The sequence below is a fragment of the Rhineura floridana genome, chromosome 6 (genome assembly GCF_030035675.1).
Source record: "Rhineura floridana isolate rRhiFlo1 chromosome 6, rRhiFlo1.hap2, whole genome shotgun sequence".
NCBI lineage: Eukaryota > Metazoa > Chordata > Lepidosauria > Squamata > Rhineuridae > Rhineura > Rhineura floridana.
The window spans coordinates 7084158-7156246 of NC_084485.1; the positions used below are offsets into that span (position 1 = coordinate 7084158).

The window sequence follows — 72089 nt, forward strand, 5'->3', positions numbered from 1 at the left end:
AAGCCTTTTCCTGTCAAGATTGTGTGTTGATCGTCGTGCGCTGATCTCCCCACATAAAACAAATTCACGCACAGGAGTCTTCCAACCAAATTATCTTGGAAGACAATCTTACTCGTTCATGAGTGATCGCCAACCACCGTAAAAACCCTGTTCATGGGGTCGCCATAAGTCGGGAACGACTTGAAGGCAGTCCATTTCCATTTTTCTTAACCTTTAATTTGGAAATCTTGGCTGGGGGGGGGCAGGAGGCAGTGCCTGGCTCCTGCCACTGAGGAGTGGCCAAGCGGGACCGAGGGCCCTACACCCTTACTGACTGAGAGCTGTCGCTGGAGGCAGCAACAGCCGCCGAGTCGCAATCATCACCCTGCATCAACAGCATCTGGACAATATGCCTCGCCACCTCCACCCAGTCTCCAGTGCTGCTTCTCCATAAAGTATCTGGACCCCCTTTCCCTTTCATTGCCAGTTAGTGGCAGAGAAGAGAAAAAGAAGAGGGGAACCCCAAAACACTAGGAAAATATTGTGTTTTATTTATAATCCAAGCTCATTTTTAAAATATAAAAAAACCAATATTTTTCTAGCATTTTGGGGGTCCCCTCTTCTTTTTCTCTTCTCTGGTTTTAGATGCCAGCCACTTTTAGCTGTTAGTTAGTGGCAGTAACCATATACTATCCCCGACCACCTCTCACAGGTAAGGATGGACAAATTTGTCTACTTCGGTTTCTCACAGTTTCTCCATTTTAAATTCAGTTCTCCACGTTTCTGCATCAGTTTGCAATTTTTTAAAAGTTCTTGCAAAAATCCATTAACATTTAGTACACATTTTCCCTAATGTACACATTCTTGCGAGCAATTTCCCCTAATATAATGCAGTTCTGTATGTTATTTTCACTAAGATGTACATTTTTATGCACCCTTCCCCCTAATATACATGTTTGTGTACATATTGCTTGGCTGCAGACCTGCATCTCAGAATTCAGAGAACTGCAAATTTTCAAGGAGAGTTGTGTTTCAGTTTGTATATTGTTTCAGAAACTGTGACTTAGGTAGTTTCGCAATAAAATGTGAACTAAATCTAATTTCTCTTCCTTCCCTACGCACAAGTTGCATTTCCTAAATTAAAGGCAACATTTTTCTCTGGGTTGCCACTATGGCAACCCTCCCTGTTGCCCACTTTGGCCCACTTGGTTATCCTCCATTGCCCTACCTTGCTCTCCCAGGGTCCCACAAGTCTATGGTGACACCTCTTCTCTTAATTATTTCAAATCCCTCCTTAAAACCCACTTTTTCCTTGAACAAGGCACCTGGACAACCCCATTGTCCATAGCCCCATAGTTGGCATAACCCTGTAGCTCCTGCTACGACTCAGATTGCAGCCGGTGTCAGCGGGGCAGTGGAATCTGCTCCGGCTTTTAGTCCACACTTTCAAGGAGTTGTCCAAGATGTTGAAGTTCCGTCTAAAACCAGGAGTGTATTCCACTATCCCACTGACTTGGAGCCACCACCCACCAGTGCCTGTAACTTTCCATTCCTCCAAGCTCTTACTATTTTTCAGGAGGGATTCAAGCACATACTGTAAATTTAGGTTTGTGCAATTAAAGAGAATTAAAGCACTCTATTGCCCTAGTGCAACAAATCTGTTTTAAGAAAGAAATAGGTTTTCTGCAGTTAGGAAAAGGATGGGGAGATGCATTGTAGAGTGGGGAGAGACATTGAAGGTCATCTAGTTCAGTCCCTGTTCAAGCACTCCTGACAGCTTTCTTTATTTTAAACATTTAAACATTTTTATACCTCCTAGGCATCTGGTTCTCCTTGTGCCACTTACACCCAAAGCTAATGAAAATGCAATAAAAATGCAAATTCAGAAACTAGATATTAAAACAGCGGGAGCGCAAGGGGTGAGCCATGTGGGCTGTGACTGATTGGAGTTGTAGTCCAAAGCATCCGGAGGGCACCAGGTTGAGGAAGGCTGGTCCAGATGGCCTTTTGGTCCAGTCCTTGCAGCAGGGCTCTTCTGATGAAGTGAAGTCCTAACCCTTTCCCAGATCACTCCACCTTACAAAATATGATCTGTGCCTCTTATCGTTTTCTCCGTAAGAGAAAAAGAAGAGCCTGGCTGCTGGATCCGGCCAAAGGCCTATCTAGAGCAGCATCCTGATCCCACAGTGGCCGGGGAGGGGCCATAGCTCAGGGGCAGAGCATCTGCTTGGCATGCAGAAGGTCCCCTGCCAGCAACTCCAGGTAGGGTTGGGAGAGACCCCTGCCTGAAATCCTGGAGAGCTGCTGCCAGTCAGTGCAGACAATAGTGAGAAGGGCCACTGGTCTGATTTGGTAGAAGGCAGCTCCCTATGTATGCCTGTGAGCCAGATGCTTGCAAGGAGGATGTGAGCGCAAGAGCCCTCTCCAAGCAACGGATATTCAGAGGCTTTCTCCCCTTTGGGGAATGACACTAAAAAATTAGGAAAGTTGGGTTGTTTCATAAGAACATAAGAACATAAGAAGAGCCTGCTGGATCAGGCCAGTGGCCCATCTAGTCCAGCATCCTGTTCTCACAGTGGCCAACCAGGTGCCTGGGGGAAGCCCACAAGCAGGACCCGAGTGCAAGAACACTCTCCCCTCCTGAGGCTTCCGGCAACTGGTTTTCAGAAGCATGCTGCCTCTGACTAGGGTGGCAGAGCACAGCCATCATGGCTAGTAGCCATTGATAGCCCTGTCCTCCATGAATTTGTCTAATCTTCTTTTAAAGCCGTCCAAGCTGGTGGCCATTACTGCATCTTGTCGGAGCAAATTCCATAGTTTAACTATGCGCTGAGTAAAGAAGTACTTCCTTTTGTCTGTCCTGAATCTTCCAACAAAATTTGTTTCCTAAATCATTGTCCTACAGACGATGACAGCACTGTTCAGCTGTGCACTTGAAAATGATTTTGGTGTCCTGATTTATGTAACCTTTATATGTTACACAAAACAAGCAAATTTGTTTGATTTGCCTCACATATTTTACACTGTCATTCATCCTTGTACAAGGAGCTTGTATAGAGGTGTCTTTGTCCCTTTGTTCATTGACCACACACACACACACAAAATTCCACCCAAAGGTTCTGCTTTGGGAATCTTCAGATCACCAGTACTTTCTGTGGATGATGGTTTCTGCAATTATAGAGTCACCTAATACACAAAGTCCTCATCAGGACAATCTTCCCATTCCTAGGGACTAGAAACTTGATTGAATAAAAGCAAACAGCTGAAAGGATAAGGTTGCTGGATTCTGTATGCTGTGACCATGAAACTGCAGAACACACAACAAATCTAATACGTGATGTCTCTCATTTCATAAGTTAGAACCGTGAAACCCCCCCCCTTTTTAATAACAACCTGGCAAACCGCCACCCGCTTCAGGGTAACATGGCATGAAAAGTTGTAGGGCCCTGCTGGAAAAGGTCTTGCCCCCACTGCGGTGTTAATATCTGACACTGGCCATCAAAGGCTTGGGGGGGAGTGACCCAAAGGGCAAAGCGAACCTTGTAAAGGAGGCCACCGTCCCAGGGAGGCTTCTCCCTGCTCCCGGGAAGGGCGATGCTCCTTGAATAAAGGTTCAAGGAGGTCAGGCTGGCAGCATCCTGGTGGCCATATGTGGCCGAGGTTTAACACGGCCGGGTCTGGAATCCATTTGCCTCGGCTGCCAGAGAGGTAATCGTGCCCCAGGGAGATAGAAACCACTGCTCAGCCCGGCCCTCCCATCTGCTCTGTGTTTATTTACTTACACTTAAGGATCACCTCCTGGATAAAAGGTCCCCGTGTGGGGGGCGCAAAGTGCACGATGGGGGTCAGCCTCTAGTGTTGACACTGCAGGGCCCGCTCCCTAGTTTTTCAAGCTACTGTTTGTATATCTGAGCCCACATGCCGCCCAACATTTGGCAGGGGAAAAAGCTGGGTGTGACAAATCGGGAGGGCATGTAAGAGGATTGTCTAAACAGCGAGCTGCACCCAGAGGGTCCAGAACGGCAGAAGAGCCCTGCTGCTGGATCACTGCAAAGGGGGCCCATCCAGCCCCATGTCCTGTTCTCACAGCAGCCAATCAGATGCCTTTCCTGGGAAGCCCGAAAGCCAGGCCTGATCTCACAGCAATCTCTCCCCACTTGGGATTCCCAGCAACCGGCGTTCAGAGCCGTGCTGACAGTGGAGGTGGAGCATGGCCAGCATGGCCAGTAGCCATTGAGACCCTTCTCCTCCATGGCTTTGTCTAATCCTCTTGCAAGAACATTGGAAGACCCACCAACGTGTATCTGAAACATCTGGGTCGAAAATAAATGTTTCTCAACAAGCTAGTTGGCATACCCCCTTGGCACGTTAAGTGCAAATGCTCCGATGGAGCCTAGTTACAAGTTACCCCCGATAATCCACTGTTTCAATTTTGTCCGTGTTTTGTCTTTAGGGAGGACCTGGGGTGTGTCTTTTTAAAAACTGTGCAGGAAGGTAAAGAAAGCTGGGAAAGGACTGTCGCTCCGCGGCAGAGCATTCCCTTTGTGTGCAGAAGGCCCTAGATTTAATTCCCAGAATTTGCCTTAAAAGCATAAAGTAGCTGTTGAAGGGAAACAGCACATCATAAGAGACTGGCTGCTGGATCAGGCCAATGGGGGCCCATCGAGTCCATCCAGCATCCTGTCCTCACAGTGGCCAACCAGATGCAAGCAGGGCCTGAATGCCACCACAACTCTCCCCACTTGTCATCCCCTCCCCAGCTAGGGTTGCCAGGCTCAGGGCCTGAGACCGATCCTGTATCTTTAGGAGAAGAGAAAGTCAGCCCAGTGCAGGTGTTCTTGCAACCCTGTAATGGGAAAAACCACAAGGTGGAATTCTCCCTTCCCCCTGCACAACTTTTAGAGATACAGAAGACCTCTTGGAGACTGAACCTGGCAACCCTATCCCCAGCAACTGGCACTCATACTGCCTCCAACAGTGGAGGTAGAACAGAGCGTCTCCAGGCAGGGCTGGTAATGTTCCTTATCTGAAACCTTGGAGCATTCTGCTGCCAGTCAGAGAAGACCTAGATGAACTCCGAGCAGCTTCCTATACTCCTGCCATGTTGTTGGTAGCCTTATCCTTCATGATCCCTTTCTACCTGCAACTCTGGGGAAGGTGAGCAGCTGTCATTCAGAGGGGGCAGTACTCGGCTAGATGGACCAATGGTCTGGTTCATAGGAACAGACGCGGTTGCCTTAGTCAGGCCAGTGATTCATCAAGCTGAGCATTGTCTGCACTGACTGGCAGCAGCTCTCCAAGGTTTCCAGCAGGGAAACTTTCCCAAATTGGCCTGGAGATGCCAGAGGTTACTTTTTTGCACAGAAAGTGAAGTATTAGTTCCCCTCTATTCAGCACTGGTTAGGCCTCATCTTGAATACTGCGTCCAGTTCTGGTCTCCGCATTTCAAGAAGGATGCAGACACACTGGATCGAGTTCAGAGGAGGGCAAGAAAGATGATCAGGGGCCTGGAAACAAAGCCCTATGGGGAGAGACTGAAAGAACTGGGCATGTAGAAGAGTAGACTGAGGGAGATATGATAGCACTCTTCAAGTACATGAAAGGTTATCACATAGAGTTGCAGGGAGCCAGATTTCGACTGGACATCAGGAAAAACTCCCTAACTATTAGAGCCATGCAACAATGGAATCAATTACGTAGAGAGGTAATGGGCTTTCCGACACTGGAGGCATTCAAGAGGCAGCTGGACAGCCATCTGTCAGGAATGCTTTGATTTGGATTCCTGCATTGAGGAGGGGGTTGGACTTGATGGCCTTATAGGCCCCTTCCAACTGTACTGTTCTATGATTCTATGAAGAAGATGCTCTAGCACTGAGCAACAGCCCTTGCCCCATAATTCAGCATGAGGGAGCTTGCTGTGTTACTGAAGGTGTTTGATGAGTGCTTGTTCCCTCATCGGGACAACCCTGCCATTGTGAGAGTATTAAACTGGTGGGCAAGTGAGGGGCGAAGATGAGACCAGGGTGTAGGATAGTAGTGAGGATGTGTTTCAGGCAGCCTTCCTCTGAAATGATGCCCTGACCAGGGCTGATAGGAGTTGCTGTCCTAAACCTCTCGAGGGCACCTGATTGGAGAAGATTGTGCTAGCTATCTGTTTGATTTCGCTACTAATTTTGATCTCATTTCTGTCTTAGCTGAATAAATTAGCAGTTGTTGAGTGGACAGTAGATCCTCACTGAGATGTTGGATTTTTGCTAGGGTGTAATTATGGAACTGTGAGCATTACCTTTTATTTGAAGGGATGGAATCTTTTGTAAAGAATTACAAATGGGATGCTGCATTTCACTATTATTTATTTATTGCATTTATATACTGCGCCATAGCCGAAGCCCTCTGGGCGGTTTACAACACTTCCGAACATTAAAAAGAAGTATACAAATTTAAACCATTAAAACACATAAAAACCAATAAGCAAGTTAAAAACACATGTTATTCAAATGCTGTTAAAATGCCCGGGAGAAGAGGAAAGTCTTGACCTGGTGCCGAAAAGATAACAGGGTTGGCGCCAGGTGCACCTCGTCAGGGAGATCATTCCATAATTTGGGGGCCACCACTAAGAAGGCCCTCTCCCTTGTTTATTACTGCTTCTATTATTTTGATGTTGATTGTGAATTGCTTTTGACACAGTACACCATGGAAACCATTGCATAAAAATAAAATAAAATAAGCTAAATTACTCCATGAGAGCAGTTTGGGGTGTGTGTGTGTGCATGTGTGCTTTTAAAGTTGGATTGTCTTCACATCCAGTCACTAGAGAAGGGGAAGAAATTCAATTGTTTGCATTTAAAGGTTTTGTTGTCGTTATGTGCCTTCAAGTCAATTTTGACTTATGGCGACCCTATGAATCAGCAACCTCCAAGAGCATTTGTCATGAACCACCCTGTTCAGATTTTGTAAGTTCAGGTCTGTGGCTTCCTTTATGGAATCAATCCTTCTCTTGTTTGGTCTTTCTCTTTTTCTACTCCCTTCTGTATTTCCTAGCATTATGGTCTTTTCTAGTGAATCATGTCAAATCTGTCTAATTCATACTTTCCAAAACAATATCCAGCTGAAACACACCCATCCTTTGAAATTTGCACTTCTCTGAATTTTGCAATTTTCCAGCCAGACCATGTATACAAAAATGCATGCACTGGGGCAAAGTGTAGATAAAGACGCATATATTAGTGAAAATAACATATGAAAATGCATTATAACATATAAATAACATATGAAATATGAACATATGAAAATGCATTGCTTTTGCAAAACATGTGCATCTTAGGCAAAATTACATACATAAATGTGACTATTAGGAAAAATTCATACTAAAATGCTGGTGAATTTTCATGAGGACTTAAAAAAAAAAACCACCCTCAAACTGATTGGGAAATATGGAGAACTGAACTTAAAATTGGGAAAATGAGAAACAGAGAGAAATTGAAATCAGCCAATTTGCCCATCCCTACACATTTGCAGAAGTTTTCTACAGGATTGGGACAGTTCCATGTCTGAAGACAGAACTGTGACTCATCACATCCACATTGGTCCTGAAATGAGGTATGTTTGGAGAGATTCTGCCCCTAACAGCCTACAAAGTGACACTCCCTTGCCCACGATCTCTGTAGGCCTCTTTCTCTTCAGATGGGACCCACATGGTTTGCAGAAGCTGCACCTGAATACACAGTACTGGCTTATCCGTCATGCTGGCTGTCATGAACCTCAGGCCCCTTCTGTGCTTAGCCAAGTCTCAGCCCAGTAGGATGTCAGTGTTTCAGAGACACCTTAGCAAACATACATGGAGAGAGTAGGGGCAAACAGCAGCCTGAAATGGAGAGAGTAGATTTGGATGGAGCAAGGCAGGGTTGGGAACATAACTGTCTTAAATCACATGGAGCATCAGAGTCCTACCCAAGCCCTGAGTTGCTAGAATGCCTAAGAAATTCAGCATTCAGATAGAACGAATTAAGTCACTAGCTCTCATGAGGCCAGTGATAAGGCCTGAAGTTTGTTCCCCAGTGTCTGATGCCAGCTTCATATCCAGTTAAAAAAACACGTGCAATACAAAAGCACGGGAACACACACACAACCATTGTTTCTACATATTGTGAATAACTCCTAAAATTAAGGCCCACACAAGGCATCAGCTCAAAGATGTGTGCCTGGGGGTATGTTCGGCGGCAAAAAAATTCAACAGTCGCAAAACTTTAATGAGAATTCTACACTGGAAAATTTAGTGTTCTTTGACATCTCAGTGCTTAAAAAGTTAAGCACTCTCAAACATTTTATAGAAATGCAAGATCTACATTCTGAATAAACAAACAGGAAAGTAACATTCCCTGTAAAGTCCAAGGAGAGAAAAAGTCAAGTTGCATTGTGTGCAACCTTGCCACGTGGAAAGGTGGACTGAGATGCCTCTGTGCACTCGTCTGCAGGTGGGAACGCGCCCCAGAGCCAAACAAAACATTTGCCACTGAATCACCACTGAGCAACTGCAAAGTGGCAAAGAGAGAGCAAACTATGGAGACAAGAACCAGCAGGGAGCAGAAGGGAGAATGTTTGAACCCAATGTTTCTCCTCAGCCAACGTACCCTGTTTTACATTTGCTGTGGCTAAGAGAAACATGACCAGGAAGAAGAGGCATGCAGGAAAAAGGATTGAGCTCTCCTGCCTCCTCTCCCTGCCCCACTTCCAAACTGCACCCTCCATCTGCATCTCAATTTGAGAGGTACCACATGGAAATCCAGGTTCCCAGAGCCGGAATGCCAAGCTTGGCCCCAGGCTGAGTATTCCAAAGGACAAGTTGGGCCACTTTCCCACAGGTAGACCAGTTCATTAATAAACACTCCCGACTGACCCTTCAAGCGTCACTCCAAGTTTCAATCTGAACTTTCAAGGAGCTGTTCAAGGTGCTGAACCACAGTTCTTGAAAATTCAGACGAAAACCCGGAGCGGATTCCACTGCCCCACGGACATGGAGCCATCATCTGCCACCGCCTGGCCAGCAGACTTTCTTTTGAGTTAGCATCACAAGGGTAAGTTCCATGTGGCATGTGGAAGTGTCATAATGCCCCACAAGACTTTTTTCAAAGAAAAATACCTGCAGGAGACTGTGATATTGAACACAGAAATGTGTAATGGGGGAAATGTGCAAGGATAGAGCTTGCCTCTTTCACACTGGCCACATCCTCCATGCCAAATTGTACCCCCCACACACACACACACCAGCTGCTTTCTGCAAGTTCCAGATGTGTGAATTGTCAGATGTGTTTTGGTGTAAATGTGTTTTGCTTGTGATGTATTTTTTTTTAACCTATCCTTTTTTTTTAACCTATCCTTATGCTCTTAAATATGTTGTAAGCCACTTGGAGACCTTTATGTGTAACAAGTAAGCTTGGGGAAGAAATTCAGTTTTGTTTCCATTTTAATGAGAAACTCCCTAATTCACTGTTCTCGAGCTGTTATGTGAACCAAACACAATGATCTTTTGAAATTTGCACTTCTCTGAATTTTGCAATGTGTTTCTCCAACCAACCGATGTGCACCAAAATGCATTAGGAGGAAGTGTGCATAAAAATGCAAACATGAGTGAAAGTAGCCTGTGCAAATGCATTATGTCAGTGAAAATGGCTTGCAAAAATGCATGCAAAATGTGTACTTTAAGAGAGATTTGCACTAAAATGCTGGTGAATTTCCATGAGGATTTAAAAATAAAAAATAAAAAATAAATCGCAAGTGGCTGTGGAAATGTCAAGACCTGAATTTAAGACTGGAAAAATGAGAGACTGAAGCTGATAGATTCATCCATCCCTGGTACTAACAAGTGACTTACAAGTGTAAGCACCTGCGCTGTGGAATTCCCTCCCTTTGAATATTAGGCAGGCGCCATCTCTGCGATCTTTTCGGCGCCTTTTGAAGACTTTCCTCTTTCCACAAGCCTTTTAAGTTGAGACCTATCCCAGTCTGCGTCTGTGTTGGAATTGCTTAATATGTTTTTTAATAATGTTTTTAACCCTTTTTTAAAGTTGTTTTTTTAAAAAATGTTTTTAATCCTGTTATGTTTTAATGTATTTTAAGATCTGTTTTTATTATGTTTTAAAGTGTTTTTAGCGCTTTGTTTGCTGCCCTGGGCTCCTGCTGGGAGGAAGGGCAGGATACAAATCAAAAAATAAACAAACAAGTGACCGGTGGTGGCTCCACATCCATGGGGCAGTGCAATCTGCTCTGGGTTTTTAGTCTAAACTTTCAAGGAGCTGTCCAAGGTGCTAAAATTTGGAGCGGATTCCATTGCCCCATTGACATGGAGCCACCAGCCGCCACTGCTAGTGACACATATTGGGCACTGCATACTGGTTCCAACAATGGATCCGTTAGTCATGTGATGGCTGAAAGACTGGCTTAGACTCAAGGCCCCCCGGTGTAAGTGGATGGTGAGTTGCCAGATCTGTTGAATTAACATAATATACAAATTGCTGGATCTTAAGTAAGTACATTTCCCACCCTCTGCAGTAGGGGTGATCCATGTGGCATCATGGATGCTAGTGAGCTTACCAGTACCACCTATGGTGCTCATGAAAGTCTCAGTAAATATCCCCTCAAACATCCAAAATGCACGAGAGACTGCTCTTCCTGCTCAGTTCCTGTTTGTGCTGGCTCAACCTCTCCCACATACCCCTATGGTGGCCATTTTGTATTGTGCCACACCCCCATGGCAGCCATGTTGTGACTGGCACCCATGGCACTTTCACAAAATTCCAAAAGTGCCTATTGGCCCCAAACGGTTGGCGACCCCTGCTGTACAGAAATCAGCTGATTGACTGATTAGAACTTCTTATATTCTCTCTCATTATCTGTCTTCAGGAAATATCAACCTGCCCCAGCCTTTCTGACCCCAACCTACCTATCTTGAACAGGGAAACTCTAATGGGGGCTTCTATCTGTGCTTGCTTGAACATGAGTAGAAGCCTCTGTGCAACCAGAAACCCTGCTATTTATTTATTTATTCATTTATTATGACATTTAAATCCCGCTTTTTCTCCAAGGAGTTATGCTCACCACAACCCAGTGAAGTAGGTTAGTCTGAGGGACTGTGATTGGCCCAAGGTCATCTAGAAAGCTCCATATAAATAAACAGCAAAAATAACATACCAAAAAAATTAATCTTGTTTGCTGCCTCCAATTTGTTTGCATGCCAGCCTGTCGCTTGGCAAACAAAACAAGAAGGAAGGAAGGGAGGAAGGGAGGAAGGGAGGAAGAAAGGAAGGAAGGAAGGAAGGGAGGGAGGGAGGGAGGAAGGGAGGGAGGGAGGGAGGAAGGAAGGCAGGAAGGAAGGGAGGGAGGGAAGGAGGGAGGAAGGGAGGAAAGGAGGGAGGAAGGGAGGGAGGAAGGGAGGAAGGAAGGGAGGGAGGGAGGAAGGAAGGAAGGGAGGAAGGAAGGGAGGGAGGGAGGGAGGGAAGAAGGAAGGGAGGGAGGAAGGAAGGAAGGGAGGGAGGGAGGGAGGGAGGGAGGAAGGAAGGAAGGAAGGAAGGAAGGGAGGGAGGGAGGGAGGGAGGGAGGGAGGGAGGAAGGAAGAGAGGGCTTCTGTATTGATAGGAATACAGCTGAAGACTGTGATCCCATATGTGCATGTTATTTTGCTCAGCTCAACAGAGCAACAGCTCTCTTGACTACACTGACAAATGTGGAGAGCTGAACCTTTTGCTCTTTATTTTCCCCGAGTTCACCTAACCACAACCTCCCCTCCTTACACACACACACACACACACGCCACAGCATGCCTTTATCTGACCAGGGGGTTGGTTTCTCCCTGTCCCACGCTGCCCTGCCGGGAGAGAAGGGGGCTCCTGTGATGTTCCTATATTAATGTATATATGGTAAGTGTTGGTTGTTTAGAAGATACATGGTAAGTGGAGTGAAAGAGGAGGGGGAGTGAATGGGCAGTAGAATGCTAGATGATTGGCTGAGTGTTTAAAATGGCTGAACATATAAAAGGAAGAGTGAGAGTGGAATCTGGGGGGTGGATGAGGTGAAACTGAGTGGGTTGCTTGGTGGGGTTTAGAGAGTTGTTTGCCAGGAGAGAGTGGAGAAGGAGGGGGGTGGAGTTCGGATTAGTATTGAGTAAAACCATATGCTTATGTGCCTTAAGAAGAAATCTTGTTAATCTTGTTAGCTTTGTTATCTTTAATAAATACTTAATTTGGTTTACCAAAGGTCTGATCCTTGGCTGGGGTTTCACAGACCAGAAGGGAGGGTAAGGTAATGACCAAGGCTGAAGGGGAACTGTAACAAATGGTGGCAGCGGTGAAGAGAATAACAATACCAGTATTCAGAGTCTCTGGGAATACTAGTATTGGGACGTTACTGGTGGTTGCCTAGCAGGGGGATCTGTTGAGATCTGTGCTAGAGCGGATAGGTAAACCATAAGAGAGTGCGGTCCGGACTGGTGGAGTCCCTGGTGGTGCCTAAAGACAGGCAGTAACCACGAGCAGGTAGGAACCTGACAGGGAGAGCCAGGGAAGGACGCATCACAGCTCCCCTTAACCCCAACCAGCCACCCTGGCTCCAGCTCAGTCCCTGCTTTGCTTTGCCAGACATGAATGCCAAGAGATGGGGCCTCTCCCTGCTGCTTGCCCCGAGGTGTCCACTTTGCAAACTGCAGGGCGGACAGCACTTCCCAATGAAGCCTGGCTAAACGTTTGTGCAAGGGTAATGGGCCTTGAACGCACCACGTGTGGGTGTATAAGCAGGGAAAGGGGCTGATCACTGAGCAGGATGGCGGAGCGGGCTTCAAAAGCAGGCCATGCTGCATTGCAGGCTCTGATGTTCAGTTGGCGCAGGCGCATGGCTTGAGCCCACCACTTTGCTGAAGCTTAGGAACCTTCCTTATACAGGGTCAGACTGTTTGTACATTGAGCCCAGGATTGGCTACACCAGCCTTCCCCAACCAGGTGCCCACCAGACCTTTTGGACTACAGTGGCTGATGGGAGTTGTAGTCCATGACATCTGGACACCAAGACATCTGGCGTGATTCAGCCCACGACCCGATGCCAGCATGGATTGCAGAGTGGGAGCTCCACTCTCCCAGCCTGAGGGGCTCTTCTGGGCCACAGGGGCCGAAGGCCAGGGCCTGACTTAGCCACCTGCTGGTGCCAGGCCTGTATATGATCTACCACTGACCCATGGTCCCTTCCCTACAGTCTTTGCTGCTGTAATTTAGCTTGTCCTGCAGTCTCTTCTGAAACAGGTGGTGCCATCGACCGGAAGATCCACATAACCCAACCACTTCATCCTTTCTGCTGCTCCTTCTCCCCTGCAAACCTGCACCAAGAGGTAGGGATTTGCAGGGAAGAAGCAGCAAGGGGGAGGAGATGCTTAACCCTGCAGCTGCCTTCTCCTGCTGTCTCACCAGCAGAGGCACAGCCAAAGCAGGGTGGGGAGGAGCTTGGCCAGAACTGGAAGCATTGTGAGCAGATTCAGGCTTCTGTAGCGGAACCTAGCGGGCTGAACAATAGTTTGGGAAAGGGCTGTAGCTCAGTGGCATACATAGCCTTGCTTTCTGTGCAGAAGGCCCCAGGTTCAACCCTGGCAGTTCGAGGTAAGGCTGAGAAGGACTCCTACCTGAAACCCTGGTGGAGCACTGTCTGTCATCTTAGAGAAATACTGAGCTAGATGGACCTCTGAACTTACAAGAGCTGAACAGGGTGATTTATAACAGATGCTATTGGAGGTTGCTGATTCATAGGGTCATCATAAGTCATAATCGGCTTGAAGGCACATAACAACAACAACAATGAATCAGTGACCTCCAATAGCATCTGTCCTGAACCGCCCTGTTCAGATCTTGTACGTTCAGGTCTGTGGCTTCCTTTATGGAATCAATCCATCTCTTGTTTGGCCTTCCTCTTTTTCTACTCCCTTCTGTTTTCCCCAGCATTATTGTCTTTTCTAGTAAATCATGTCTTCTCATTATGTGTCCAAAGTATGATAACCTCAGTTTCATCATTTTAGCTTCTAGTGACAGTTCTGGTTTAATTTGTTCTAACACCCAATTATTTGTCTTTTTCGCGGTCTATGGTACCCGGAAAGCAAAGTAGACGCTCCCTTTTCTCTTTAGGATCAGCTGCATAGAAATACATTTCCTCTTTCAACAGGAGGAATGTGAGGGTTTTTTTCCCTTCAGTGTTTGTTTTGTGTATTTTCCAGCCTTTTGGGGGGGGGGGAATAAATCCTTTTCTTGCAAGGAAGACAAGCACCTCCAAATCCACTCGGGATTCACCGGATCCATTCCAGCCTGAGCGGAGAAGCAACCCACCAGCTGGGGTTCACCTCTAGCTCTGAGAGGTCAAAGGATCTCCTTCAGCATCCCCACAGAGGGAAGGTTTGTGCTGCTCTGGCTTCCTGAGACAATGAGTTATTGCCGAGCGAGAGTTCCTTTCCTGCCTGCTCCCCTTCACCGAGCTATTTACTCCTCTCGCACTCTTGCTTTCTCACTTCTAGCCTCGCCTTCTCTTTTCCCAGGACTCCAAACTGGAGTGCCCTGGAAGAGGGCAGCCAGCCAACGAAAGCTCCGTGCTGCTTCCTTCCTCGGAGGCCAGCAACGAGGGGCATGTGACATGGTGACCTGGATAAGGCTGGGGCCAGGAAATTCAGGGCTTTCTTGGAGATTTGAAGCTTTTACAAGAGGCATAAACTGTCACTTAGAAGCCAGCAGCAGAATATTCCAAAATAAATAAACTAATTAAAGGAACTGAGGAATTATTTTAGTAAGCACATGAAAGATCATACCATATAATATAATTTGCAGCTTCCCAGGGAAACTAGACCATAAGTGGAGACCTGCTGGATCAGGCCAGTGGCCCATCTAGTCCAGCCAGTGGCCCATCTAGTCCAGTATCCTGTTCAGGGGTGCCAACAGGATTTCCTGGGCCCGGTACACTGTATGTAGATTGGGCCTTCTACATTTCCACCCACCCGTATCTCCTGGCAAGCTATTGGCAAGAACTGCTGCTTAGGTACGTATATTATCAATGTGAACAGTTATTTTGAATCTACGGTCTTGATTTAAAATGTAATTATTTAACAGATTTTAAAGCTGCATTTCAGAGTTCCTGCCCTCACAAGGCATTTTACAATAGTTACAAGTAGTCATAACCATATAATTATTAAATAACATTTAAAGATTAAAATAACATTAACAAGGTAGGAGCGGCTAAAAAAAACTTGTGCAGCTTGACTGAACCAACTCTCAGCCTAGCCTACCTCACAAGGTTATTGCAAACATAAAAGTGGGGAGGACCCAGGAAGAACAGCAAGGTGCAAATATAACATGACATATTTACAAACCATGCACTGAAGAGGAAAAAACATACACAAAGGCAGACCCCCCCTCAAATTGCTTTCAGTGCAACAGTCCACAGTTCTGATATTTTACAGCAAATTACCAAAAAAAAAACCACCCACAAAACTTGCCAACACACAAAAATATACTCTGAGCATATAAAAGTGGGCAGGCAGGCACACAGGCTGCTCCTGAAAGCTATAAATTTACTTAGTTCATGTGATGCGCAGACAAGTAGGAAAAGGCAACTGTTGTCAGGACTTACAAGGGTTTATAGCTATTGCCTGGCGGTACAAATCCCTCATCAACCACAACTTCATTTATTGGCTAAAAATCTGAAAGGGTGGGGATTGGAGCAGCCATCTGCTAACTCATTTATCAGAAGCTGGGGGGGCAACTAACATGTTGGTGTATATGTCTTGATCCAGACCACTTAGGAACTTAATTTTTTTTAAAAGAAAGCTAAGAGTCTGGGGGTCCTGGTGGCTGCAGGCCCAGGAAAAATGGACCTTTCTTACTGGTCTGTCGGTGACCCTGATCCTGTTCTCACAGTGGCCAACCGGATGCCTATGGGAAGCCTGCAAGCAGGAACTGTGCACAAGAGCAACTCTCCCCTTTTATGGTTTCCAGCATACTGCCTCCAAGAGTGGATGTAAAACATGCACCATGGCTAGTAGCTATTGGTGAATTTGACAAATGCACAAATTTGTCTAATTCATCCTTTAAAACCATCTAAGTTGGTATCCATCGTTGCATCTTTTGGTAGCAAATTTTACAATTTAACTATGCGCTGAGTGAAGAAGTATTTTCTTTCTCTCCTGAATCTTCCAACATACAGCTTCGTTGGATGTCCACCAGTTCTAGTGTTCTGAGAGAGGCTTATCCACTTTCCTCACACCACGCATAATCGTATACACGTCTATCACATCCTCTCTTACTTGTCTTTCACTACACTGAAATGGTGAGCCAGTGTAGCTGATGGTGTCTAAAACATAGTGTTATAGAATTGGGGGTGGGGTGGGATGGATGGTGTCTTTGGATCCCACAGGCTGTGATTCTGAATTTGTATAGTTGAGGTTGTAGCAGAGAAACTTGCTGGACTAATTTAACTAGTCTCTTTCATAAGGTAATCATTCTAGTCAAACCAGTCTCTTTGCTTGATGGGCCGATCTGCATATCAAAGGGTGTGGTTCAGAGCAGTCCTCTTGCTATGAGAACTCTCTCAGGAGGGAGGACCTCCGCCAAACTCATTTTGGAGCCAAATGGCCTGTGTGTATTAGAGTTAGCCTAAGTGTAAAGCTGGCAGCTGGGAAAGACACAGAAAGGCTTGCTTGGTCTCTGAGCTGAACCCTAAGCCATGACTTTGGGGTGCCTCCATGGAAGCCTGATGGGGAAGCAAGATCTGTTGGACTGTTAATGCTGCAGACCCCTCCATCTTACGGTCAGGTTGTATATATGTGTAAATAAAACCATATATCCTAAAGATACCGCCATCTCTGCTGACCTTCATTCCAAGGAAACCAAACCCTGCGTAAGCCCAGAAACTGCTGGAAGTCTTGCACCACTCGGAGACTGGGGTGCATGCAACAATAGATTGGGGAGATCTGGATTCAGCTCCCCCCTTGGCTATGAATGGACAGCTGGGTACTGCCCCATGTATTGTCATCATTCCCTCAGCACCTCTGGGCGATCTGGGGCTCTTTCCATCCAATCTGGTCAAAGCCTGGGTTGACCCAAATCAGGCCAATTTGCTGGCTGGGGCTGATGGGAGTTGTAGTTCAAAACATCTGGAGGGTGCCAGGTTGTTAGAGGCTCGACTACGTGTCCTACTAGACACCCTCCATCTCTGGAACTGTATGAGTATTGCTAGTGGGAATGGTGGCTGGTGCCCATGGTGGTTGGTAGGGCGGAAGGCTCAGTGGCCAGCAGTCGATGGAGCCAGAGCCAGTGACAGAGGGAAACAAATCCATCTAGTTTTGCCCACCCATTCTCCCCCTTGCAGAGTTCTATAATGACAACAGTACTGTAGTGGCAAACCCAGAAGGGCAGGGTGCCTTCATGACAGTCATGGCATGCCCCCTTAAAGCCACCCCCACTCACTTGCTTACTCTCCATCATTATCTCCATACTCCTTAGTCCTTTCTGCACATTTCTTCTCCCACAACAACAGATGTCCCTAGGAGGCAATCAGTGTGAAAGGGGAGTGTGCTGGCTATTGAGAAGACTCTTCTCAGTGGCGCACTCACCTCCTTTTCACTCCGATTGGCTCCAATCAATGGGGAAAGATAAGGAAACATGTTAGAAGACTCTTCTCAGTAACTAACACATTTCCCTTTCATGTTGATTGGCTTGTAGGATGCTGGAGACATAGGGACCCTACTCCCCCCAAAATAAGGGGTCTAAGACCCACTGAGACCCTGGATGACTACACCCCTGAATAACAACACTGAGACTAAGGAGGAGGAAACTGACAATCAAGGCCATCTGCACCAGTTGTAAGTAAGAAGGCAGGTGGGTGAGGGTTTATGGGGTGAGCACGTGTCTTGAATCCTGCATGGGGGACAGAAGCAGAATGTGGGGGTGCAGAGGAAAGCAGCAGGCAGAAAAGGGGTTAAGTACCACCATCCTGTCACTTCACCATTCCAAACCACCCCTCCTGGCAGCTCCTTTTCCCTAGAAAAAGCCAACCATAAGAGTCTAAATAGAGAGGGCTTTATGTAATGCATTGCGCAGGGGGTTGGACTTGATGGCCTTAAAGGCCCCTTCCAACTCTACTATTCTATGCTTCTATGTAATGTTTAAGGACAGGGACGAAATTCAATTCAGTTTGCATTTAAGGGACAGTCTAGCTAATTTGAACTTCCTGACACAATATGCAAAGTGAAACACAGCCATTCTTCAAAATTCGCCCTTCCCCGAATTTTGCGGCGATGTTCTCCAACCAAATAATGTGTGCAAAAAATGCATGCGCTAGCGGAAAGTGTGACTAAATGCACATGTTAGTGAAAACAGCGTACAAAGTAACATTGCATCAGGGGGAATAGCTTGCACAAACGTGTACAAGGCAAAACTGCATACAAAACGTGTGTGTGAGGAGAAAGGCACACTCACACGCCAATGGCTTTCCAGAAGAACTTTTGTCGTAAAGCAGACTGATGCAGAAGTGTGGAGAACTCTGGAACAATGCGAAACCGAGATAAACTGAAACTGACAGACTTACACTTCCCCAGCCCTGCTTAAACCTGCCCTTAATTTCTGCATGTCAGACAGCTGCAAAAAGCACAGAGGAGCAGAGCAAGCAGGAAAAGGCAGGGGATGGCCGTGCAGACAGGACTCCCTTTTTGTTTGCCTCTTTATATCTCGCTCTTCCTTTGGGAAGCTCAAAGCATACCTCCCAAGCAGTCTCCAAGGCATGCCGGCATTTGTGACAGCGAGCTGCGTCTAGGCCCGCTTCACCGAGCAAGCTCATTCGGCTCCTCCCCAGACTATTCTCTGGCCTCAGCTGTATAACAGAGCTGTAGGCTATGTCTGCATCCGGAATCATCTTTGAAGTGAGCAGTGCCTCTCGACAGGCTCCCCTGGAGGTGACTGTAGGACGGTACGCTTTGATCCGCGCTAATATTCTCCCAGTGGCTGCAAGGCACGCAGCCTGCTCTGGATTCTTTCTCACCGGCTGGCCCTGCAGGGATCTCTCTCTGCAAGGTGTCTGGCTTGCCTCTAGCAATCTCGCCCTCCTCCTCCTCCTCCTCCTCCTCCTCCTCCTCCTCCTCCTCCTCCTCCTGCTGTCATCCACGGCTGCCCTCATAAAAACCACAGCAACACAGACACAGAGCAGACCTGCCCGGCCAGCTGGATACGCGGATGGATGGCTTTCAATTTCAGAGGCCAGAGCAGCGTCGCCGCCTCATTGGCTGGGCCGGAGAGGGATGTCGAGCTGCTCCATTGGCTGGCCGGGATTCTGTTCCCGGCGCTTAGCCCCTCCCAGAGCCTTTTGTACAAAAGGCTGCTTTGCGAATCCCAGCTGAGCTTTGCTCTCGGACGCTCGCAGGAGAGGCGAGGAGGCTGAGGAGCAGCTGGGAAGACGTGGGACCTTTCCTCCTCTGCTGGAGAGTGGCTGCGAGCCTCCATCTGTTTCGAAGCTCTTGCGGCAGCGGCCTGCTTGGGGAGGTGTGGCGTGCCTCTCTCCACAGCCTGCATTTCTTTGGCCTCTCAGAGACCCCCAAGCCCAGGCCATTGGTGGGGTGGCTGGCGGGGTGGGCCCATCGCCATGGCGTTCACCATGCTGAGACCCATGGCTGCCCACGTGCTCTACCCAGACCTGAGCCTGCTGTCGGAGGAGGACGAAGAGAACCGCAGCGAGAGCGACGCCTCCGACCGGTCGTACGGCTGCTGCGACGGCCGGCGCAAGGTGGCCCGGAAGCCCGGGCAGGTGGTGGTGGTGAAGCAGCGGCAGGCGGCCAACGCCCGCGAGAGGGACCGGACCCAGAGCGTCAACACGGCCTTCACGGCCCTCCGCACCCTCATCCCCACCGAGCCCGTGGACAGGAAGCTCTCCAAGATCGAGACGCTGCGCCTGGCCTCCAGCTACATCGCACACTTGGCCAACGTCCTGCTGCTGGGCGAGGGCGGCGAGGAGGGGCAGCCCTGCTTCAGCGCCCTCTACGGCACCAAGGGCGAGATGGAGGGCAAGCAGCCCAGGAGCATATGCACGTTCTGCCTCAGCAACCAGAGGAAGGGGGTGAGTCTCTCGGCCCCAGGAGGCTCCCAATTTCTGGGTAAGGGAGGGGGGACCAGGCTTACCTAGAAGCCATACCCTGATCATAAGAACATAAGAAGAGCCTGCTGAATCAGGCCAGTGGCCCATCTAGTCCAGCATCCTGTTCTCACAGTGGCCAACCAGGTGTCTGGGGGAAGCCTGTAAGCAGGACCGGAGTGCAAGAACACTCTCCCCTCCTGACGCTATCAGGCGGTCCAGTTCCCTAATTCTTCATCTGGGGAAGCTGGAAGCAGTTGATCAGTGCCAAAGGAAAGACAATCTGTGTGTGCTCAGAGATACTTTTCTTTTACAGTTGCTGGCAGTGTTTCTGGGCACAGTCCTGGCATTCAAAACAAGTCCCAAGGGGGGAGGGGGAGGCTAATTCAAAATAACCTCTTGGGGTGACCATTGGCTGCCAGAACACTGATTTCTTCCATCTGAGCAGGTCAGCTCTGAGATTTTTTTTTTAAATGCCTGGAGGCGGTTGTCTATTCCAAGAGCAAGGAAAAAGCCTGTACGGAGTCTAGGAAGAATGAACGGACTGGCATAGTTGGCATATATGTTATGCATTTCTGTCTCCCTGACTTCTTGTCAGATTGGACTCACCAGGGCTTAACTCCAAACCCTTTTTTCGGGGCTGTGGCTACGTCCTGAAACAAATGTAGCAATGCTGAAGGAGAGGATGCATCTGAACACATGCAGAATGCTTTTTTTCCTTCTGTTTAACCAAGGGTGCACAAGCACACTCACCACAATAAAGGACTAAGTCCAGAATGCATGACTTGCACAAAGGCTTCTAATTTTAGACATTTACACATTTTATCAATAACAGCCCTCTGCACTCCTGAGGCTCCAGGGAAGGCCAATCATTGTTCCCATTTACAGATGGGGGGACTGAGGCTGGGAGACAGTGGCGAACCCATGGCAAATTGATGAGTCTAGGTTCTGAACGTTGGATCTTAAGGTCAGCACTATTTGCCTGGAGCACTGTGGCTGCTTAGTGAGGAGGAAAAAGAACCCGAGGGATATGTAGAAACAGTATTTGTTCTGAATGTTTCCATGCCGCAGTCTGTTTTCCATTTATTTATGCATCTCCCCATTACAAAATAATGAGTGGCCACAATCATTGTGTCCCTAGTGGTCTGTCTTCCTCTCTTTCAGCCCTGGAAGCATTTGCCTGTGGACTCCCCAGAAACATCTGGCCGGCCACTGTGCAAAACAGAATGACCTTTGGTCTGATCCAATTCAGCAGTTTCTTTTTTTTTTGAGGTAGCAAATGCAACCCACTCATCCTCACAGTGCCATAGGGCTCCTCCAGACAACCTGTTTGATCGCCTTCCATTCTGATTTGTTTGCACAAAGTTTACCATTAGATCCTGTCTGGCATTTATTGAGCATTTTTCTGATTTGTTTTATGGGCCAATTAAGCAACAATGAGCATTCATCCTGATTTGCTTGTGAGGTGTTTATACATCTTCCTGTTAATCATTTCATCATCCCACACTTTTCAGTGCATTTCTCTGTCACTTTCTGAAACCCAAAAAGTTCTTCTTGTTGTTTTAAGTGGCTCTGTTGTGCTAGGACGACGGAGCCCTTCAAACCACTTCAGCTGTGCAAACCTGAAGTTAAAGGATGCGTGTGAATCTCTCTTGCGTAACAGTGACAGTCTGGAGGCACGCTTAGTACAAATTACATTTCCTTAAGGGAAGAATTGGGTGGATCAAGTTTGTGTATTTAAAAAGGCCCTTTTCATGTTAACAGGGAAAGTTGAGAAACTTGCTTCTGTTTCCCAGTGTGCTGCTGGGCTCACATCTCATCAGTACTGTCTGAAGGAGAGAAATGGTCAAGAAAGCGTCCACCCAGGGCATAACCAGAACAGGGATGGAAGGATCTTTCAATTTCTGTTCTCTCGGTTTTTCATTTTTCCAATCTTAGATTTAGTCCTCTACGTTTCTCTAGCAATTTGTTTTTTTTAAATAAAAAATCCTCATGAAAATTCTTCAGCGTTTTAGTACAAATTTCTCCTAATAAACACATTGGCTAATGTACACCGTTTTGAAAGCAAGTTCTCCTAATATAATACATTTCAATGTTATTTTCCCAAATGTATTCATTTTTACGTACCCTTTCCCTTAATATATGCGTTTGTGTAAGAATTGATGGGTTGGAGCGCTGCATCACAAAATTCAGATAAGCACGAATTTTGAAGGATGGCTGTTTCAAAATGTGTGAATTTGATAGATTCGCATTTAGATGCAAACTGTATTGAATTTCTCCCCCACCCCTAACACAGATGGGTGTTTGCTGTGAGATTCAGATGGGTGTTCCCATGCCTGCATTCATTTTCACACCATCTATACAATGTTGTTGGCATTAAAATGTCAGCCCATATTTTCCCCCATTTAATCTGCACTGTCTGGGGAAAATCTGATGTTAAAATAAACCTGTTGCCAGTAGTGACCCATTTACAATATTAAGCCCCCATCTGGAAACACCCCCAGGAGCCTCAGCCAATCACAGTTCACAGGCCTATGCTTTCCGCTTATTTGAACATGTGTGGCCGGCATGTTGCAGGAACCCAGTGAGATCGTTCAGATGTAATGGCAAACCTGGCTCTGGTGTAATGTCTGAATCAACACTGAATCTGGTGAACTATGGCTTCTGAGTGAGCATCAAACCAGGATTTGAAACCATACTCTGGGGAAGGATTGTGGCTCAGTGATAGTGCAAATGGTTGGCATGCAAAAGGTCCTAGGTTTAATCCCTGGTATCTCCAGGCAGGGCTGGGAATGTCCCCTGCCTAAATCTGGAGAGCTACTGCCAGTCAGTGTAGAAAACAATGAGCTAGGCTGCTAGACAGACCAATGGATCTGACTTGATATAACACAGCTTCCTGTGTTCCTATATAAGGTAGTTTGCATTCTACTGTTTTGAGTAAACTATGGTTCAACATTGCCATGGCTTCGATGGTTGTTCTACCCTGGGATGGCAACCAGAAATTCTTTGGGCACAGAGGGATGGAGGCCAAATTACACAAACACTGGTTAGCTTGTGTCTCTAGGACTGAAAGCACGGTCTGAAGTTGAATTAAGGTCAGCACATACAGTGGACGGCTGTAACCAGTCTATCCATTCAGCACCGTGGGGAGAAAAGTAGATTTCAAAGATAGCACAGCTTGCCATAAATTCATGCCCTCTGACCTGCAAGTCCTCAGCTGTAGTCCAAGGAATGTGAGAGCTAGTCATGGTGGCCCAATGATAGTGCAAAGGCACTCTGTACTTGCTCAGAGGCCTCACTCACTCATTCATATATATTTCATACGGAGCTGAACATGAATGTCCTGAACAGATGCTCCTTAGGTCTGAGTGATCCAAGAGTCCAAGAAGGCAGAAATCGTGTAGGGTTGCATCTCAGTTCAGAGAACAGTGCATTCTCAAGCAATATTAACGTGGTGGAGCAAGGATTCTGGGAAGGACTCCTGTGGCCCTTGTGGCAGATTTGCTAGAGGAGGAGATGCCGAGGGCCGTGGGAAGAAAACTTGGTATGGAAAACTTTGGAGAAGACAGGCAGGGCTGGCTCTGGTTAAGCAGGACTGTTTGTTTAAACATGAATTTGCAGGGTAATCAGAGCAGATCAAGAGACAATTTTCTTCCTTCCTCATAACTCTAGAATTCAAAGTCACCCAACAAAACTGATCAGCAGTAAGTTCAAGACCAACAAAAGAAATAATGTATCACATGAGGCATATTGACTTGTGGAACTCACTGCCTCAAGATATGGTAACAGATGATGGCTGAGATAGTTATTTATAAAGGCTGAACACATTTGTGGAAGAGGATGGGTCTGTCAATGACTATTAGCCATGCTAGCTCAATAGAATGTCCATGTCTGGAGACAGTGTACCTTTGAATACCAAATGCTGGGGGGAGCAAGAAAGTGGAGGTGGCCATCACCTTCATGCCGTCCTTGTGAGTTTTCCCAGAGGCATTCAGCCAAACACTGTGAAAAATGGGTTCCTGGACCTGATGGGCTTCTGCTGTGATTCCCAGAACTCTATTTTTCATGTTAATTTAGACCAACCTGTCTCAACCTGGAGCCTTTCAGATAGTTTGGGATGTTTAGGGACAGCTGATTTAGACCAAGTTGCATATTTAGTGTAAGCGAGGGGTGTGGCCCTCCAGATGTTGGACTCCAGCGCCCATCAGCCCCAGCCAGCATGGCCAGTGGTGAGGGATGACTGGAGATGGAGGGCCACACGTTCCTTGTCCCTGGCATAAGCGGTTGCTGCCATGTTAGGAAGTCCTCATTAAACATTACAGAATCCCTGCATGGAATTGCAGAGGTTGCTGAATTCCATGTAGGAGTTAGCATGAAACTCCCCACATCAATACACAGCATTATTTCCCTACTGCATGTTTGCATTCCAAGGAAAGAAAAAAACCCCGATACACATGTGATGGTCTACATAGGAGTTTTCAGGCTAATTCAGAAGCAGAAGTGCCGCCTCTGAAGGAATCTTGTAATTTATGGAGTAGCTAGTCCCCAAGAGAGAAGTTATACATGGATGCTGTACTGACTTCATTTATTTATTTATTACATTTATATACTGCCCCATAGCCGAAGCTCTCTGGGAGGTTTACAGCAATTAAAAACAATAAAAATAAATATACAAATTTTAAACACAAAAACAATTTTAAAACACAATTAAAAAAAAATAAAAACTTAAAAACAATTTAAAAACACGTGCTAAAATGCCTGGGAGAGGAGGAAAGTCTTGACTTGGTGCCGGAATGATAACAGTGTTGGTGCCAGGTGCGCCTCATTAGAGAGATCATTCTGTAATTTGGGGGCCACCACTGACAAGGCCCTCTCCCTTCATGTCCTGCACTACTTTTCATTCTTGTGGAATGTACAGTCTTTTGGATTGTACAGAATGCTTCTTTGGGCTGAGGGGTTGCAAATTCATAGCTCTGCTGCCCAAACAGAACTCCTTGACTCTCAAGGGATTGTCATACTCTGCAGCAAGGCAAGTAACTGGGATGAATTTCAAAAAAGAGGGTTGCCAAGCATCACAACCTGCTCATCATGCCTGGTAGACCCAGCATCTTATGGCTAAACCAGAAGCATGACATCATTCACACAATTAGTAAACTAGCCAGTGTGGCGTAGTGCTCAGAGCATAGGATGAGGACCTGGGGAGAGTGACCTTGGGCCAGTCACTGCCTTTCTTAACCTAACCTACCTCACAGGATTGTTGTGAGGATAAAAATTTAGAGGGGGGAGAAACATGTACACCACCTTGAGTGCTTTGAGTAAAAGTGGGGTGTGAAAAAAGTGGGTAAGAGAAAAATCAACTCATTTGAAATGTGGTGTTGGAGGAAAGCTTTGTGCATACCATGGTCTGCGAAAAAGACCAATAGTTGGGTGTTAGAACAAATTAAAGCAGAACTATCACTAGAAGCTAAAATAATGAAACTGAGGTTATACTTTAGACACATAATAAAAAGACATGATTCACTAGAAAAGACAATCATTCTGGGGAAAACAGAAGGAAGTAGAAAAAGAGGAAGGCCAAAGAAGAGATGGATTGATTCCATAAAGGAAGCCACAGACTTGAACTGACAAGATCTGAACAGGGTGGTTCATGACAGATGCTCTTGGAGGTCACTGATTCATAGGGTCGCCATAAGTCGTAATCGACTTGAAGGCACATAACCACAACAATGCAATAAGTAAATAAATAAAAATTAAGCAACACAGAGACCGGAGTTCCAATCTGGATGAGGACCTCTGCCCCTCCAACTTACTTTTTTAAAAGCCAAAGTTGCTAATTGCATGAGCAGAATATCATCTACTTTGTCCTCGGAGTAACTGATGGTGAAGGCACTCTGTACCTGCTCTTGTGTGCTCCTTTATTTTGCATTAAGAACTCATTCCAAGTTGCAGAACTGCCACACAACAATTATCTTCTTTAGCCTATTACATATCCTCCTGCCTTTCAGCCAGGCTTGGTTCCCTCCAGCAGCTCACAACTACAGTCCATACAAAAGAGACTATCATTATGGATATGCTGGTGGGTGTTTGAATACAGGCTCAATCCCTGGACTCTACAGGGAGGGCTGGGCAAGACCCCTGCCCGAAACGCTGGAGAGTCACCGCTGGTCAGTGTTGGCAACGTTCAGCCAGATGGTCTGAGCCAGTATACGGCGGCTCCTATTTTCTTACGGTGGATCATCTGGGCTTCTTAAGAGGGCCATAGGATTCCTTTTCCTGCCCCACCTCTGGCCAGGATGAATCACTTGTGTTGGGATCAGCAGGCGTCACGCCAGGTGCCTGGCTAGGCCATTTAAAACTGTGCTGCCGTGTCTTAGGTTATTATGACAGATTGCAAAGGAGAGTAAGCAACCGGGGGGGGGGGGGTATTAGTTCAAAGAGTGCCTCACATGTTTGAAGTAGCATGTAAATTTGTATATTTGTTTTTAATGTTTTTAATTGTTGTAAACCGCCCAGAGAGCTTTGGCTATGGGGCGGTATATAGATGCAATAACAACAACAACAACAATAATAATATAGTAGTATGTAAATTTAGGGGATCCCCCATTGATTTTAGTGGGGCTGGCTCCCTACTATGAAAACTGGGATGTGCCCCTTGATCTCTGATAAGACAACAGCATGGGGGCGGGGGATGATTCAGGGCTCAGAGAGATGCCCTTGAGTGGCCAAAAATTATTTAGGCCAACCTTGTTTAACTGCTGCAAGTCAGTTTTATTTTGATGTAGTTTTGTGCTGGCAAATGTTTTGTGCTTAGGCCAATAATCTCCTGAGGACACTAAAAAGTTTGCAGCAACATGTGAGCCTTTAGCCTCTGAGGGTCCTGATGGGTGAGCATTTGCTGCCTTTCCTCTCCTTCCCCTGTAATTGGAAACCTTGCAGACTCTGCTAGCATAATAACATAAGAAGAGCCTGCTGGATCAGGGGCCCATCTAGTCCAGCATCCTGTTCTCACAGTGGTCAACCAGATGCCCTTGGGAAGCCTGCAAGCAGGACCTGAGCGCAAGAGCACTCTCCCCTCCTGTGGTTTCCAGCAACTGGTTTTCAGAAGCCTTCTGGCCTCCTGGCCAGTAGTCACTGATAGTTTGCTGACGACACTAAATTGTTCAGGGTTGTTAAAACAAAAAGGGATTGCGAAGAGCTCCAAAAAGACCTCTCCAAACTGAGTGAATGGGCGGAAAAATGGCAAATGCAATTCAATATAAACAAGTGTAAAATTATGCATATTGGAGCAAAAAATCTGAATTTCACATATACACTCATGGGGTCTGAACTGGCGGTGACCGACCAGGAGAGAGACCTCGGGGTTGTAGTGGACAGCACGATGAAAATGTCGACCCAGTGTGCGGCAGCTGTGAAAAAGGCAAATTCCATGCTAGCGATAATTAGGAAAGGTATTGAGAATAAAACAGCCGATATCATAATGCCGTTGTATAAATCTATGGTGCGGCCGCATTTGGAATACTGTGTACAGTTCTGGTCGCCTCATCTCAAAAAGGATATTCTAGAGTTGGAAAAGGTTCAGAAGAGGGCAACCAGAATGATCAAGGGGATGGAGCGACTCCCTTACGAGGAAAGGTTGCAGCATTTGGGGCTTTTTAGTTTAGAGAAAAGGCGGGTCAGAGGAGACATGATAGAAGTGTATAAAATTATGCATGGCATTGAGAAAGTGGATAGAGAAAAGTTCTTCTCCCTCTCTCATAATACTAGAACTCGTGGACATTCAAAGAAGCTGAATGTTGGAAGATTCAGGACAGACAAAAGGAAGTACTTCTTTACTCAGTGCATAGTTAAACTATGGAATTTGCTCCCACAAGATGCAGTAATGGCCACCAGCTTGGATGGCTTTAAAAGAAGATTAGACAAATTCATGGAGGACAGGGCTATCAATGGCTACTAGCCATGATGGCTGTGCTGTGCCACCCTAGTCAGAGGCAGCATGCTTCTGAAAACCAGTTGCCGGAAGCCTCAGGAGGGGAGAGTGTTCTTGCACTCGGGTCCTGCTTGCGGGCTTCCCCCAGGCACCTGGTTGGCCACTGTGAGAACAGGATGCTGGACTAGATGGGCCACTGGCCTGATCCAGCAGGCTCTTCTTATGTTCTTATGTTCCTCCATGAATTGGTCTCATCCTCTTTCAAAGCCATCCAGGTTGGTGGCCGTCGCTGCCTCTGGTGGGAGCGAGTTCCATAGTTCCACTATGTGCTGCATGAAGAAGGACTTTCTTTTTGTCTGTCCTGAAACTTCCAGCATTCATCTTAATTGAACATCCACAAGTTCTAACGCTATGACAGAGGGAGCTTGTCTCTATCCACTTTCTCCATGCCATGCATCATTTGATACACTTCTGCCATGTCACCTCTTACTTGCCTTTTCTCTAAACTTAAAAGCCACAAATGCTGCACCTTTCCTCATCAGGGAGTCACCCCATCCCCTTGATTATTCTGGTTGCCCTTTTCTGAAACTTTTCCAGCTCTACAATAACCATTTTGAGGTGAGGCTACCAGAACTGTGTACATTATTCCAGATGCAGCTGTGCCATAGATTTATACAACACCAGTTTTATTTTCAAAACGTTTCCTAATGGAATTTCCTAGCATGGAATTTACCCATTTCTTAGCTGCCCCATGCTGGGTCGACATCTTCATCGAGCTAAGGTCTCACTCCTGGTCAGTCGCCACCAGTTCAGACCCCATAAGCGTATATGTGAAATTAAGATTTTTTGCTCCACTGTGCGTAACTTTACACATGTATACACTGAATTGCATTTGCCATTTTACCACCCATTCCCTCAGTCTGGAGAGGTCCTTTTGGACCTCTTCGCAATCCCTTTTTGTTTTAACAACCCTGAACAATTTAGTATCATCATAGCAGCAGAGGCTACAGATATCACTTCCCTAATCTGGTGCCCTCTAGATGTTTTGGACTAACAAGTATCTTTATTTTGAGTTTTCAAAGCTCTTCACAAGCATTATATTTTTGTAAGCCTTAAAACATCCCTGTAATGCCGGTCAAATATATTATCTCTGTTTTGCAGAGGGGAGAAGTCTGATAAAGTGTGGCTTGCCTAAGACTGTCTAGTGAGTTCATGGCACAGGAAGGCACAATTCAAACCCAGAGACATCTTGAAGTAATGCATCCTTGACTCTTAGGTACACTACACTGCCATTCACATGAACTTGTAAATAGTGGGTGAGAGAGACTCAAATGCTGTCATACGGGCTAGCCCCAAATGTTATGGTCCCTCAGTGGTGGTCTTCTGCAGTTAGCATTTATTTCAGGGGGGGCTGTGTGTGCAGGAAAACCTCCTGCTGCTTCTTCCCCATAGATAAATCTGCATGCCTTCCACTTAGAGACCACCACCTGACTCACCCTGGACCATAACGCAGTGGCAGAACATCTGCTTTGCATGCAGGAGATCCCAGGCATCTCTAGGTAGGGCTGAGAGAGACCCCTGCCTGGGTCTTTTGCTTACCAAACAGATGCTCTCCCACTGAATGACACTCCTTCTCTTCACATTTCGGATGCCTTCAGACTGTTGTTATTTTGCTGGACAGAGTCCAGTGCGAACGGAAAGATTAGGTTCGCACAATTAATGGGCTTTATTGCCCGGGTCCAACAAGTCACCTTTTAAAAAGAAATTGGATTTTTGCAGTTTGGAAAACGATGGGGAAATGCAATAAATAGTGTGGGGTGAACGAATGATTAGTAGGAAGACACAGAAACACCCCACAAGCCAATCGGGATGAATTGCCGAACACACGCTCACGGTAAACAAATCAGGATGAATGTTCAATGAAGGCCAGGCATAATGTAACCATTGCATAAGCTTTGTGCATGCAAATCAGAATGAATGCTGAATAAACAAGTCCTCTGGATGAGCCTGTTTACAAGACAAAAGTGTTTGATGTGTATTCAGTGACACATGCACAGCTAAACACAGAACAGTATGAGAAAGAGAGACATTTGTAAACACACAGCAGACACGCCCCAGGTGCTACACCCAGTGGTGGTGGTGGCAGGTGTCCCAGTATATATCTATTGAATGTCCCTGTGTGCTGTGGCAGCTGGTGGCCATGTCAGTGGGGCAGTGGAATCCGCTCCTGGTTTAAGTCTGAACTTTCAAGGAGCTGTCCAAGGCGCCGCCAATGCCTGTGTAAATGGGAGGACTTCACTTTACAGTCTTTCCTGCAGCAAACGCTAGTGTATATGTGGCAGTTGGATGACTGTTGTTTATTTGCATGCAGCCTTTCCATCGTAAACCATGCTTAAGGCGCCTCACAACATCAAAACGTTCTGCATACTTCACTAACATTCACAAGACACAGCAAAATTTAAGTAGTCCTATAAACAATGAACTAATGAAAACATCTCTTGTTCATAAATGTACAATAACATTACACAGTCCATTGATAATGCATAATAAAGTCTGACAATAAAAATCTAAGAACATAACCAAGATGTAGAGCAAAAAACAATGCATCTCCAAGCATTCGATTCCAGCAACAGCTCTGAAGCAGTACTCCAGCCTGATGGTCTCTAAGCATCTGAGCGGCAGAAGCAGCCTTTGAAGATGGAGTCAGTGAAAGCCTCACTCGCCCAGGCCAGGCAGAAATGGGCCAGAGAGGCAGAGAGCAGGTCTTGCAGAACTCACAGTAAAGTGGACTCTGGCACCTTCAGCAGCAACCTCTGTAGCTGCTGTAGATAAACTTCCACATAAGGTGTGGAGCAGCTGCCAGCCCCTTCCTTGAAGTGCTACAGAGGGCGGCTTCACACAGACACATGAAGCGCAGATAGCATGTTTGCATCTTTCGACACCAGTGTGTAATCTGCACCTATGAAACTGGATTAGGCCAGAATGTGCCCTGATAGTATTGGAAACAGTTTCTAGTGCTGAGCTCTTGCAAGTGCAGCCTGACACAAATGAAGGCCTGCTTCTGTTTGCAATGCCCCCTGCTCTTCTCAAAGGGCACATAGGTTGCTGGTTCTCAGTAGGAACTGATGTTGCCTTTTTCCTGTTTTCTGTTCCTTGTGAGCTTTCCAGCCTTATGGGTTTCCCCTTCTTAGAAGGGGGCAGTGCAGACTGGTGGCTCCAATGTCAGTGGGGCAGTGGAATCTGCTCTGGGTTTTAGTCTAGACCTTCAAGGAGCTGTTCACTGACATCAGAGCCACCAGTCTCCACTGGAAGGGGGGTTCTCCTCTAATGTAGCATAGCTCAGTAGTAGAAAGGGATACAATGACCTGTCATCTTCGGTTTTCTTCAGTTCTCATTTTTCCAGTTTTAAATTCAGTTCCCTACATTTCTTCAGCAATGTGTAATTAAAAAAAAACACTTGTGGAAATTCTTTGGCATTTTCGTGCAAATTTCTCCTAAAATACACATTTCTGTATGCAGTTTTGACTAATGTGCACTTTTTGGCAAGCAGGCAATTTCCCCTAATATAATACATTTGTATATGTTATTTTTACTCAAGTATGCATTTTTATGCACACTTTCTCCTAATATATACATTCTGGTACACATTGTTTGGTACATTAAATTCAGTTCTGCAACAATTTTTTTTTTTAATCCTCATGAAAATTCTTTCACATTTTAGTGCAAACTTCTCCTAATAAACATTTTTGTATGCAGCTTTGACTAAGGTACACATTTTTACAAGCACTTTCATCCTAATATAATGCATTTTCACTAATCTTTTTATGCACTGAATATATGCATTTTTGTAAACATTGGTTGGTTGCAGAACTGCATCGCAAAATTCAGATAGGTGAGAATTTCAAAGGATGGCTGTGTTTTAGGGCTCATCTATACGGTGGTTTACTGTGTGTTTGGAGCTACTCACATCTCCTTTTAATTTGCAAGATTCACATGATGTTACCGGCAAACAAAAGCTATCACACAGTTTCCCCCCTGTAAATCCATACTAATCCAATCCTCTGATAAGACAAAAAGGGAAGGAAAAGGCATCTTCACACCATATCTCTAATGGTTGCAGACACTTTGCTCCAATGCTTTTAGGTGGGTGTGTCAATCATTCCCCTCTCCACACTCCCTCCCTCCTCCTCCATTCATTTTATTTCCTGTAGGCTGAAAAGCCACATCCGGCTGCACTCCTCTGTTCTGCTTGCCTTTTCTATGTTGCTGCAAATGGTGGTATTATTTTCCTTTTCCCTCTAACTTGTGCACAAAAGCATAACACTAAAACAAAAATTTGTATTTCAGCTATATTGCACTAGTGAAAATACAAATAATCACACTTCCAAAGTTTTTTTTAAATGGAACCTACTGCAGCTGGTAGAACAAACTGAGCATGACCATTTGCCAAGCAACCAAAGAGAGTGGAAATATAAATTAGAGGGTGTGGTCATTACGAAACTGCGTGATTGATCCTTCCCCACAGTGTGAATAGAAAACACAGTGTTTGCAGCTGACATTGAGCCCTTACTGTGGATGATACAAATAGAAAATGGAGGTAAAAACAGCATCTTTAGCACGAAGTAATTCTCCCATGGGGATAAGCCCTCAGTTCTCATATGTTCCAGAAAATGTGGATTTGATAAATTCAGTTTTAAATGCAAACCAAATCAAATTTCTCCCTCACCTCTTGTAGCAGAAGACATGCCTTGCAAGTAGAAGGCCCCAGGTCCAATTCCTGGCATCTTTAGTTTCAAGGGGTGTAGGTAGCAAAATGCTGAAAGACTTCTACCTGAGATCTTGAAGGGATGGGGAGCCTGTGATTCTCCAGCTCTTGCTGGAGTACAACTCCCATCATCCCTGACCATTGGCCATGCTGGCTTGGGCTCATGGGAGCTGGAGTACAACATAAGAGCACAAGAAGAGCCCTGCTGGATCAGACCACAGGTCTATCTAATCCACTATACTGTTTCCCAAAGTGTCCATCCATATGCTCCAATGAGAAGCCCATGAGCAGGACCTGAGTGCAATAGCACTCTCCTCACTTGTGATTCTCAGCAACTGGTATTAAGAGGTATACTGCCTCTGACAATGGAGGTAGAACATAGCCCTCTCCTGCTCATGGTCCCAATCAACTGGCATTCAGAAGCATATTGCCAATGATCCTTGAGGTAGCATATAGTTATCATGGCTAATAGCCTTATCCCCCATAAATTGGTTTAATTCCCATTTAAAGTTGTCCAAGTTGGTGGTCATCACTGCGTTTTGTGACCGCAAGTTCCTCAGGCTAACTAGGGACTGTATGAAGATGTACTTCCTGGTGTCTGTCCTCAATCTCTCACTGTTCAGCCTCATTTGATGACCCAGGTCCTAGTGTTACGAGAGATGGAGGAAAACATCTCTCTATCCGTATAGGTTGCTCATCTCTATCCTAGAAAACAGATTTCAATCAGAACAGACAACCCTTGTCTTGGTGGACACTGATCTTAGAGGCTCAGTGTAAGGCAGCCTTATATATTTTCATGTGACTCCGATTTTTTCAGGACCAAGCTTTTAAGGTCCTCAGGTGAGCAAAAACAAATGGGCCCTGGCCCTCTGCTGGTAGGGAATTTGTTCCTTCAGTTCATTTGAACTTGGCACTCTGGTAGAGCTTGCCTTTCCAGGGGGAAAATGAAGTGCATTTGCAGTGACATCCTGTGCATGTCTACTCTGAAGAAGTCCTGCTGAGGTCAGTGGGGCTTACTCCCAGGTATGTCCTCTTCCAGAATACTCCATTTCATTCATATATAAAATACAGAAATGTATAGGTATACTTCTGCAAAGAATAAGTTTGCTGTTAGTATAAGGTCTCAGGCTGAATTCCCAGGATTTCTTAGGACCTCAGGCTAGGGATGAAGGAAGAAAGAAATAAACTAAATAAGTTCAGTTCACATTTTAATGCAAATCTGCCTCATCTGCACTTCCCGAAACATTATGGGAACCAAAATGCAGCAGTGCTTTGAAATTCACGCTGCTTCAACCCAAAAAGATGTGTACAAAAATGTATATAGAAATGCATGGTGTTATTGCTTGCAACAAGCGTGCATTCTAGGCAAAATGACATACAACAATGTGTCTGTAAAGACCATAATGTGCACTCAGATGGGGACAAATTTTCATGAGGGAGGGCTTTAAAAAAGAAATGTACCAACTGATGCAGAAAATGTCAGGAACTGAACCTAAGATTGGGGAGGGGGGGAGAGAGAGGGAAGCTGAAATTCCTATTTAAGATAGAAGTTGATGTGAAAGAAGATCCTTAGACCCTGAGGAGACCCTGCTAGTGCCGAGTGGATGATACTGTGCTAGCTGGGTCAATGGTCTGATGAGGCATAAGGCAGCTTCTTTGTTCCTTATCAAGGATTCCTCAATCCAAAGGCCACTAACAGCAGACACACTTCCCAGGAAAACAGATTGCAGTCACATCCACACCACACATTTAAAGCACATGACTTCCCCCAAGGAATCCTGGGAACTGTGGTTCGTTAAAGGTGCTGGGAATTATAGCACTGTGAGGGGTAGTATAAATAAGTAGTATAAATGAGCTTTTAATGTATGGTGTCAATGTGGCCTATGCTTCAGTACTCTCAAGTCTAACTTGAGACTCACCAACACTGGAGGCGTTCAAGAGGCAGCTGGATATGCTTTCACTTGAATTCCTACATTGAACAGGGGGTTGGACTCGATGGCCTTATAGTACTCTACTCTTCTATGATTCTTTACTAATCATGACACATGTACTATTTCCTGATCTTTGGGTCTTTAAAAAAATGTTAATGGAGCCTCAAGGGACTCCAGATTTGACTGAAACAGTAGCATTTAACCTTTTCCCAACATGACATACAACTGAATTGAAAAAGAAACACCCAACATGTAAAATCCACCAGAAGCATTAAAAGAACAGAGTTTAACATGAGCAGATGCATTCCATAGCCTTTCATTGGTGGTAGAACGCATTTATGGTATGTGTAATGCCCAGCCCAGCAGTTGTAGCTGAGAAGGATCTCCAGCTGCATAGCTCAAAAAGATAGCTGCTGGTCAGGATACAGATAGACAACTATAGTGATCTTTGGAGAATTTGGTATTAAGCAGCTTTTTGATTTGAGTATCACAGAATCATAGAATTGGAAGGGGCCTATAAAGCCATCGAGTCCAACCCCTTGCTCAATGCTGGAATCCAACTTAAAGCATCCCCGACGGGTGGCTGTCCAGCTGCCCCTTGAATGCCTCTGGTGTTAGGAGCTTTTTCCTGATGTTCAGCCAAAATCTGGCTTCCTGCAACTTGAGCCCATTATTCGGTGTCTCGCACTCTGGTATTGAAATTGAAATTGAAACTTTATTTTTACCCCACCCTTTTTCCAGACTGGAACTCAGGGCGGCTTACAAATAGAACTACATGTAGTTAAAAACATAGAAAAACATACAATTAAAATACAATTAAACTATGCACAACCTTAAAACCGTAAAAGGCACTTAAAAATCTAAAAACAATTTAAAATAATACAATTAATATAAAACAATAAAACAAGCCTTGTAAAGCCCAATCCTAAACACCTTCTATCCCAAAAGCCTGTCGGAATAAAAAAGTCTTTACTTGCTGACGGAAGGATGGCAAGGAGGGGGCCATTCGTGCCTCCCTAGGATGGGAGTTCCAGAACCTAGGAGCAGCCACTGAGAAGGCCCTATCTCGCGTCCCCACCAATCGCACTTGCGAGGGTGTTGGGACTGAGAGAAGAGCCTCTCCTGAAGATCTCAGGGCCCGGACAGGCTTGTATAGGGAGATACGGTCTGACAAATAGTCTGGACCTGGGCCGTGTAGGGCTTTAAAGGTCAAAACCAGCACTTTGAATTGTGACCGGAAACAAACTGGCAGCCAGTGGAGCTGTTGTAACAAGGGAGTTGTATGGTCCCTGTAACCAGCCCCTGTTAACACTCTGGCTGCAGCTCTTTGTACCAGTTTAAGTTTCCGAACAGTCTTCAAAGGCAGCCCCACATAGAGCGTGTTACAGTAGTCTAAACGGGATGTAACTAAGGCATGCATCACCATAGTCAAATCAGGCATTTCCAGGAACGGGCGCAGCTGGCGCCCTAGTCTTAACTGGGCAAAGGCACTCCTGGCCACGGCCAAGACCTGGGCCTCCAAGTTCAGAGCTGAGTCCAAGAGCACACCCAAACTGGTATGATCAAGAAGAAATCCTAGCACTCTGTGTGGCAACCTTTCAAGTACTTGAAGAGTGCTATCCTATCTCCCCTCAGTCTTCTCTTCTCAAGGCTAAACATGCCTAGTTCTTTCAGTCTCTCCCCATAGGGTTTTGTTTGCAGTCCCCTGGTCATCCTCACTACCCTCCTCTGAACCTGTTCCAGTTTGTCTGCATCCTTCTTGAAGTGCAGAGACCAGAACTGGACTCAGTACTCAAGATGAGGCCCAACCAGTTTTGAGTAGAGTGGAACCAGTACTTCATGCAATTTGGAAACTATACTTCTGTTAAAGCAGCCTAAAATAGCATTTGCCTTTTTTTGCAGCTACATCACACTGTTGGCTCATATTCAGCTTGCAATCAACATCAGTCCCAAAATCCTTCTCGCATGTCGTATTGCTGAGCCAAGTATCCCCCATCTTATAACTGTGGATTTGGTTTCTTTTTCCTAGGTGTAGAAATTTGCACTTATCCCTGTTAAATTTCATTCTATTGTTTCCAGCCCATAGCTCCAGCCTATCAAGATCCCTTTGAATTTTGTTTCTGTCTTCCAATGTACTAGCTGTCCCTGCCAGTTTTGTATCATCTGCAGATCTGATAAGCATTCCCTACACTTCCTCATCCAAGTCATTAATAAAAATGTTGAAGCGCACTGGGCCCAGGACCAAGCCCTGTGGTATCCCGCTCATTACCTCCCCCCAATTTGAAAATGAACCATTGATAAGCACTCTTTGAGTATGATTCTGTAGCCAACCGTGGATCCACCTGGTAGTTGTTCCTCATCTAGTACACATTTAGCTAGCTTGCTAATCAGAATATCATGGGACATTTTGTCAAAAGCTTTGCTGAAGTCGAGATATATTATATCCACAGCATTCCCACAGTCTACAGGGAAGTTAGTAATCACTGCATTGTTTTCAAGGTGCTTACAAATTGACTGCTTTATAATCTGCTCTAGAATTTTCCCAGGGATTGATGTCAGCAGGGCTGGTGTCAAAGGGTGGCCAGGTCGGGCCCTGGCTGAAGGCCCCTGGGGCCACAGGGGCCCCTGAGAGGGCCCTCAATAGAGTGGGGGAGGGGTAGCGCTCCCCTTCCATGATCTGCGCTGGGATGGAGCTTCCAAGCTGCCCGTCCGTTCGCTCGCTCCACTTACCTGTCTCTCCTGTCTTTTACAGCTGTGCATGCTGCTCACACAGGGCTGCCATTAATGCATGCCATCAACCAAGATGGCAACAGAGGCTTCAGCCCCTTAGGGAAACCTCAGCTGTCATCTTGGTTAATGGGAGCCCTGGGCATGCAGTGTGCGCAGCTGCAAAAGACAGGAGAGGCAGGTAGGTGGGGTGTGTGTGCATGTGTGTGTGCACACCAGGGCCCAGCGCAGGCTGGTGCCCAAGGGCCCTGGCATGCCTGGAGCCAGCCCTGGATGTCAGGCTGACTGGTCTGTAGTTCCCAAGTTCTTCCTTTTTGCCCTTTATGAAGACAAGGAAAACATTAGCTCTCCTCCAATCATCCGGCACTTCACCTACCCTCCACAATTTCACAAAGATACTAGACAGCAGTTCCAAGAGTTCTTCAACCAGTTCTTTCAGTACTCTAGGATGCAGTTTATCAGGCCTTGGAGATTTGAACTCGTTCAAAGTGATTAGGTATTCCCTAACTGTTTGTCTATCAACCTCAAACTGCAATGCTGCCCCTTCAACTTCACATTTCTCAGGAGGATCATAGACCCTCTTTTGGGAGAAGACTGAGCCAAAGTAGGAATTGAATATAAAGCAGCCTTTGCCATCCAGGTGCCCTCCAGATGTTGTTGGACTAAAACTCCCATCAGCCCCAGCTGGTATGGTCAATGATCAGGAATGATGGGAGTTGTAATATAAAGCAACTTCACATGTTATTGAAAGGAGGGGGAAATGTTGGGATAGTGGCAGACTCACAGCTGTGTGAACATCTGTGGAATCGTCCCTTAAACCATGGTAGTTTTAACTTCCAAAAATGGAGGACTTGGGATAAGAGGTAGGGAGCCCAGAATATGTTTGTGTTTTGCTTTGTTTTTAAAAAGTGGCTGGATTGAAAAGTTTGCTTTTTAAAAAAAAATTACTGGGAAGGAGTGTGACCTTTTTGATTTCAAAAGTGATTGGAGCAGAAATTTCATCCAGGGCTCACCATGGGAGCTGGCTGTGATTCCTGACTGCTCCGCGGCTTCCGGTGTTTCCCCAGCTGGTGATGACATCATGACCTTTGCTATGGCAACCTTCTGTGAGGCCATAAGCAAAACGGCAGCCTGGAGGGAGAGGCAGGAAGGCCTACGCTGGGAGCCTCATGCCCTGTCCGCTCAAATGGCAATTTCGTTTGGTCCCTTAAGATCTGGGTGCATCCCGTCCAGCATGTCACTGGTGAAAATAAGAATACGCTTGGAATGCCCTTTATCGCACCAAGGATCACGACCCTCCCCCAGTGCACACCGTTAAACGGGGGAGAGACCATAGTTCAGTGGGCAGCACATGTGCTTTGCATGCAGAAGGTCCCCGGTTCAGTCCCCAATGGCATCTCCAGGTAGGGCTCTGCTGCCACTCAGAGCAGACAGTGCTGTGGGTTTTTTTGCTTCCAAAAGCCTCTGCTTCCATGGTTTGAAAAACAAGGTCTTTGTTTTATGTCTATGCTTGGAAACTAGGGACAGAAAAATCCATCAATTTTCCCCCCCAACCTTAAATTCATCTCTCCACATTTCTGCAAGCACTTGGCGATGTTTTTTAAAACAACGTGCTCATGAAAACTCATAACGCTTTCTGTGCAGATTTCTCCTAATAAAAACATTTTTATATGGCATTTTGACTAGGGCATAGCCCCCCTCCCCCTGACCTGGGCTCAGATCAGGCTGACATGAGTCCACACCTATCCCACAACTTGGGATTTAATTTCTTGGGGCAGAAGGCAGAGAGCAGCAACCTGAAGAATGAGAACTCGGGCAAGTCACAGAGTGTCCACTTACACATCACCAAAAAAGAGGGCACCAATTTACATTAATGCTACATATGCTGATAGGCAAAAAAACTTGCCGTTTAAGAACGTACCTATAGCCAAGAGATGTTGCTATCAAACTTTAAAAAGCCGGGAAATTGGGCAGCTATAGTGAATGCACCAGGGGAGCAGGAGACCTGACCTCCTGTCTGAGATATTGTACTGCCCTACAAATTGGTCAAAATGCAAACACAATTTGGGTTGGTCTTTCACAGTCCAATCCACTTGCTGTGTAGCCTGGAAGAATTTGGTAACATGTGCCTCTGAGCATATGGTGAGTGGTGGCAACACCTGCCATCTGCAAAAATGGAGAATTATATTTTTGTATGTTGGTTGGTGTTCTTCTTACTTTGCTTCTTTCCTGTGTTACTAATGTTTCTACAGAGAATCTAAACTAGAAAATTTTATTTCCCTCATTATTCATCCTACAAATCTGTGTCAAATTTATTTTTATTAATTTCAAAGCCTTTTTAGTGGTCAGTGTCATGTGATGGTGAAGACAGCCTTTTGTGTTTCAAATTGGAGGTTATGTTCTATTTCTATCTTGGGTGCATTAACAGTGGAATTTGGACCTGCAGTTTGATGAAAAATCAGACTGATTCCAATATGTTGCTACTTCAGCAATGACTCTAGCTGTTGGGAAAAAAGAGGATGCATGTTTTCAGCCTGCTATGTTTAAACCACTTCATTTAAGGCAAGGTGGGCACATAGAACACACCTAGAATTTTGCTAGAATATATTTCACCTCCCACTGTTCTATCTTGTGCAAATTGATACACTCCTGAGGTCCACTGGAGACTATTCTGCAGAAGTCAGTGCCCCATAGCTTTGGCTATGGGGCGGTATACAAATGTAATAAATAAATAAATAAATAATTCCACAATTATGTTTGGAGTTTTTTTAGTATAAATTTTGCAAAGTGTTGCTGAACTTCACATCTTCACAGAAACAAAAGGAAATGATTTCCTATAGGAAACTTCACTAAAATTGCAAAATAAATCAGACATATTTAAAGTGACCATCTGAACTATATCAACTGTCTTAATAATGTTGCTTCCTCCCTGCTAAAACAAGATCAGCACAGCACGTGTCTTTCTATTATTTGGGCTGATTGCAGGTGTTGTCACCACTCACCATATGCTCAGAGGCACATTACCAAAATTCTTCCAAGCTACACAGGAAGTGGATTGGACTGTGAAAATTGTGTTTGCATTTTTACAAATTTGTAGGGCAGTCCAATATCTCAGAGAGGAGGTCAGGTCTCCTGGTACCCTGGTGCATTCACTATAGCTGCGCAATTCTCCTGCTTTTTAAAGTTTGATAGAAACATCTCTTGGCTATAGGTATGTTCTTAAACGGAAAGGTTTTTTGCCTATTAGTGAATTTCTCTGCTTTTTAATCCGGGAGGTAAGAAATGGGATCCTGTGCAAGTTTGCTGAGAGTGGATCGATCATTTGCATGCTTATTGAGTTCAATGGGATTTACTCCCCTGCAATCATGCTTAGGATAAGTGAAACTGACCACAGGGGATGGGGAGGGGGGGAGGAGGAAGAGGAGGAGGGAGGGGAGGAAAGGCAGATGGGAGGACTGGGATGGGAGCAGGCAGGAGGAGGAGGGGAGGAGAAGGACAGGTTTGATCATTTGCATGTTTATTGAATTCAGTGCGATTTACTCCCGTGCAACCATGCTTAGGATAGGTAAAACTGACCGGGGGGAGGGATGGAGTGGGCAGGAGAGGAGGAAGAAGGGAGAGGGGGGAGGAGGAAGGGAGAGGAAAGGGGAAGGAGGGGGAAAACAGGTCCAGCAATCATTGGGAGTTATAAGGGGATGGAAAGGAAGCAGGACCCCAAATGTTTTGAGTCCCTGTGTGTATGCATTTACGTGCACATGCACCAAAGTGAAGATGTACTCAGCCAGGATTGGCAAATGACCAGAAAAAAACACCAGCATGGCCTGCTCCCATGTCTTGCCCCATGGGGAGGGGCAAGGTGGTCCCTGCAAAGATCACAGTGTAAACACACAGATGGAGCCAATCTGGTACTCCTGCCAGTGCATTTGCACTGTGCCAACCTCACCACCATCTTCCCCCTTCCCCCTTTACCTCCTGGTAAGCAGCACCACCACAAATGACCAGAGATCAGATGAGTCGCAGTGGTCCACCATGCCATCAGTTACTGGGCGGATCTAGAATCATTGCTTGAACTCGTGTACATGCTGGTAACTGTGCGTGTGTGTGTGTGGGAATGGACCTGTCTCACAGCAAGATGGTGGGCTACAATTGCAAACTTCCCACCCTCAGAGAAATCTCATCCCATTGATTTGTCTTAGCAGATCCAGAGGATTCTGAGACATGGCTGTTGTTAGAGGTAGCCCAGGGGGTCTGAGCCCTGGGTCTTTTACCCCAGGCCTCATATCTCCTGCCCTTTTGAAACTTAAGAAAGCATTATTTTTAATAACAGGGCAGCTGAGGGCTCTGCAAAGTGCCCCCTTAGTTTGCTCAGAGGTATCTTATACCTAAAAATTAACCTATACAAATGTGTATCCTCAGCCTGTACCTTGCCTGAGTCCTTTAAGTACCTAGCAATTGGGAATGGGGAAGAAATTCCACTCAGTTTGCATTTAAAAGTGAACCCACTTGATTTGCTCTTTCCAAAACAATATGAGAACAAAAACACAGCCATCCTTTGAAATTTGCACTTCTCTGAATTTTGCAGCGCAGTTCTTGCGCCAACTAATGGGTACAAAAATACATACAGTAGGGCAAAGACAATAATGCTGGGAAAAACAGAAGAGAGTAGAAAAAGAGGAAGGCCAAACAAGAGATGGATTGATTCCATAAAGGAAGCCACAGACCTGAACGTACAAGATCTGAACAGGGTGGTTCATGACAGATGCTCTTGGAGGTCACTGATTCATAGGGGTGCCATAAGTCGAAATCGACTTGAAGGCATATAACAACAACAACAAGGGCAAAGTGTGCACAAAATATTTAAAAATATACAAAGATGCATGATGTTGTTGTTATGTGACTTCAAGTCGACTACAACTTATGGCGACCCTATGAATCAGTGGCCTCCAAGAGGATCTGTCGTGAACCACCCTGTTCAGATCTTGTAAGGTCAGGTCTGTGGCTTCCTATATGGAATCAATCCATCTCTTCTTTGGCCTTTCTCTTTTTCTACCCCCTTATGTTTTTCCCAGCATTATTGTCTTTGCTAGGGAATCATGTCTTCTCATTATGTGTCCAAAGTTTGATAACCTCAGTTTCATCATTTTAACTTCTAATGATAGTTCTGGTTTGATTTGTTCTAACACTCAGTTATTTGTCTTTTTTGCAGTCCATGGTATGCGCAAAGCTCTCGTCCAACGTCACATTTCAAATGAGTTGATTTTTCTCTTATCTGCTTTTTTCACTGTCCAACTTTCACATCCATACATAGAGATTGGGAATACCATGGTCTGAATGATCCTGACTTTAGTGTTCAGTGATACATCTTTGCATTTGAGGACGTTTTCTAGTTCTCTCATAGCTGCCCTCCCCAGTCCTAGCCTTCTTCTGATTTCTTGACTATTGTCTCCATTTTGGTTAATGATTGTGCCAAGGTATTGATAAAACTTGACAAGTTCAATGTCCTCATTGTCAGGCACAATTGCTTGCCACAATGAGCACATTATTTATTTATTTGTTTGATTTATATCCCGCCCTTCCTCCTAGCAGGAGCCCAGGGCAGCAAACGAAAACACCAAAAAACACTTTAAAACATCATAAAAACAGACTTTAAAATACATTAAAACAAAACATCTTTAAAAACATTTTTTTAAAAAAAGCTTTCAAGACATCTTTTTTAAAAAAGGTTAAAAACATACTGATATAAAAAGAAAGGTTTAAAAACATATTAAAAAGCAATTCCAACACAGACGCAGACATTAGGCAAAATTGCATGCAAACGTGTGTATTGGGAGAAAGTCGTACTAAAATGCTGATGAATTTTCATGAGAATTTTTTTTAAAAACCTCAATCTGCTGCGGAAATGTATAGAACAGAACTTGAGATTGCAAAAATGAGAAGTTGAGAGGGGCCGAAATGGGCCAGTTCGCTCATTTCTATCCAGAGGGCCACAGGCTCACTACTTCTGCAATAGATAATGCTGACTTAGATGGACTCCGACCTGGTACAAGGAACACAGCTTCCTATGAAACTCTTGGTCTGCTTCTGAAGAATCCCAAGGTCCCTAGAGCACCATTTAGTGTGGCGACACCTACCCTTTGGAATTCCCTCCCCTTAAATATTAGGCAGGCGCCATCTCTGTTATCTTTTCAGCACCTACTAAAGACCTTCCTCTTTCAAGAACCCTTTTAAGTAGAGACCTTATCCCAATCTACATCTGTGTTGGAATTGCTTTTCAATATATTTTTAAACCTTCTTTTTAATGTTTTTAAAGCTTTTTCAAAAATGTTTTGTTGTTGTTATGTGCCTTCAAGTCAATTACGCCTTATGGCGACCCTCTAAATCAGTGACCTTCAGTAGCATCTGTTATAAACCACCTTGTTCAGATCTTGTAAGTTCGGGTGTTTTTAATGGTTGTTTTATTTTAATATATTTTGAAGTCTGTTTTTATGATGTTTTAAAGAGTTTTTAGTGCTTTTGTTTGCCGCCCTGGGCTCCTACTGGGAGAAAGGGGGGATATAAATCAAATAAATAAATCAACTATCAGCTTTTGATGGGTGTTTTTCATCAAGGAAATGGTGCTAGAAATATATTCAGAGCATATATGAATAGATATAGGGGATGCATGCAGACTTTATCTTGCAAGTGGGATTCTGCTGCATGCTGCCCAATTCAGGTTACGCAGTTAAAGTGATTTGGTCCTCTTGCACAACAAACCTACTCCCCGCCCCCAAATTGGACGTTTTTGCGGTAAGTAGAGTGATGGGGAAAAGCACTGGAAAGTGGGAGATAACAATTGCTTGACACGATGGCCCCATCTGTGCTATACATTTAAAGCAGTATTGTACCGCTTTAAACAGCCATGGCTTTCCCCAAAGAATCCTGGGAATTGTAGTTCGTGAAGGGTCCTGAGAGAAAACCTCTATTCCCCTCATAGAGCTACAATTCCCAAAGTGGTTTAACAATCAATCCCACTTCCTAGGGGACTCAAGAAGAGAATTGTGAGGCCAATATCATCTAATCTCCCTGCAAACAAATCCGAACGAATTCACAATAAGCAGGTGATCTGGAAGCTTCCTGCCCCCCCCCATGCAGCACTCTCCTACCCGTTCTGTGCCTCCCTGCCCCCATGGGTGCCACGCATAGCACAAACAAGCCATAATATGGCTTCTCATGCCATGTGAACCTGGATCGTTTCAATCAAAGAACGAGCCACAAGTGAGAAATAAGTGAAAAACAAACCTGGGCTTATTTTGGGTTACCTTTCTTGCTTGGTTTGAAATAAACCACAATCTGTGGCTTTGCACAAGACAACAAGCCATGCTGTGGTTTGCTTGTGCCACATGTGGCAGCCACGGAAGAGAACCCACATGGGGAGTGGGAAGCCTGTGCATGATCAAACCATCGTTTAAAACAAACAGTGGCTTAGTGTGGCATTGTAAAGTGCTGTCCAGTTCAAGTATGGTTGGAGGCCGTGTGCTGGAAACCGCAGGAGAGAGGAGATTGCTCTTGCGCTCAGGTCCTGCTTGTGGGCTTCCCATAAGGGGCATCTGGTTGACCACTGTGAGAATAGGATGCTGGATTAGATGGGCCACTGGCCTGATCCAGCAGCCAGGCTCTTCCTAGGTTCTTACAAGTTGCCGCCTTGTATGTTTAATTCAGAGCTTGGAAAAGTTACTTTTTTTGAACTACAACTCCCATCAGCCCCAGCCAGCATGGCGACTGGATTGGGCTGATGGGAGTTGTAGTTCAAAAAAGTAACTTTTCCAAGCTCTGGTTTAATTACTTGGTTGGCTGTTCTGGTTTTTTCCCTCTTTTGTTCATTCATTTTCCTCTCCCCTCCCCCCCCATCCTATCATCCTCTTTCTTGGCAAGTTTTTTTGTTTCATTTCCCCCCCCCTTTTTTTTAAAACAACATTAATCTTAAAATGCTAAAGTCTGTTGTAAGGTTTGTTCCTGCACTTTAGATAATCATGCTAGTGAATTACATGCATCTGCATATGTTAATTGTGCGTACTTTTGCACACACATTTTTCATCTCATCTCATTTCATTTATTTATTTATTATTTTATTTATATCCCACCCTTCCTCCCAGCAGGCGCCCAAGGCGGATTTCTTTAATAAAGAAGGAAGATGTTGTAGGGAAAGGAGGACCGCAGGACTGATCTGGATTAGGGGAGCCTGTAGCTGCTTCTAAACGTGATCTGTTGAGAGTGTACTGGTTAAAAACATATTTGACAACATAATATGCAATTTAGTACAATGTCTACATATTAGGGATGGGTGAGAATTTTGATTAAGTTTGCAATTCAAGCAGAATTTATCAAATTCCCAATTTCTGAAACAATATGAGAACCAAAACACAGTCATCCTTTGAAATTTGCATTTATTAGAATTTTGGGATGCAGTTTGCCAACTAAACAATATTTACAAAAATGCTTATATTAGGGAGTAGTGGGCATAAAAATGAATACGAGTGAAAATAACATTCTGAAAGGCATGAAATGATGAGAAATGGTTTGCAAAAAAGTGTAGCTTTGTCAAAACTGCTTACAAAAATGTGTTTATTTGGAGAAATTCACACTAAAACGGAGAATTTTCATGAGGATTTTTTAAAAAAAATTCACAGATCGCTGTAGAAATGTAGAGAACTGAATTTAACACTGGAAAAATGAGAAACGGTGAGAAGTGAAACAGAGATCTTTCCACCCCTACTACATAGACATAGCGTAACGCAGGATGGGGAACCTCAGGCCTGGGGGCCAAATGTGGCCCTCCAGGCCTCTCTGCCTGGCCCTCAGGATTCTTCCCTGACCACACACCGTTCCCCAAGCCTCATCCCTCACTCGCCCTGTTTTCACTCAGCCAAAATGGCAGTGCCTTTGGCTTGCCTGGATGGAAGATAGAGGGGAATGTGTGAATAGGAAGAAACGAACCTCCTGTACAAGTGCAGAATGCACATATATTGCTCTGCCCTCTTTTGCCTCTGGCCCTGCCCACCACTGGTATGTGGCCCCTGCAAGGTTGCCCAAAGAGGAATGTGGCCCTCAGGCTGCAAAAGGTGGCCCCATCCTTGCCATAGTGACTAAGAGACTGAGGTGCAAATTGGGAAGCCTTCCCAACTTCTAAGCTAGCGAACTCACCCAGTGAGTAGGAGACTTCAGGCAAGCCACCCCGATAACATGGGTACATCCCCCCCACTCCCACACATCTGCAATATCCGCATAATAATACTGACCTACTTTAGAGGGTTGTTGTAATGACTACAAGATAATGAAGGTGAAACGAGAGCCTTGGGCTGTGTGACAGGCTGATCGGGCACTGTTTTCAATACTTCCTCTCCTTCCTTTTAGGGCAGCCGGCGGGAGCTTGGTGGGGGGCACTGCTTGAAGGCTAGAGGGGTGAACCACCTCAAGGTGCTACGAAGGTGAGCTGTGGCTGAGACGACTGTCGGTCCAAGAAGCCAAGCCAAGGTGGGATTCATGCCTCGGACGGCTCGAGTTTGAATGTCCTGACTGGGGCAGGGGGGTGGGGGTGATGGAAACCAGGGGTGCTTGGTGCTTATGGGGAGAAAGCTCCAATATGAAGGGAAGCCTCGCGCTGTGGACTCTGAGGAGACAGGACAGGGTGGGAACAGCCCCCTGAATCGAACTATGGTGCAACAAGGAATTGTGGTTGCAAAGGAGAGATGAGACAAGCCATTCCTTGGGCATCTGCCCGGACTCCGGGGGGGAGAGGGCACGAGAACTGAGCATTCCTGGAGGAGGCAAGGGTGCCTGTGCTGTGGGCAAGATCTAGAGCCTGCTAACTAAAGGACAATGTTGAAACAGAGCTTTATCAAAATTATTGCTGGTCTGTGTGATCACTGTTGGTAATTAATATTATTATTATTATTGTTTCCGTATTCAGCCGGCTTGAAAATAAAGTTATTTTTCTCATCCTTGTGTGACTTTCTATTTATTGCTTCCCTAAGCCTTTTTCTATTCTCATGGGCCCTCCCCAATAGCAGAAAGTCCCTCTGTCCCCATCTCGCAGTGGGCGCAGAGGCCAGGAGAGCAAACGTGGACAGACTCTGTGGATAGTACAGCTAGCAAATCGGCTTTGGATGGGAACTCACTGAGAGGTGACTTTTTGCATGCAAGTAAATGCTCTGCCCCTGAGCTAGGGCCCTCCTTGCTCCATCCACTTTGCCTCTGGACCATCCCACCACCACTGCCATGGTGGTGACCCCAGCAAGGTTGCCCATGAGATAATATGGCCTTCAGACAAACGAAGGTTCTTCACCCCTGCCCAACCCTATGTCTGTCCACCCCAGACTGACCTGAACAATGCACACAGGTGCCATCTGCACTATGCATTTAAAACAATATCATACCACTTTAAAGAGTCGTGGCTTCTCCCAAAGAATCCTGGGAAGTGGAGCTGGTGAAGGGTGCTGAGAGGAGACCTCCTATTCCCCTCCCAAAGCTACAATTCCCAGAGTCCCTTGGGAAGAGGGATTGACTGTTAAACCACTGTGAGAACTGTAGCTCTGTGAGGGGAATAGGAGTCTCCCAACAACTCTCAGCACCCCGTACAAACGAAAGTTCCCAGGATTCTTTGAGGGAAGCAAGAAGAGTTTAAAGGGATATCCTGCTGCTTTAAATGCATCATGCAGAGACAAGATGCATCTGAATACCAGTCACTGGGGAACGACAGCAGGCAAGGCTTTTACACTCGCGTCCTGTTTCTCTTGGGCCAGACACATTCCTCGAACTCTAACCATGCCTCTTGCTCTTCTGGATGGAGGATTATAGGGTGTACAGGGGAGGGGGTGGCTGCGTGCAGAAGCCTCTGGCTTTTACCATGTAAAGGTGATAGGCCCACCTGTTTTATTTATCTATTTATTTAGCGTATTTATATAGCCGAAGCTCTCTGGGCGGTTTACAATACCTAAAAACATTAAAAACAAATATACAAATTTAAAAACACATCTTTTAAAAACAATTTAAAACACAATTTAAAACACGTTACAAGGGCAAATGAGGCAAGATCAAATGCACCTTCCCTGTATGGGGCTGCATAGACTACAGATGGGGAAGTGTGCGTTGGATTGCAGCCTCAGTCTGGTCCCAACCTTTGCCGAAGCACACTGATCACTCGGAGCTACCCATGGTCCAGAAAGCTTTGACCTGCCTTGCTGCTTTCTCCGTGGGATCTGGCATTGGACCAGAACACGACTGTTGTGTTGATAGCACAGACATAACAAAAAAGCTCATGCCATAGCACAAGGGTGTGTGTGGAATTTTCTGAGCATCCTTCTGAGGACCACGTGCAAGCTGTAGGTGAGACCAGAGGCACAAGTGGGTGGAGCAACAAATGCAAATTATACCTTTGTACAGTAGACTAGTTTTTACACTAACTCACTCACGCATTTGGCCCCTAAGACGGAGGCCCCCCACCCCTGTGCTTAATAAGTGTGCATTTGTTTGTTGATGATACTTATTGGGGGGGGGGAAGCCAAAATAATACCAACAAGTAAACCTTTGCAACAAGAAATCCCCACATTTGCAGGTGATGCCAGCACCAGGCTCAAATTAGAATGCTACCTTCCTTGGACTAGGGTGAAACAAAAAGCTTTTGGAGTCTATGGTGTAGGAAGGAGGCAGCCTGGTTATCAGGCCTGGGAAAGGTGGAGGGAGGTGAGGGTGACTCGGTGGCCCTGGATGACTCAGAGGCTATCAAGCCCAGCTGTGGAGGCAGGAAGCTCAGGATTCATTTCCTAAAAAACATGCACAATTCCCTTTTATAGACTGGAGGCTTCCAGAGCCTGGGTAAGGATCTTCCTTTTCCAGCCTCCTAAATAGGTCTTCACCAAAAGATCCAAAGAGGCTGTTTGAAGGCGCTCAGCCAGGGTGGTTCCAGAGGGTCAGGAATTGGCAACGGCAGTACTGCCCCAACAGCACCACTGCTCTCACTGTGCACAAAGGACCCAGAGAAGTCCCATACACCACATGAGGATTCTGACTCTTCCAGGTGAAGGGGGCACCAAAACCGCTATGCCCAAAAAGGCCCCCAAACTACAACTGCTGGTCAGAACGGGGTTAATTAGCTGGTGTGTCTGCATACTCGTTTTGCTTTGCTGCTGCTGCTATGTGAAGATTTGCTCAAAGACCCTTTTCTGGCATGGATTCTCTATGGCTTCTTTAAAGGCTGCCAACCAATTAAAGAATGCTAAGTTTACCTTTGCTTGCCTTTTTATTAAAATATTTATAACTCACCTTTCATCCAACTGATCTCAGGGCAGGGCACAAGAATACATTTAAGCAATCATTACATTAGTAAAACAAGTGACTGTGCAGAAAAACAAACATGAACAACAACACTCAAAGCACATTGCAAGGAAGGTCCACCCCATAGCTCAGTGGCAGAGCGTGTGCTTTGCACACAGCATGTCCCAGGTTCAATCCCTGGCATCTCCAGGTAGGGCTGGGAGAGACTCCTGCCTGAAACCCTAGGCAGCTGCTGCCAGTCAGTGTAGACAGTACTGAGCTGGATGGGCCAGTGATCTGATTCAATATAACTATTGATCCTGTATAACTACAATGCTATGTTCCTATGATTCTCCTGTTATTTCACAGCAGAGTTAACAATTCATAAATGCCTGAGTAAATCATGTTAGACTGCTCCTTGAAAGTTCGGACTAAAACTTGGAGCAGATTCCACTGCCCCACTGACATGGAGCCACCAGCCTCCACTGCTAAACTACATTGCAAATTGTCATCAAAATGGGTTTCTTGTATTGTGGCATGTTTAATTTTTAAGGGCCGTGATCTACCCATAAGCAAGAACTTTAAAGTTCCTTTCATTTTAACAGAAGATAATTACGTGCACGTGTCACTCCCCTGCTGAAATCAATGGGACTTCGAAGTGCTTGACTTTGTCTGGATTGCACTAGAAAAGATAATAATGCTGGGGAAAACAGAAGGGAGTAGAAAAAGAGGAAGGCCAAACAAGATATGGATTGATTCCGGAAGCCACACACCTGAGCTTACAAGATCTGAACAGGGTGGTTCATGACAGATGCTCTTGGAGGTTGCTGATTCCTTCATTCATTCATTATTTATTATATTATTTATATCCTGCCCTTCCTCCCAGCAAGAGCCCGGGGTCGCCATAAGTCGTAATCGACTTCAAGGCATATATTTATTTATTTATTTATTACATTTTTAGACCGCCCTATAGCAACAAGCTCTCAGGGCGGTGTACAACAGGGTAAAAACAGATTAAAATACATGTGGGTATGAGTACAGTACAATAGAAAACATTTTTAAAAACAAAATTAAGACAAAAGATTAAAATTAAAATAAATGAAAATTAAATTTATGATGCCTGGGCAAAGAGGTAGGTCTTTACCTGGCGCCAAAAAGATAACAAAGAAGGCGCCAGGCGTATCTCGTCAGGGAGGGCGTTCCATAATTCGGGGGCCACCACTGAGAAGGCCCTAGCTCTAGTTATTGCTCTCCGGGCCTCCCTATGCGTTGGAACCCGGAGAAGGGCCTTCGACGTCGAGCGCAGTGACCAGGTAGGTACATAGCGGGAGAGGCGTTCCGCCAGGTATTGCGGTCCGATGCCGTTAAGGGCTTTATAGGTAAGAACCAACACTTTAAATCTGGCCCAGAAACATATTGGTAGCCAGTGCTGCTGGGCCAGTACAGGTGTTATATGATCAGATTTTTTAGTCCAAGTAAGAACTCTGGCCGCAGCATTCTGCACCAGCTGAAGTTTCCGAACCGTCTTCAAAGGTAACCCCACGTAGAGTGCATTACAGTAGTCCAATCTAGAGGTCACCAGAGCATGGATAACTGTGGTGAGGTTCTCCCTGTCCAGATAGGGTCGTAGTTGGGCTACCAGCCGAAGCTGGTAGAACGCATTCCGTGCCACCGAGGCTACTTGAGCCTCCAGTGACAGGAGTGGATCTAATAAGACCCCCAAACTACGGACCTGCTCCTTTAGGGGGAGTGTAACCCCATCTAGGGCAGGTCGGACATCAGCCATCTGGGCAGAGAGCTCCCCCACCAACAGCATCTCAGTCTTGTCAGGATTGAGTCTCAGTTTATTAGCTCTCATCCAGTCCATTATCGCGGCTAGGCAGTGATTTAGTACATCAACAGCCTCACCTGAAGAAGATGAAAAGGAGAAGTAGAGCTGCGTATCATCAGCATATTGCTGGAAACGCACTCCAAATCTCCTAATGACCTCACCCAGCGGCTTCATATAGATATTAAAGAGCATGGGGGACAAAACTGAACCCTGCAGGACCCCATATTGGAGTACCCAGGGACTCGAGTAATGCTCCCCAAGCACCAGCTTCTGGAGACGATTCTCGAGGTAGGAGCACAGCCACTGCCAGGCAGTGCCTCCAACTCCCAAGTCTGCAAGCCGCTCCAGAAGGATACCATGGTCGATGGTATCAAAAGCCGCTGAGAGATCAAGGAGAACCAACAGAGTTACACTCCCTCTGTCTCTCTCCCGACAGAGGTCATCATACAGGGCAACCAAGGCTGTTTCTGTACCAAACCCCGGCCGAAAGCCCGATTGAAATGGATCCAGAAAATCAGTTTCATCCAATAGAGCCTGGAGCTGGTGAGCGACCACACGCTCTAAAACCTTGCCCAGGAATGGGACATTTGCCACCGGTCTATAGTTGTCAAGGTTTTCAGGGTCTAAGGAGGTTTTTTTTAGGAGCGGTCTCACCACTGCCTGTTTCAGGCAGAGTGGTACCGCTCCCTCTCGTAAAGAGGCATTGATCACCTCCTTGGCCCATCCGGCTGTTCCATTCCTGCTAGCTTTTATTAGCCACGAGGGGTAATCACAAACTGATGTGGAATTGTGGAGAACAGAAGTTAAGACTGGAAAAACTATAAACCGACAGAAACTGAATCCTGAATTGAACCACCTAGAACTGCTGTGTTACCAGTAGGGTTAGCACTTGTTTCTACAGAGCAGTCGAGAGGTAGCACTTTTTCTATGAACAGCTCAAGCTGTGTCCAGGGTGGCACAGGGCTGATCAAAATTCCCCCCCTCAAAAAAAATGTCTGCCTTCCATTTGTGGGCAGAAAATCTGGGGATGGGGAGTGCTGTTTGGCAATTTGTGGGGGGAGGATCATTGCTGGCGGTAGAGGGATCTTTCATCCCCCCCTTTCCTTTAACTGTGTTTTAGCTCTGACACCTGTGAAAGCAGCAAAGCTTCTGTTGACCGCTGGTGGCTGTGTCAATTCTGGGGCATCTGGAGGAATGGAGCCCTGCACACACGCACAGAAACGATGCCCACCTCTTCAGGCCCAGAATGCCTTGGAATGGCATTATATCTGGGACATTATAAGAAGAAAAACTGTGGTTTCCACAAAGAGCATACCTACAGTTAAGTGGCGGTGGGGGGGAAGGGAAGGATCACCACTAGATCACCAATGGGCAGCCTCTGACGATTTCAAAGAATGCCATCCCCTCCCCCTTTGCAATGACCCCAGTTTAAAGAGAAGGGCCGTAGCTTCGTTTCCGAGCATCTGGTTTGCAAGGAAAAGCCCCCAGCTCAGTCCTTGGCATCTCCAGGAGGGCCGGGAGCGACCCTTGTCTCAAATCCGGGAGAGCTGCTGCCCATCAGTGTAGACAATACCGCGTTAGATGCTTGACTCGGTATAAGACAGTTTCCTGTGTGTCTTCCCGCTCTTCAATTTTAATTCAACAGTTCTCGTTTGGGAATTTGCAGCTCAGAAATTTTGCTGCCTGAGGCAGACAAAATGGCACACCCCTCCTCCGATACCAGGAACAGGATCTGCCGAACCTCTTGAATCTTCTTTAAGCAGGGGGAATAGAACAGCATCCTTTACTGTACCTGAGGGCAGCAAGCTAGCTAGCTTAGTTCATGGGGGGTGGGGTCTAGGGGGAGACTCTGCCTAACATTAGGGCTCACCCTGGCCCTAGTTCAGGTTTTCAGAGAGCTGGAGGAAACATTGCACAGCTGGCCTGAGAGAAGCCCTGCCCTCCCTTTGAGTTGTTTTTGTAACTTCCATCAAATCTGGTCCCAGGCTATGGCCTGAAGGCCCATGAGGCCACCACCTTGCTGAAGCTAAGCAGGTCTGAGTCTAGTCAGTGCCTGGATGAGAGGCCACCTAGGAACCACATGTATGCTGCCTTGGATTCTATAATGAAGGAAAAGTGGGGTATAAGCGTAAGAAATAAATTATATATATATATATATATATTCAGCATCAGGCTTTTTTTTTTTTTACTAGAACCTCAAGGACCACCAACCTCAGAATTATAGCAGGGGGACATCACACTTAGAATTAAGGACCAGCATGCCTTTGAGCATACTTAGCCCAGAAATACATTTACAGTTCCAACACTGGGCTCATTGTCTTCCACAAGAAAATCCATTCCTCGTCCAGTCCCTCCTACCTCTCTGTGGCTGCAAAGCTTTCTTTATTTCAGTAGCCAAATTCAGGGCACTTCCAGACTGTTGCTGTTTTCAGGTGGGATTCACTCAGATACCGGCAAATTCAGATTGCACAGGTATAATGGCCACAGTTGCCACATCTTGTGTCTCTGAATCTCAAAAGTCAGGTATGTCTTGGGAAGGGGGAGAAATTTGATTCAGTTCACATGTATCATAGCATCATAGAATGGTAGAGTTGGAAGGGGCCTATAAGGCCATCAAGTCCAACCCCCTACTCAATCAAGGAATCCAAATTAAAGCATCCCCAACAGGTGCCTCCAGTGTCGGAGAGCCCACCACCTCCCTAGGTCACTGGTTCCATTGTCATACCACTAGAACAGTTAGGAAGGTTTTCCTGACATTCCGCTGAAATCTGACTTCCTGTAGAATATGCCCATTATTCCGTGTCCTGCACTCTGGGACAATCGAGAAGAGATCCTGGCCCTCCTCTGTGTGACTGCATTTCAAGTACTTGAAGAGTGCTATCATATCTCCCCTCAGTCTTCTCTTCTCCAGGCTAAACATGCCCAGTTCTTTCAGTCTCTCCTCATAGGGCTTTGTTTCTAGTCCCCTGATCATCCTCGTTGCCCTCCTCTGAACCTGTTCCAGTTTGTCTGCATCCTTCTTCAAGTGCGGAGACCAGCACTGAACACAGTACTCAAGATGAGGCTTAACCGTTGCCAAATAGAGGGGAACTAGTACTTCATATGATTTGGAAACTATACATCTGTTAATGCAGCCTAAAATAGCATCTGCCTTTTTCAAAAACCAGGTTTTTCTTTTTAAAATATGCACTCTCCAAAACGATATGAGAACTGAAACACAGCCATCCTTCAAAATTCACACTCAAATTTTGCCATGCAGTTCTCCAAAAAAATGCATATATCAGGGATAAGCCTTCATAAACAGGAATATATTAGTGAAAATAATAGACAAAATGCATTCTATTAGAATAAACTACTTGAACAACTGTTTACATTAGTCAAAACTGCATATAAAATGTGTTTATTAGGAGAAATTCACACTTAAATGCTGAAGAATTTTCATGAGGATTTTTTTTTTTAAAAATCACAAATTGCTGCAGACATGTGAAGAACTGAATTTCAGACTGGAAAAATGGGAAATTTAGAGAAACGAATAGGACAGATCTTTCCACTGTTAGTTACGTGCCACATGCAGGAGCATTTTTATTTTAGAACAGAATCATAGAATAGTAGAGTTGGAAGGGGCTTATAAGGCCATCAAGTCCAACCCCCTGCAGGAATCCAAGGGCCCATCCATACCTAACCGCAAAATCAACATTTTCCATATACAGTTGGTGGCCTCGAGATTCATACATTTTATTTATTTATTATTTTATTTATATCCCACCCTTCCAGCAGGGGCCCAGGGCGGCAATGTCCTGTTTGTGGTCAGATTATTGTGAAAACCCAGTTATCAACAATCCATATTTGTGGGCTTTTTGGGGGGGGGTCTAGATTGCTTTAGCACTGGCTACTCCCCTAAGCCCACCCCTTTTCAGTGATTGATCCTTCACAGAGGTTTGCTTTTTGTGCACTCTTTCAACAGAGTGCAGAAACATATATCTTTTTTTAAAAAATCCCCACACATGCACACGTTTGTGGATGTGCTATTGGGTGAGAAGGAGACAAGGGCCTTGGCATACGATGGGCCACCTATTGCAGGAAAGTCTGCGGCATTGTGTCAGAGTGCACAGATGTTAACGCGATTGATTATCAGTTTAGGAAAGCTTACTGGTTTTTCAGTAGAATATCTAATGCGGAGTTGTGAATGCAAAAATCTGTACTAGCTGGCAGCTTCATATGGACGACGGTGAATTAATGAGGACGCAAAGCAGTAACACTGCAGATTATACGGACAGGCCCCAAGTACAGAATCATAGAACAGGTCTGCTCTGAATTTAACACCAGCCCATTTCATCAGGTGATCCTGGGTTCTAGGTTTATGAGAAACAAAAACTTTAAAACGGTTAGAAGCGTTAATCTCATTTGTTCTCTGAATCAGCATGCAGCTGCCTCCGGCTCCATCAAACTTTATTTTGCCCTTGAGCAAAGCCCGTTGCAAGCCACACTGACTCACAAGCTGTGTGGGAGCAGAACGCAGCACGTTGTCCCTGCTGTTCCCCGCAGAGAACCAAAAGGAACTCCCTCCCCCTGCCCCACGCTCTTCAGCCAAGCACCCTTGGTCTTGAAGGATCCCTTCCAGTTCCCTGCCCCCAACTCCCCTCCGGGTTTTGATTTATAGCGCTGACTGCTCTGTGCAGCTGTGAGCAAAAGTCCCAGGTGGGAAATGGGTGGGTAGGGAGCAGTTTGTTCTCAGTGTGTCTAATCCATCCCAGACCCCAATAAACAGGCGTGAGAGCCTTAAAAAACACCGCATTCCAACCGCCAGGCTTTACTGGGGAGACTGGGAGTGACTGTTGTGTTCTGCAAATAAATATCCCAGGCTTTTTAAAGAGCCGGGCTTGTTTTCTTTGAACGAACGGAGGCCTTGCAGTGGGAATAGAAGATACTCTTTCTAAGGGACTCACCGCTACTGGACTGACTGCCACCTGGAAACCGTGAGTCCTCCCAAAGGCTCCATCCAGAACCAACAGTACGAGCCACTTGAAAAATCCATTTGGACGAATAAATTTGCCTAATAAATTCAGAGCTGGGGCAAAACTGGGACTCTCCAGTTGCATAGCTCCATCTCAACCGGGGTTGTTTCTTTTGGACCATGCTCAGATTCACGCCTTCTTCCATCCAGTCGGTACAAATCTGCTTTGGCAGTGTAGAGCTCTTTCTTTCCTTTAGACAATTTTTTGACCAAAAGTGGAGATGACGCAAGCAGGGAATGAGCACATTGCCAGCGACAAGTGGCAAAAGCCCAGGTCCTTCTCCCAGCTTCCAGGTGGAAAGATGCTCCGTTCACAGCAATGATGGGGAATGACCTTTTTTCTGCCTGGGACCCTGGAGAGCAGCTGCCAGTCAGAGTGGATCAGGGATGGGAGATCTGAAGCCCTCCAGAAGTTGTTGGACCCCAGCTCTCATCAGCCCCAGCTAGCAAACAGTCTGTTTCCTATGTCCCTATGTAGTGTTATGAGGACTGCCAAGTGGGACTGTCACTTTAGTTCAGGGGCAGCCAACGCGGTGCCCTCTAGATATTGTTGGTCTACATTTCCCATCATCCCTCACCATTGCCCATTCTAGCTGGGACTGATGGGAGTTGGAGTCCCACAAAATCTGGAGAGCACCACACCGGCGTTCGTTGATCCTGAATGCGGCTGTCAGGGTCCTGCCTGGAAAGGGCAAAGTGGAGCATCTCATTCTGATCCGATAGGATCTCCACTGGTTATCAAGTTGTTTCCAGGCTCAATTCACAGTGCAGTCATTATCTGACCTTTACGGACCCAAACAGCCTGAGACTGGCGCATCATAAAAATTGTCTCCACCCGTATGAATCTGCCTGAACTCTGAGATCGCCCACTGCAGGGGTGGGGTCATTTGATTTGGATTCCTGCATTGAGCAGGGGGTTGGACTTGATGGCCTTATAGGCCCCTTCCAACTCTACTCTTCTATGATTCTATGATTTTTTTTCAAGTCCAAGGACAACATTCCCTCATGGCAACCTTCCTGGGGCCAAGGGATGGGCAAAAGTAGGTGGAGCAACCAATGTGACTCCCACCTTCTGTACAGCAGGCTACATTCCAGCTGTGCAGAAGTCAGAGGTTTTCTACACACGTGCATCTCTCCATCCTCCATCCAGGCAAACAAGAGATATTGCCACAGGTCAAGGACATATCCCTACCAGGCTAAAGCTCCTGAAGTAGGTGCCGAGCAGTGTGGCCTGAGGGTGTGGCCTGAGGAGAGTCCCAAGGGCCTGACGGACAGACCTGAAGGGCCACGCCCATCCCCTGAGCTTGAGGTTCTCCAGCCAGTGAGCATAAGGAACAGGACCTTTTCCTGTATGGTGCCAAGAAAACAGGGCATCCCTATCCAACGAAGCCTGCTTTGTCCCATTGCTGCTTGCCTTTCAACAAATATATATATATATATTTAACAACATGTTTTCAACCTTTTTAAAAGATGTTTTAAAGCTTTTTAAAATGTTTTTAACGTTGTTCTGTTTTAATGTATTTTAAGGTATGTTTTTATGGTATTTTAAAGTGTTTTTAGCATCAAATAATAAATCAAATAATAATAAATAAATCTCCCTTTCAACAGGCTTCTTCCGCCCCCTTATTTCCTCTGCTGCTTTAGGGATCATTATTTCTCTCAGCTGCTGCTGATACACTGATGCTGATTTTTTTGACTGTCATTCATAGTTTCCTTCTGAGGATTGTTACCATGCATGCTAGATTGTCTGACTGTTTAATTAGTATGGATCGTATCCAACGGAGACATACTCAGAAAAGACCTATTGAAATCAATGGACTTCAGTTAGTCGTGTGTCTGTTTAATGTCAGCGGACCCACTCGGAGTATGACTCTGTTGGGTGTGACCCATATTTTTTGTGATTTCTGTGACTATTCTTTATACGGAGAGGTGGAGATGAAGATGTTGAAAAGGATAAGGATGTTGATGTTGACCATCACACTTCAAGGAGGCATCCCAGGTCCCCCCCCTCTTTTAACTTTAAAACAAAGGTAAGATGCCCCACCAAGGGGCACCTTTGAAAATGTGGTCCAGAATGCCCCTCGGGAATGATGTGATGACAGAGGATCAGTACCATAAGTATTAATAGGGGGGGAAAGATGGCTGGCTGAAAGTTGCCAATACACACACACACACACACACCCAGGGTGGTGGTGCTGAATGGTCTCACAAAAGTGAGAGAAGAGATCTGCCCAGCTCTAATGAAAACATCAGCCCAGTGCGAAAGGCATATTCCATGCTAGGTGTCATTAGGAAATAAAAATAAAGCATGCGATATCGCCCTGCCTTTATACAAATCTGTGGCGCGGATGCACTTGGATTACTCCCCCATTCTTCTCTCTACATCTCAAGGAAGACAATGGAGGGCGGGAAAGGGTCACCCAAATGAGGAGGAGGTGAGGCTGGAACAACGCCCTGACAAGGAGCGGTTACTATGTTTGGGAATATTTAGGTTAGAAAAAAGGCAAGTAGCAGAGAGCATGAATGACAGGAGGTGCATAAAGCTATGCTTGGCGTGGTGAAAGTTTTTCTTCCTCTCTCATAACACTAGAATCTAGGATCATCATCCTGGCTTCTTCCAAAGAATCCTAGGAAGGGTACTTTGTGAAGGGTGCTGAGAGTTATTCTCCTCACAGAGCTACAGTTTACAGAGTCAAACATCTCTTAAACATCAGTCCCTCTTCCTGAGAATCGTAGCTCTGCGAGGAGAATGGGGCTCTTCTAACAACCCTCAGCACCCTTCGTAAACTACTCTGCCCAGGATTCTTTGCAGGAAGCCAGGACTGTTTCAAGTGGAATAATAGAGGACAACAGTGGGCTCTGGAGTTTGGGGGCCCTTGACCAAGACACTATTAGTGGCTCCTCTTGATATGGAAGATGTGGGGTGTGGAAGCCAGTAATGCAGTGGCAAATTCAGAAGTGCAGGGTCCCTTCATGATAGTCACATCCACACACCCTCTCCCTTTTTTTCTTTTGCTGCAGGGTTGAGAATGAGATCCTTGTTAATGTTTTCCCCCACAACAACAGTCATCCCTAGGAGCCAATCAGGGTGAAAGGGGAGAGTGTTAACTACTGAAAAGAGTCTTCTCAGTGGCTGACTCACCTCCTTTCACTCTGATTGGCTCCAATCAGCAGGAAAGGACAAGGAAGCAAGTTAGAAGGTTCTTCTCAGTGACTAAGACACTCCTTTCATGCTGATTGGCTCGGCTCATAGGACACTGGAGATAAAGGCACCCTGCTCGGACCTGGCTCCCAAAAAAGTAAAGGGTCTAAGACCCTGTGACACCCTGGACGACTACACCTCTGGTGGAAGTGGGAAATTCTCAGATGCTCCTTCTGGCCTTTTCAGAGGTTTGTGTGTAAAGGAAGAATGGCAGTGCAATTTCCACTGCTTGAGGCACCCCGTCTCCAAATTCTAGTTGCTGGGAATGACAAACCGGGAAAGATTGCTGTTGCACTCCGGTCCTGCTTGCGGACTTCCTATCTGCTTGGCCACTGTGAGAACAGGGAGGTTGGGCTAGACGGGCCTTCGGCATCACCCAGCAAGGCTTTTCTTATATCCTTGTTTAAGATATATTTATACCCTGCCTTTCAACATAAAATCCCCAAAGGTGTTTTAAGATGCTAAAAACGGTTGGGGGAAGTGGGCGATTTTCTACTCTTGAGATGCTGGCAAATGCCCAGTCTAACTCTTGCTGCCCTCTGTAGCCAGCTGTGGATTCCTTGCCCATTGCCTCTGCACTGTGGGAAGCTACTCATGGAGGAATGGTGCTGTCATGACCTCCAATGTCCAGCAGAGGCCAGAAAACTGAGCCACAGGCAACACTGCAGCCAGCCTGACGCTGGCGATCAGAGGCCCACTGAAGATGAGGCTGGTATCCCACTGAGCTGGACCCTACAAGGCCCATTGAACTGGAGCCAAGACTTTTCCTGTTGGCTCCCACCAACAGAACCGGACACAGGACTCTAGGCTCACTTGTTGCCAATGACTTTGACCCACAGGTTAGCACCCGACGTGAACGTAGGTCAGGCATGGATACAGCTTACAAAATCTAACATCGCAACAAGGCACTAAGCGGCACGGCTCCTCAAGTGAAGACGTCGCAACACTTGACACGCCCTCCGAGTCCCCTTCCTACAGGATGGGGGAGGGCACAGCTACTTTCACGGGGCTTTTCTCTCAGCTCAGGGCTGGGCAAGCAAGCGGGCACTCCTACAGGTAGGCTGACTAATGAGGGCTCTGTTTGCTTGCCCTTGCACCACCGACGGCGCATCCAGGGCCAGGTCCTCCTCTGCCTCTGACGTCCCTTCCTGTGCTGTGGGTGGGCTCACCACAGCAGGTGGACTTGACTGTGCATCCGCTTGCCAGGACAGTGAGATCAGAGGGGCTGGTGGCTTGACCCCTTCATCCACATCAGCCTCTCCCTTCAGGCAGCCAAAGGGCAGACTAAATTTAAATGTGTTCTTTTAATTTGTATATTTGTTTTTTTAATGTTTTAATGGTTGTAAACAGCCCAGAGAGCTTCGGCTATGGGGCAGTATATAAATGCAATAAACAACAACAACAATAATAAATGGACTTCTCTCATCTGCAGTGCCTCATCCCTCCCTTGAACCGCCAACCTCTTCCTCCTCCTCAGACCAGTCTTGCCAAGAGTTCTCCACGGAACTCATGACAAGACCCGTGCCCTAAGCCTTAGGAGCTGGGTGGCTCTGACGCCACCTCACCAGCCCAATGGTGCAAGGAGCACACCAGGCAGGAGGCTGTGGAGCAAAGAAGTAGTGCCCATCTTCAGGCAACAGGACTGGCCCTTGAAGGCCCCGCCTGCAGCTTGCATTTAAAGCAGTATGATACCACTTTAAACAGTCATAGCTTCCCCCAAAGAATCCTGGGAATGGTAGTTTGTTAAGGGTGCTAAGCGCAGGGATAGGGGAGAAACTGAGTTCGTATTTACAGTAGAATTGATCACATTTGTACTTTCTGAAACGAAATGAGAACCGATACTCAGGCCTCCTTCGAAATAAGCACTTTTCTGAATTTTGCAATGCAGTTTGCCAACCAGTGTTGACAAAAATGCATATATTAGAGGAAAGTGTGCATAAAAATGAATATATTCATGAAAGATGCATTATATTAGGGAACACTGCTTGCAAAAATGTGTACAGTGTAATTTAGTCAAATCTGCTTGCAAAAATGTGTTTATTAGGAGAAATTTGCACTAAAATGCTGGAGAACTTTCATGAGAATTTTTTTTTAAAGTTGCAAATTGCTGCAGAAATCTGGAGAACCAAATTTAAGAGTGGAAAAATATGAAAAAATAAGAAGCTGAGAGGACCAAAACGGGCAGATAATTCCATTCCTGGCTGACAATTGTTGGGAGGCAGCAACAGCAGTGGTGTTGGGTGGTTGAGGATGTCCATTTTAATTTCCCACAATGCCCCCTAGCAGGAGTGTTGTGGGAAACAGCAGCTAGACTCAGTCACCCAGTGCTGGCTGTTCAGAGGACTGAGCCATAACAAAAATAATGTGAGGGTGGGTGTCAGCCGTGGGCCCTGCCAGGGCTGGGGTCCTGGCATCTGCCCAGGGCTACGAGGTGTTGACGCCAGCCCTTTCTCTGCATCTCTCTCTCAGTCTTTCCCTCTCTCCTCCTTCCTGCTCTCAGAAACCCTTGGAACAACTCTTGGCTGCATTCACTGAGACAGGAAGGTGTCCCCAAATCTCAGGAAGGAAAAACACTCCGTGCTGAACCCACAGCGACTGTCTCTGTGGGGCTGTGATTGGCTGAGCTCCAGTCCTGACATCACCTGGGAACTGGATCCCGAAACACAGCTGTGTTCTTCGTCTTCATCTTCTTCTCTCACTCTCTCTCTTTTTTAGTCGTGTTTTTCACCATTCTTTTTATAGCTCTTTCTCCTCCCAAATATTTCAGGCTCTTGAAAACGTTTAACCCCCAAAATCTAAGACGTTGAGCTGGAAAAAGAGACGAGGGGGTGGATGAGCTCCCTCCCCAGGAATCCGTCAAGGAAAACATTTCCCTACTCCGTGTTTCATTATATGAGGAGAAGAATGTCAGATGCTCACACATGATGTTTCCAGCATTTGGCAAATTAGCGGAATCCATCCGGATCTTCAAGATGGATTTCAGCACCGTATTCACTGTGAAGCAGTCTGCTGTCATTTCCTAATTCTAAACACTGATTTTAGATCTCATCCGCCTCAGAAATGTGAAGACCTGGGGGAGAAAAGCAGAAAAATTTGGGATTCCTCCCCCCCCCCATTTTTCTGTTTTTTCCCCCTGGGCCTTCACATCTCCAACCAGCCCCAAGATTAAATATGAGGATATTTAATGATTATGTATTTGTTTGAAAGATTTTTTTTGTATCTTACAAAATTTACAAAGGAAATGCCCAAGCAGTTCACATCACACAAACATAGCAATGCTCAGTAAAAATCCATCGGGTTGTTGTATCCAGCTCATAGTGACTCTAGCATGCCAGTCTTTTGCTGGAGAGATTCAAGCACATACCAAAACTGTACTTGTTTGTGTTTAAAGTGGATTAAAGGGCTCTGTCGCCCTAGCACAACAAATGCACTTTTAAAAAACAGCAGATATTTTGTCTTTTGGAAAGCGATGGAGAAATGCACTGAACAGGAGGCGAATAACCAATAACTAACAGGAAAACATGGCTGCCGCCGCAATCCCCCCCCCCCGCAGCAATTGGTGAAGGCATGTTTTAATTAAGAGCACAAGTGCTTGGAAGGTTTCAGTGAGGACGCATAAGGACATAGAAATCAGCCATATGCCCGGTTACAGCTTCTTCAGACGACCTGTTTATTAAGCATTCATCCTGATTTGTTTGCATGGAGGTTATGAGGGTAAACTCTAGTTTCCTCCTCACAGAGCTACATTTCCCAGCACCCTTAACAGGCTACGCTTCCCAGGATTCTTGGGTGGGTGGGGAACCATGTGCTTTAAATGTGCATTAAATGTATGGCATGGATATGCCTGACTTCCCATCAGTTGGCCAGTATTGTCTACACTGACTGGCAGCAGATCTTGAGGGTTTCAGGCAGGAGTCTCTCCCAGCCGTATCTGGAGATGCCAGGGACTGAATGTGGAACCTTCTGCATGCAAAGCAGGTGCTCTGCCAGCAGTGAGCTACAGCCCTCTCCTTTGCTTCTGATGTGCTACTTTCAGAAGGGATGAGAAAGAAGGCATCAGAGTAATCTGCTCACCTCCAAGCAGGTTGCAGCAGTTTGTGACAAGCACCATCAGTGATGCACAGAAGCACAAAGAGGGTAGCAATGTTGTCTCCACTTAAGGATTTTCTTTGGTCTGTTATGTTTAGATGTTGTGCTTTCCTTTTTGTTTTTCTGACCAGTAAATATTTTCATTTACCTGCCAGGAAGAAACGCGGTGCAACTGAGTGACCTCCTCTGACCCAGAGGCTTGGTTTGCTGCCCGTTCATCATATATCACTGAAAACTCTCCTCCTCCTGACCCTGCTTTCTGGAGTTCACTGGCTCCTTCCAAGCCAAAAACGGAGTCAGGGATCAGCTCTGTGGTTTTTGCCGGCAGCCTGAGCAATGGAAGGAATGGTAAGGTATCCCCTTAGACGGTGGCGGTTCCATGTCAGTGGGGCAGTGGAATCCACTCTGGGTTTCAACCTGTGTCCAAGATGCTGAAAGCTCAGACTAAACCTCAGAGCAGAGTCTACTGCCCCACTGACATAGAGCCATCAGCTGCCATGGCTCTTATGCATCCTATTTATGTATTTATGTATTTAAAATATTTCTATCCCACCCTTCTACCCTATAATAGGGCACTCAGGGCGGCTTACAAAAATAAAATCAAACACGTACATAATAAAATTGTAAACGGTAAAATCACAAAAACATTAAAATAAATTAAAATACATGAAATTATATATATAGGGATTGGTACTAAAGGGACTACAAAGGTAAAATTTAATGTAGAAGGCATAAAATCAGTGTCAGGCTCTACCTTCAGTCCCTCCCAAAGGCTCTCTGGAACAAGATCGTTTTCAGATCATTCTAAGAAGGGAAGGGCTATAGTTCAGTGGTAGAGAATCTGCTTTGTATACAGAAGGTCCCTGTTTCAATCCCTGGCAACTCCAGGTAAGGCTGGGAGAGATCTGAGTCTGAAATCCTGGAATGCTGCTGCCCGCCAGAGTAGACAATACTGAGCTAGATGGAACGATGGTTTGACTCAGTTTAGAGCAGCTTCCTACATTCCCGCAAGGCCATAGCTCAGTTGCGCTGATGTGAGGTGTAGTCAAAAACATCCGGAGGGTGCAAGGCCAGAGAAGGCTGGTGCAGGAAATACTAGGCCACATGGAGTAGTGGTCTGACTCAATATTAGGCAGCTTCCTAGGGTTCTATGTATTGTTCCTGTCATCGTACATTTGTACCTTTTGGTTGTGCTCCTTGGCTCACTTGCATTTTGCAGGGAGAATAATCCTCTACATTATCTCTGAAATTGAACAACAACTGTGCAAGGTAGGTCAGTATTTGTATCATATGATACACACGGGGGCTGAGTTCATTGCAGAGGAAAAACTGGAGCCAGCAACTTTCTGGTTCACACTATAGTCAATCAGTAATCTTTTTGTTATTTATTTTCTCACATTTATACCCCGCCTAGAGAGCCAGTGTGGCATAGTGGTTAGAGTGTTGGACTACGACCTGGGAGACCAGGGTTTGAATCCCCACACAGCCATGAAGCTCACTGGGTGACCTTGGGCCAGGCACTGTCTCTCAGCCTCAGAGGAAGGCAATGGTAAACCACCTCTGAATACCGCTTACCGTGAAAACCCTACTCATAGGGTCACCATAAGTTGGAATCGACTTAAAGGCAGTCCATTTCCATTTTTCCATACCCCGCCGGTCTTTCATCATAGAACGTAAAACAGCATAGTTCCTCGTGGTCTCCCATCCAGGCACTGACCAGACCCAGACCTGCTTAGCTTCAGCAAGGTGGTCGCCTCATGTGCTTTCAGACCACCTCCTGAATCATGTTTCTTTATTGCACCACGAGAAAATTGTGGGGAGTGGAGCTAAAGAGAATGAAACACTGTTCATTCTCTCTCTCTCTCTCCTCTCCACCCTAAGAGCATATGCAGATATACTTGAGCATAGATGTTGGGTTGTAGGGATAGAAAGATGGAGTGGGAGGGGAACAACTTCCCCCAAAGAGATGCAACTGCTGGAATGCAACTCTCACATTGCATACTGCCTTATGGGCTCCACTAACCAGACTGATGTCCCAAGCAGTTCCTCAGGCTATGCAGAGCTGAGCCAGCTTCAGTCTTAATTCAGACATCACCCCAAACCATGGGTAATGATGTTTAGCTATGGTTTGGCACAATGTCTGAATCAGCAAGCTATGGTTTGCAACAGGTCAGCATACCATGGTTTGAAGTGGCTTTGCGAACCATGGTTTATGTTATCTATGGTTGGCATGGTGTTTGAACTGACAAACCATAGTTATATCCACAGGCTGCTGAACCAAGGAGCCATGCTGGTTGAGGCTGATGGCAACTGTAGTCCAAAATATCTGGGGAACAGGACATCAGGTTGGGGAATGCTCACGGTTTGTCTGTGTTTGTCTGGAAGCGCAAACCCTGGTTTTGGTTCTAAACTATGGTGAATGCAAACTATAAACCATAGTTTGATGTGAAGCCTCTGAGTGCTTTCTGGAGGTGGCGTTTAAAGGAGGTTGAAAATATTCTGCCTATTCTTCATTCTCTTGAAAGAAGTATTTAATCTTTATCTCCTCTTGGCTGTAACTCAGAGGTAGAGCATTTGCTTTGCATGCAGAAGGGCACATGTTCAATCCCCAATGGCATCTCCAGATAGGGCTGGAGGAGATCCCGGTCTGAAATCCTGGAGATCCGCTGCCAGTCAGTGCAGACACTGACTAGATGGACCAATGGTCTGACTCAGTATAAGGCAGCTTCGTATTTTCCTTTGATGACACCATCCCCTAGCAAGGTCAGGTGCTGACCAAGACTTAGCCCACAGATCTGAGGAGGGCATCTGGAACCCACAGCCATACTCCCTCTGAACATGGAAGCTCTTCTTGGATCTTGTGGTTTGTATCCATTGATAGTCATGAATATGTCAAATTCTTTTAAAAAAAAGCCATCTAAACTTTGTGACATCCTCCCCATCCTGTTTCATTATTTCCACAAGTTAATTATTGTCTTTTTGAAGAATAATTTTCTCCCATTTGACATGAACATACTTGCCAGCCAGTGCTCCCAGTGGACATTGCCATCCCTGCTCCAATCTGAGGCTTGCTAAAATAGATGCGATTTCAATGTAGTAAATTCATCATCAACTACCACAAAAATATTTATTACCTGTCACCCTTCACCTAGAGCTCCCAGGGCAGGTTACAGCAATGTAAAAATATGGCATTAAAAACAATGAAAAACAATCCAAAATCACAAAACAGGGTGGGTCCTAGTCTCTAGGTGGGGCACCCCACACTTTTCTGGCTTGTCCCATTTTCATACTTTTCTAGTCATTCAAAGTGTGTTGCAGAGTGTATGCATAGACCAAGCTTCTGTTTTCTAACTGTCAAGGAAGTGCTTTAAAAGTGTAGTTATACACCCATCAGTGAAATAAAAAGAGAGCCTTGTGGCATCTTAAAGACTAATCTAGGATGCACACCTTAACGTGGTGAGGGTGTTTCAGAGTGTTGAAGAAGCTGAGAGCAATGCTGTCAGGAGTCTAGACTCCTAGCTGGGGCACCCAAGGCAGAATGGTCAAAGCTGAGACACCAGACTAAGATGCATCCAAACTCAGAGGAAGACAATGGTAAACCACCTCTGAATACCACTTACCACGAAAACCCTGTGAACAGAGTATCCAAAATGCAACACGAGATAGTGCTGGAAGATGAGGCCCCCAGGTCAGAAGGCACTCACCGAGCTACTGGGAAAGAACAAAGGACACATATAATAGGATTCCATAACGGAACTCACAGACCTGAACTTACAAGATCTGAACAGGGTGGTTCATGACAGATGCTTTTGGAGGTCACTGATTCATACCGTCGCCATAAGTCGTAATCGACTTGGAGGCACATAAGAAAAACAAAGCGTTTATGGACTGAAACATAACAACATAAGAATATAAGAGCTTTGCTGGATCAGGCCAAAGGGGGCCCATCTAGTCCCGCTTCCTGTTCTCACAGTGGCCAACTAGATGCCCATCGGAAGCCCACAAGAGGGGCCTGAGTGCCACAGCACACTGCCCTCCTGCAGCCTCCAGCGACTGGTTTTCAGAAGCATACTTCTCTGACTGTGGTGGCAGAGCACAGCAATGATGGCTGGTAGCCCCTGATCGCCTTCAGTCTACTTCCTCAGATGCAATGAGGGAGATATCCTTTGTCTCGGTTCAGTCCACAAGTGGCAGCGTGGGACCTCTTGCCGTACTGTAAATCAGCGGTTTCGCATCTCCCTTTTGAAGTCCCTATCTGAGATGGCTACTTTAAGCTGAAATGCCACACACGCACACACAAACACGCCTTTTTAAAGATTAGCATTTGTGATGCTGGATTTGCACTCCTTTGTTCTTTTGCATAGAGAGACTGGCCTGTGACGGTGAAAACAGAAAGACAGACAATGTAAAGCATTCTTTTTCAAGAAGTTCTGCCCATTGCTACATCCCATCCCTACCTCTCCTCTTAACTCTTTCTCCCTCCCTCCCTGTCTCTCTCTTTCCTTGTACTCTTTGCCCTCCCCCATTTCCCTCCCCACTCCTTTCTCAATCCCCAATAGGGACAGGGCGTGAAACCTACTGCTCGGGGTGAAAAGCAGATTAATTTCAAGCCACCGCTTCCCTCTGAAAACAATAGGACAATACCCTGCCGGGGGCTGCCTGCGTAAACCAGCCCCAAAGAGGGGAAGTTGTAATATTTGTATTTAGCACTCAGTAAATTAGGAACGAAGAGAAGAAAAAAAATGGGGAGGCAATTAGAGCACTCCTTGGCAGAGCTGACCAGGGAAGTCTCAGGGGCCTATTCAGCTGGTGCTTGAAGGTCACCTGGACTACGCTTATTAAAAACAGCCTCTACCTCTGTTCAGAAGCAAGAAAACAAGGGAAAGCTGCATGCATGCACCCACCCAAGAGCCCGAGGTCTCAACCCCTCACATGTTCTTCCCCCCCCTTCCTGGCTTGCAAGCCTAGGGTAGACTGAGAGGCCGAGCTTACAGATCAGGTCAGTGCTGCACTGGATGGGGGAAGCAGCCAAGGAACTGGGAGCCCTCAGAAACGGGTCTGAACCCTTGTGAACTCTCCGGCATGTTTGGTTATGGTTTTGCATGGGTCACTTCTGGCAATTTTCAGGATGGCCAAACAAGTCAATTTCAGTTTCTCACAAGTACTGGCTCATTTTTTCAGTCGTAACTTCTTCACATTTCCACATTAGCGTGCAAACTTTTTTTTTTTTTTTAAAGTCCTCATGAAAATTCATCAGCAAATTTCTCCTACTGTGCGCATTTTGTATGCAATTTTGCCTAACTTACCGATTTTTCCAAAACATTTTCCCCTGGTGCATTTTTGTATGTTAGTGCACTAATGTACGTGTTTATATGCACAATTTACCTAAGTATGTACATTTTTTTTATATATTACTTGGCTGGAGAACTGCACTGCAAATTTCGGCGAGGTACGAATTTCAAAGGAAGGCTGTGTTTCAGTCTGTGCCTAGTTTCAGGAAGTGTGAATTAGGTAGGTTCATCTTTAAAGGCAAACTGAATCAAATTTTTCCTCCATCTGTACCATTATTTATTTATTTATTATTAATTATTTGATTTATATCCCGCCCTTCCTCCCAGCAGGAGCCCAGGGCGGCAAACAAAAGCGCTAAAAACACTTTAGAACATCATAAAAACAGAATTTAAAATACATTAAAACAAAGCAACTTTAAAAACATTTTTAAAAGCTTTGAAGAGATCTTTTTAAAAGGTTAAAAAACATATTTTTTTAAAAAAAGACAAGGGTTTAAAAACACATTAAAAAGCAATTCCAACACGGACGCACACTGGGATAGGTCTCAACTTAAAAGGCTTGTTGAAAGAGGAAGGTCTTCAAAAAGGCACCAAAAAGCTAACAGAGATGGCGCCTGGCTAATAGTTAAGGGGAGGGAGTTCCACAGGGTAGGTGCTGCCACACTAAAGGTCCGTTTCCTATGTTGTGCAGAACAAACCTCCTGATAAGATGGTATCTGCAGGAGGCCCTCACCTGCAGAGCGCAGTGATCAACTGGGTATATAAGAGGTAACACAGTCTTTCGGGTATCCTGGCCCTGAGCTGTATAGGGCTTTGTGCACCAAGAGTAGAACCTTGACCTTGGCCTGGTAGCAAATGGGCAGCCAGTGCAATTCTTTCAGCAGTGGGGTGACATGTTGGTGATACCCTGCCCCAGTGAGCAGTTTCGCCACCGCATTTTGCACCAGCTGCAGCTTCCAGACCAACCTCAAGGGCAATTATTGCTGTGGTGAAGGGCTAAAGCTGAGTGGGAGTGCATCTGCTTTGCTTGCAAAAAGTCCCCAGATTCAATCTGTGACTTCTCCAGGTTGGGTTAGGAGAGACCCCTGTCTGAAGCCCTGGAGAGCTGCTGCCAGTCAGTGTGGACAATAATGAGCTAGATGGAGCAATGGTCTGACTCAGTCTAAGACGGCTTCCGATGTTTGGGGAAGCATCTGCTTTGCATGCAGTGGGTCCCAGGTACAATCCCCTGCCATCTCCAGGTAGGTTTAGGAATGTCCTTTGCCTGAAAACCTGGCAAGCTGCTGCTGCCAATCAGTGTAGACAATACTGAGCTAGATGGACTTGTGGCTTGACTCAATATAAGGCAGTTTTCTATGTAAGAGGTCACACCGTGCTTTTCGGGTATACACTTGAGCCGTGGGCTGGAACATCACAGAACTATTGAGCTTCTTGGATTTCATTGCTACTCTGCTCTCCTTTAGGAGAAAGGACAGGATATAAATTTAATGAATGAATGAATGAAGTTGCATTGACTCTTTGGACCCATGGATTCTACGGCTTTTTCAGATGTTCAGTCTGGGTAAGTTGATTGTGTGTTTAGGGTGGGGGGGAGAGGGATTATGGTGGCAGACCCCACCCTAACGTAGGTGCATGCAGACTCCTGTCTGCATGCGCATTAGGTGCATCTGCAAAGACTTGCCTGCAGAACTGGGCAGTCATGCAGCTAGGGCCATACCCTGGGGACAAAGTCCAGGACTCTCTGAAATGACCACCCAGAGAGCAGTGATGTGAGCTGCAGCAAAACAAGCCTGGCGTCAGCGCCTCGGATGGCATGAGCGGCCTAAACAAACTCCATTTTATTCTTCTAATCATGATGGTGCCAGAATTGTGTTTGTGTGTTTCATTGTGCATGTTTATATTTTAATGTTTGTGATTAACTGAATTTTATACTTTGCATATAACTGGGAAGCCTGTTTTGGCATTAAGCTGGATATAAACAAACATTCATGTGGGTTTAAAATGCAAAATTGCAAATGCTCAGCGTATTTCTTTTCTTTTTTAAAATCACTTTCAGCTTTTGGATTTTTGCTGTAAGATATCAGGAATGTAGAAGCAGCTGAAAACGATGGAATGGACGGGGGGTGAAATGAGGTGAGGCAAACAGAAATATTGTGTGCTTCAGAAATGAAACAATACAGATAGCCATCTAAAGCATTCCCCCCCCCAATCCATGAAGTCCAGGGTCCACCCTGACCTAGCTGTAGCGCGGGAAACAGGATTCCTGCACATTGGTGTCTAATTGATTGCAAAGAAGGAGGCTGATCCAGTGTGCCCTCCACTGGAATTAATGGAGAAAACTCTTGCAGATTGAGGACCTCGTTGCACATTAGTAGCCTCAGGAGTTAGGACTGGGGGAATATGCATCATGAGGGTAAAAAAGGAATCCTCTCCTCAGGCTGTAAAATTCATGCTTCTCCTGCCTTCCAAGCAGCCATGGAAGGATCTGTCCATTTCAGTTCTTTGTTTTTCAGTTTTCCAATCTTAAATTTGATTCTCCAGATTTCCGTAAGAATTTGCAATTAAAAAAAAAACCTCATGAAAATTCATGAGCATTTTAGTCTGAATTTCTCTTAATAATCAGTTTTGTATGTAGTTTTTACTAATGTACACATTTTACAAGCAATTTATCCTAATGTAATGCATTTTATATGTTATTTTCATGAATATATTCATTTTTGTCCATGCTTTCCCCTAATATATGCATTTTTGTAAACATTGTTAGACTGGAGAAGTGTATTGCAAAATTTGGATGAGTATGTATTTTGAAGGATGGCTGTGTTTCAGTTCTGATATTGTTTCAGAAAGTGCAACTTTGATAAATTCAGCTTTAAATGTGAACTGAATCAAATTCTGCCCTCATCCCTACTTCCAAG

At 45.7% G+C, this 72089-nt stretch overlaps 1 protein-coding gene across 3 annotated transcripts; it reads left to right on the forward strand.

Moving 5' to 3' along the window:
• Window positions 1-19323: 19323 nt before the first annotated feature.
• Window positions 19324-47404, forward strand: TCF15 (transcription factor 15). Of its 3 annotated transcripts, none has more exons than XM_061630211.1 (2): window positions 19324-20131; window positions 46850-47404. In XM_061630211.1, exons 1-2 carry the CDS (start codon window positions 19624-19626, stop codon window positions 46891-46893), a joined length of 552 nt encoding a protein of 183 aa, XP_061486195.1. In that variant the 5' UTR covers window positions 19324-19623; the 3' UTR covers window positions 46894-47404. The 3 variants fall into 3 exon arrangements, with proteins under 3 accessions (XP_061486195.1, XP_061486197.1, XP_061486196.1); XM_061630213.1 differs by lacking the exon at window positions 46850-47404 and adding an exon at window positions 21874-22087 and having other exon boundaries at window positions 19325-20094; XM_061630212.1 differs by having other exon boundaries at window positions 19326-20094.
• Window positions 47405-72089: the final 24685 nt, after the last annotated feature.

Excerpts from the sequence above, each read along its gene's own strand:
- TCF15 (XM_061630211.1), top strand. The coding sequence starts at position 19,624 with ATGGCGTTCACCATGCTGAGACCCATGGCTGCCCACGTGCTCTACCCA. Across the intron at positions 20,132-46,849 it reads AGGAGGCTCCCAATTTCTGG|GGCAGCCGGCGGGAGCTTGG; the intron begins GTAAGGGAGGGG and ends CCTTCCTTTTAG.